The sequence below is a fragment of the Acomys russatus genome, chromosome 32 (genome assembly GCF_903995435.1).
Source record: "Acomys russatus chromosome 32, mAcoRus1.1, whole genome shotgun sequence".
NCBI classification, from domain to species: Eukaryota; Metazoa; Chordata; class Mammalia; order Rodentia; family Muridae; genus Acomys; species Acomys russatus.
Genome location: NC_067168.1, coordinates 48,529,327 through 48,600,187, shown reverse-complemented (window position 1 = coordinate 48,600,187; position 70,861 = coordinate 48,529,327). Strand labels below are relative to the sequence as shown.

Sequence of the window (70,861 nt, the reverse complement as noted above, 5' to 3'; positions counted from 1 at the left end):
GAGTTACAGGCTCTGTCGGGTTAGGTTTCTGAAATCTCAGCACAGTGTGTCTTGATGAGAGTCCATGATATTTGTTGCTCAGGACTCTCCTTAAGATGTCAAATCTGTAAACTCATGTCACCTTTGTCTGGGACGGATCGAATGGCATTGTTGGGACTTCTTGTTTTATCTGCCCTTTTCCAGGGAACCTGCTAGACTTCCTGAATTGCAGGTAGGTACTCTTCTCTCAGGTGTGTGTGTGTGTGTGTGTGTGTGTGTGTGCGCGTGCGTGCACGTGCACTAAGCAGGTCCTCTACCACTGAGCTACAAACCCAGCATCTCTGCTTAGTTTTTAAAGTATGTACTACTATTTTTTTCCAAATATTTTTAAGTTTCCCTCTACAGGAAAAAAGTTTAGCTGAGTGGTGGCTGCCAAAGCCTTAAGTCCCAGCACTTGGGAGGCAGAGTCAGGCAGATGTCTGAGTGTGAGGCCAGCCTGGTCTACAGCGTCAGTTCTGGACGGCCAGGGCTACACATAGAAACCCTGTCTGGAAAAACAAAACAGAGCTGGGTGGGGTTGGAAAGATGGCTCAGCGGTTAAGAGCACTGTCTGCTTTTCCAGAGGTCCTGAGTTCAATTCCTGAAACCACAAGGTGGCTCACAACCATCTATACTGGGGTCTAATGCCCTCTTCTGGCCTGCAGGTGTACATGCAGATAGAGCACTCACATAACATAAATAAATCTTTGGCTGGGCATGGTGCCCATGACACACCCCTGTAATCCCAGCACTCAGGAAGCAGAGACAGGCAGATCTCTGTGAGTTCGAGGTCAGCCTGGTCTACAAAGTGAGTCCAAGACAGCCAAGGCTACATAAAGAAACCCTGCCTTGAACCTCCCTCCCCTACCCCCCAAAGAAAAACAAAACAAATTTTTGTAAACAATGTTTTATTACAACCTGTTTTCATTTCATAGATACAATGTCATCTATGTCTTGCTAAGGAGTTAACAATCATTTTTGTCTGACTTTGCTCTTTCATCTTCTGTGCAGTCTTTCCCCACCATATTACTTTTTTGTTGTTGTTTGAAAGGTAAGTCAGTTTTCAAAGTTCTCCTCAGATGGCAGATGTGGTCAGAGTTGAGAAGTGAGAGCTGTATGGTAGGTAGACTAAGGAGCTAGGAGCCTCAGGGGAGGAGCTGGCCAGGTCATTGAGGGGTCTGGCCAGCATCGATCGTCTGCTGGGATTCCCAGATCTTTCCACATCCAGCATGGAGGATGAGCAGCTGCCAGGACCTGGACGCCCAGCACGCTAGATGCGTACATTTTCTGAACCTATCTTTAGAACACTTCCCTCAGCCCCACCAGCAGCTGTCAGCCCAGTTCCTGTGGGTTCTGTATCTCAGAAGCAGTTGCTCAGACAGGAAGAAGCAGGGAACAGGGCCACGAGCTAACTATAGGGCTTCTCGGCACCTCTCTTCCAGCCTTGCTGGGTTCAGCAGCTCCAGCCAAAAACACGCCCACCCCCAGTTCCGGAACTGGAGCTACCATTTCCTGAGTGGGATTTTTTTTCCCTTTTCTTTTCTCTTGAGGATTTCACAGTGTAAATCCTATTATCCACCTCCCTCTTGCTAGCATAGGGTTCTACTTTCTCTCTGCCCACAAGGCATTTACAGCTTCTAGGATCAACTTTGCTTCTGTCTTTTTCCCACTACATCTGTGTACACTCCTGTGGTTTTTTTGTTGTTGTACTTCGTTTGTTTGTTTTTTCAAGACAGGGTTTCTCTGTGTAGCCTTGGCTATTTTGGACTTACTCTGTAGACCAGGCTGGCCTCGAACTCACAACGATCTGCCTGTCTCTGCCTCCCGAGTGCTGGGATTAAAGGCATGTACCACCATGCCCAGCTAACTTCTGTGCTTTTAAAATCTCTATTCTTTTAGCCTTTTTAAAGAGTTTCAGGAGAAGCTGAAATGAGACAGGATACGCTGTCCCGTTCTATCACCTTATTTTGTTGTCTTATTTGAGATAGAGTTTCACTATGTAGAGTCCAGGCTGGCCTCAAACCTGTAGACCTCCTGCATCATCAGTCTCAGCATGAACCAGTCACGCACATGGTTTATTTTACGTATTTATTTATTTAGTGTGGCACACATGTCACAGCACACAAATGGAGGTCAGAGGACAACTTGCAGGAATCAGATCTCTCTGCCACGTGGGGTCTGGGGATCAAACTCATCAGGCTTGGTGGGCAAGTGCCTCTACCTACTGAGCCATCTTGCCAGACCCATGGGATCTATTTTAAAACTCTCATCTTAAGTCTGCCATTTCTCTCTTGCAGCGAGCAAGCTTAGCTGCCTAAATTTCCTTGGCTTTTCCCCGTCCTCCGCAGGAAAAGGAGAAAGCACACTCCCAGCTGGCCAGTACCTGTTTTCTGAGAACCAGGAATGTCCTCTCAGGACATCTGGACTAGTGGTACAGTTTGGTCACCAGATGGCTCCTTGCTGTCCTCATCTTGTCTTTGCTGCTGTTGCCTGGACCATCACTGACCTTCCCATGTGGGAAGGACTCACTTTCAGGAAGTCAGTATCAACTGTAACAACCACGGAAGCATGTTAAGCAAATGGTGGAGAAATGAGTTGTAAATAAAATAATTTGTTCCTTAGGCTCAACTTGTCAGGTGGCATCTTTGGTAGTTCTCTCCCCCTTGATATTTTTCCAGGGAAACAAAATGATTGTTTAGTGATGTGCAAGTCTGCCCAGAATAAGGAAAAGATGACAATCTGCTTTCACCATTTGGTCACCATAAACATTTATTTTTTTATTCTTTGTTTTTGCAGGACAAGTTTTCTCTCTGTAGCCCTGGCTGTCCTGGAACTAGCTTCCAACTCAGAAATCCACCTGCCTCTGCCTCCCAATTCCTGGGATCAAAGACGTGTGGACCTACCCCACCCCCCCTCACCCCAAGATTTTTATTTCTTGCTGGGCATGGTAGCACATGCCTTTAACCCTAGCACTTAGAAGACAGAGGTATGTAAATCTGTGTTGTGCTGAGAACAGCTGGTCTACAGGGCTTCACTGAGAGACCTTGACAGTTGATGACCCGGCATCTTATGTCTCCTGGTAAAGAAAGACCTAAGCTCCAGGGTGGCCTTTAGACCATAAAAATAAAGATGCCAGGGCCTTTTAACATTTCAAAGCTTAGGCCTTAGCTGGGCAGACTCTCAATCAGCTCATCTAACTCAACCCCTCCACCTTGCCTCACCTACCCACATGGCCGGTGACCCTCACAGGCCCACGGTATAGAACAGTAAGCATGACAGTAAGAACAAATATGAAATAGTCAGGAGAACCATATAGAATAGTTACATTCACAGTGTTTAACTTATTTGTATTTGGCAACTTTGAAGAAAACATCATCTTTCCTATCTCTTGGTGACTTTAAAGTTCTGCACCTGAATCAATCTACACTATATCTTGTATCTAGCAACCTAAAAACATCTGTCTGGGCCTGAAAACATCTTCTTAGCTCCTAATCAACCAAGCTTAGTTGCAAAAACTGTAACTATCGAGTCGTCAACCCCATCAGAGACTTGAGAAGGAATAAAATTCAAAACAAAGCTGAAAAAAAAAAACCCAACAATAACAAAAAGATTTCTTTCTATTTTTTTAAAAGACTTCTTTCTATTAATTCATCAGTGAGAAGCAAGAATTGCCAGTGAGGTAAGTGAATTTAGAACTGGAAGTTTGAGGTTCCCCCTGGTCTACCGGCCCTTCTGTCGGTGGAGCTGTGCTCAAGTCCGGCCTCAAGCTGCTCTCAAGTGGAGTGTTTGAGTCTTTCCTCATGGAAACTGAATGGGACGGAGGACGCTCTGGAGAATTGACTTCTGACCGAGGTTGGGGAGGTTTGGCAGGCTGAGCTAAAAGAAGTCTCACTTTGACTGATTCTGGGGATGGACTTCTGTCCCTGTCCTAGGTTCCTCGGGAGGTCTGAGTGACCCTGGCCCATGGGCACAGTGCACCCATAGGGCCACGGAGTCGGCTGGATCCTGGCCTGCTAGCCAAGAGCTCCTGAGCCATCTGCCATAGCTGCGTGCGACTCAGGACATGGTATGGCCTAGAGCAATGGTTTTCAACGTGTAGGGGCGACCTGTTTGGGGAGGGGTGTCAAATGACCCTTTCACAGGATGGCCTAAGACCATTGAAAACACTGACATTTACATTATGATTTATAACAGAAGCAAAATTACAGCTATGAAGTAGCAACGAAAGTAATTTTAAGGTTAGAGGGTCACCACAGCATGAAGAGCTCTATTAAAGAGCCGCAGCGTTAGGACGGCTGGAAACCACTGCTTTATTAGGGGATGGAAGGACCCCACAGGACCTCTGAAACCAGAGGTAGGTAGCCCGGCTACATCTGAGAAGGGACCGGATGCCAGCAACGCTGGTGGGACAGACAAGCTTCACCTCACTGCCCAGCTCAACAGCATTGTGCCCCCTGCCCCACTCACAGCCTAGCTGAGGGGCCTTGTGACACTCCGCTTCAATAAAGAACACCACAGCAGCTTCGCAGAGGCCACTTTGTGCCATCGCATCTGTGCTAACTGCTCTGGCAACTTTGCGCTCATTTGCCCAGATTGAAAAGTCTATCTGGTTTGATACCGGGAAGGCTGATGTGAGCATTGGACACTGCAGGGGAGAGCCTGGGGTGGGCCTCGGGGCAGAAGCAGAGAAAGTGGAAAGGTTAAAAGAGATCAGTGACCCACAGGAAGATTCTCCTCCCCAACAGGCACACCTGGACAGCGAAGGGAGGAGGAGCTTGCTGTAACCAAGGTCCTTTGGACTTAGAGAGAAATTAACTGAGGCCCGGGGGAGGCGGGGACAAGTTTGCCTCAAGGCCACCGGGCAAGGGAGGGTAGTACCTGAGTTGTAGCAGGAAGAGGAGGAGGCCAGAGAGGAAGCGTGGGTCACCCTCACCGAGCGGGTGGGGCGGGGTTCTGCGCGCAGGTGAGCGGCTGAGCAGGGCGGGGCGCAGCTGCGTTTCGGTGTCCCGGCGCCGCCGAGGCCGTTCGCTGACACAGGCCGCTGTCGTGCCCTACGGAGACCGAGGCGCACCCCCAACCCCGCGCCCCGCCATGGCCCGCTCGGCCTGCGGGTTCTCAGCCACACTGCTGGGGGCCCTGCTGCTGAGCACAGTGCTCCTGCTGCGCGCGACAGGTAAGAGCGAGCTGTGGCCCGGGAGGCAGGCGCCTGGAGATGGCGCGTGTTCTGGGGCTGCGCGATCCGGCCCGGTAGCACGGTCGGAGATCTTTGATGGCTGAGGTCCCCGGGACGACTCGCTCTGAGCGCAGGTCGTGACAAGTGGGTGAGTCCTGGACCGAAATGAGCGCCGCTAGACCCGGAGCAAATAAGCGCGCGGAGCGAGCCTTAAGAGGATGTATTCAAAGTAGCTCATTGTGCAGCGGGGGCTTTGCTGAGACTTTTAGGGACACCCAGTGAGGGCGTGGGAGAGCTTTCCTCCCCACCTGGGCCAGTGCTGTAAGTGCAAGAAGACGCTGGTTTGACGTCCCACTGGGGTAGTTCTTTATCTGTCTGCGCGCCCCATTATCCTGAGGCCTTCCGAGAATTAACTCAAAGGATAGCTTCAGGAGGACAGTTACCTGTCGAGTGGCCAGCGCTGGCACCTAGCATCGGAGACCCCACGGGTGCCCTGCCCCTTCCCTGGCGGAAGGCTGGAGGGTAGTAGTTCTACGTTGCCTGTGGTTTCGGAGTAGTCTGTGTTAGGAGCAGAGGCTGCCCTTACCCAGAGATCTGCCCCAGGGAAGAACCGGAACTATAGGCCCTGGGAGTAGAACACGGTGAATAAATCTAGCTTTCTTCAAATAAGTACTTGATGTAAAGCTCTTTCTGAGACTTGCACAAGTTTTTATGTTTTAAAAATGGTGCTGCCCAAATCGTGATTGGGTCTGTGGTATATTTCATAATACTTGAGGGGTGATTTTATTTCAAGGTAGAAACTAACATAAATTAAAGAATAAAACTGAAATGGTGTGGTTGAACTTGGGTGTAAACCGCAAGAAAACTTCCTGGTTCCTTTTTCCAACATTAGGCGACATATTACTGCATAATAGAAAAATTTAAGACGTAGCTTAAAATCACACACACACACACACACACACACACACACACAGGTTTGTATTTTGCTGTTGCTAGAATTTGGTTGCTGTTTTCCTGCGGCAGGGTCTCTCAGCATAGCCCAAGCTGGCCCTGAACCCTCAGAGTTTCATGCCCCCACTTCCAGACTGCTGGGATTCATTACAGGTATGGGCTACCACTTTCTCAGGAGTGAGTTCCAACCAGTTTAAGGGGCAGAGTTTGTACAGTGCCTGTCTAGCGTGTACAAAGCCCTGAGTTCAATTCCCAGCACTTTATAAACTGGGCATGGTGGCTTGTACTTGTGATCCTGGATTCTGGAAGTGGAGGCAGGAGAATCAGGAATTCAAGCTCGTTCTCAGCTTCATGGTGAGTTCTTTACTGAACCTGAGATGTATGAAATTTTGTCTTAAAAAACATTTTAAAATGAAAAAAAATAGGGCATGAAGATATGTGTGCATGGGGGAGTGAGGTGGGGTGGGGTGTGCCAGCACGTCGGAGGCTGAGACACTCTAGGGATTGTCTTGAGATGTTTCTGACTTAAAGAGAATAGTGGAAAACTTCTCCCGTGAGAATATGGTGTAAGGTCTGCGGGCTTCTCTGAACTGGCTGCTGTCTGTCTACACCACAAGAGAAGTAGAGAGGGTTTATTCTGAGACCCAAAGAGTGATCATAGCCTAGGAGCACGGAGTCTTGAAGTGGTTCCATGAACTTCCATAGTCGCAGAGCAAACGAAAGTTATACATCAAGGCATTTACTAAATCCATTGGTGGGGACATCAAGTAGGTAGGTTACAGCCAAGTGGCAAAGTCCTTGTGCTATCTGATTTATTCTTGGCTTTGGGTTTGTAGAAGCTAATGATCTTCTAAGTTAATATAATCAAATAGTTTTTTAACCTGACAGTAAGAAAGATGTTTGGTCGGATACAAAGGTGAATGATATTATTAAGGGGACTAAAAAGTTTCCAAGGTCATTTTAACCCTCAATCTGCAGCATCCCAACCCTCCGTAGTCAGGAAGTGCAGAACAGCCCGTCAGTCTGCAGGGTCTTCAGCTCAGATGTGGGTTTTCAGAGAGCTTCAATCCACACGTGGCATGTCTCACTCACCAGACACGAGGAGAAGGTGGTCGATGTTTAGTTCCTGGGAGTGCCACTCAAGTCCTGTCATCCAGGAAGATCTGCGCTAGCTGAGTTGTGTAAAGACCAGGGATCTTGCCAAAACTCACTTTCTTCATCTGGGACCCCATGAGGTCACATAACAGGTCGCCACAGACGCGCCCTGGATTTCCTGATGTCAGGCTCAGTCCACCTGGCGGAGGCTTCTGAGTTGTTATGGGTACCAGAGCCGGTGTCCGTGCCGCCACTGTCTTGCTGCTGTCGTTCTTCCAAAGCTGCGCTCGACACAAATTCAAATGGCGAGCCTGGCTGTTGCCTGGAATGTGTAACTAGCAGGAGGTGGAATCCCACAGCCCTCCCTGACACCCCACAAATTGCCCTGGGGTGAGTCATAGGCAGTCGGGCCTTCACGTCACCCACACACTCTCCTCAGAGTTCACCTTTGCTCACAAACAGTGTTTTGTTTCACTTTGTTATACATATCCCAAACTTTTTCCAGAATAACTATGATACCTAAACATTTTTATTTATTTATTTGCTTTATTTATTATTTATAGAGCTGAGTAGCTCAATTGGCAGAGCTCTTGCCCAGAACACACAAAGCCTTGGGTTTTGGTCCCCAGCACTGCATGCACGAGGCAGGGTGCTGCACCAGTGTAATCCTGGTGCTTGGGAGATGGACAAGAGAGGGTCAGAAGTTCGAGGTTACCCTACGTAACTAATTCAGGGTTACACTGGGCTACATGAACAAACACATGCAGCACAGTTTTCACTCATTCTGCTCAATGGGCAGGTCTGAAGAATTACATAGCACAGGGCAAGGAAAATGGCTCAGTGGGATAATAAAGCATTTGTCACCAAGCCTGACTACTTGAGTTCAATCCCCAGAACTCACATAATAGTAAAGAGGCTATTCCCCAAGTTGTCCTCTGACCTACACACAGACGCACTCGAGCACACACACACACACGCACGCACATCCACACACATCCATACTCCACAGACACACATGCAGGCACATGCACATCCGCACACGCTCACTTATGGCATAAACTTCAACAGGTTTGCCACTGAGGGTGGGAAGGAAGGGTGAGGTCACTGTGTGAGGCAGTGGAGAGTAGCCAGACCCCTGATGGGGAGACTTGTGGCTGAGGCCCTCAGCTTTCTTAATTAAGAAAGTTAACACCCTTTAATCGTAACTCCAAACTGTAAAAATTATCCCACAATCAAATTGTCTCAAGCCGTTCACCACAACCTTGTAATTAGCCTGTCACCTTCTTCTGAGAGTCTGAACAGCACTCTAGACAACCTTATGAGTAGAACCCAGTCCCGCCTCATCCCTTCACAACCCTTCCTTTGTGTTTGCTTCAATAGTTTTGTTTTTGTTTTCATCTTAATAAGCTTTAATTATCATCATTGCTCTGAGGCCCCGCCATCTTTAGGCAGATAGATCCCTTGTTTGTAGTTCTTAGAATCACTGGCTACTGCTGCCCCTCCTAGCAGCCAAAGCGTATGAACTGTTGTTTCTGAGAAAGCCCTTTGGTATAGCTAGTTAACATCAGTAACCCCTTCCTGAAAACGCTGACACCCCAAGTCTCATTGTTCCGTGGCAGGGGCAGTTATAAACCTGTCGCTCGGCCATGCAGAACTCTGATCGTATAGTGAAACACTGGAAGATACTCACAGGTAATTACCAACCAACACTGTGAAGTGTGAAGGCTATACAGTAATGACTGGAGACCGCCAGCCATATGTGCAGTTTATCACACATGGTCTTGTGGTCACCTCCCTCTGTGGACACTCGGGAGTCTCTACGGCTCCTGACCTCCCGGTTCCATGGTACGTGGAACACAAGCAGAGACTCCCAGCACATCTTTTTAAAAAGTGTTGTTTAGAGCTCTAAACATATGTTTCCAAAACAAACCGGTCAGAGTAACTTTGATGGGGAAATAGAAGTCACAATGTTTGAACAGCTAGAAATGAGTCTCTTTTTCTTCTGAGAAAGCAGAGAGAGAGGAGGCATAAATGGGCCATTGTGTCCTGATGCCTCTGTTCCCAGAGAAGCAGGTACAGAGAGGTGAAGTAAACTCCCTGAGACACCCCAGCAGGGCTCAGGGGTACCGAGATGGTGCCCAGGACTTTTGGCCATCTTTGAGGCGCTGTCTGCATCCCAGAAACTTCCCTTGATTTAAAACAACAACAAGAAACAAACAAAAACCCACATAGGACTTAGTGCTCTGTCTGTTATTTATCCTAGGAATGTGCTTGCTTGCATTCTCTCTCTCTCCCTCAAATTCTTTGATTATTTTTATTTTAATTTAATTTTATCTTTCTGGCTTTTTGGAGACAGCTTCTCTCTATATGTACCCCTTGCTGTTCTAGAACTTACTATATAGACCAGGGTGTCCTCAAACTCCACAGAGATTCACCTGCCTCTGCCTCCTGAGTGCTGAGATGAAAGGCGTGTGGCATTATCTCCCAAGTGTAGGGTCACAGGTGCGCACTGTTTGTGAGTCATTCTCATTTTGCCTTTCCCAGAACTCCTTTTCTAAATCCCACTGAGGTCTTAAGCATGTCAGAAAAGCAGGAACATCTATCTCTAGGTTGCTTTTTTGAGAGAGCATACAATTTGTCCCACTGCTTTAAGAGCTATGGGGATCCATGTTGCTGTCCGTACTTCAGAAACACCAGGCAGAAGGGCTAGCTCAAAACAAGTCACCATGAGAGAACTTGGAGCTAACTCCCCGTCTCTCCCAGTGCACAGCCTTCTGGCCACCTGCCGGCGGGTATCCTTGCGTGTGTTGTGTTATCGGTGGTGCTTTTTGAGACAGGTTCTCACTATGCATTCCTGGCTGGCCTGGAACTCCTATGTAGCCCAGGCTGGCCTTAAGCTTGCAGTGATCTTCCTGACTCTGCCTCCTGAGAAATAGGATTAGAGATGTGCGCCCCACTATACCTGGCTTGGGAGTGGAGGTTCTTCTCTTGTTGCTCATATTCAAGAATTTTAAAACTGTTTGGAAGCAGGGTCGGTTCAACAACAGGCCACGTGCACAGTGGCCAGCCCCTGAGACCCCAGTCACGTAGGAGGCAGAGGTAGGAGAGTGAGTGCAAGACCCTGTCTCAATCAAGCAAATCAAAGCAAAACATTCTATTGAAGAGTGATGTCACAACTGTCCCCACACCAGAGCACAAGGTGCCTGTCACTCATGTCTGTGCTAACTTGGTAAAGTTAACTTACGTGCCATTGACTACATCTGCACAGTGTCGGCGGCCTAGAAGATGAAAGCATGGGGTAAACAGCAAGGCAAGAACTTGTGTGTTTAGCACACGTATGTTTCCTGTACAGCACTATTCCATGTTACACCACCAGGTACTCCTGTTGTCATGTCCCTTGACTTCATCAAGAGCCAGCCAGGTCCAGCAATGGCTCTGATGGAATCTTCTAGGTTTGTTTCAATACATCCAGTGACATTTGCACCACTGTGAAAAGGGCCAGTGTTGTATTTTCCATAATGTATTCCGCTAAGTGATATGTGACCACAGTGCAAAATAGGAGACAGAAGGGCTCAACCTCACTGTAGCAGGGAAGGCTGGCCAGCAAGCCCCGGGAATCTACACCCATCTCTGCCTTCCCGATGTTGGCATTACAACCATGTGCCGTCATCCTAGCTTTTTGTGGGGTCTGGGGAATCAAACTCGGGTCTTCAGGCATGCAAGGCAAGCGCTTTACCTTCCGAGCTGTCTCCTAGGACACAGGTCCTGCTCACAGAAAATACAAAACAGAGGCTGCCATCTAGGCAGGGATAAGGGGGGCCCAGCCCCCTCCCACCTTCCACATTTGGCTCCTGTGTTCATCTACTGCAAGCGTCAGGAACACAGCGAGCATTCTCTCTACTGCCTAGCTAGCTGCCATATCATAAACCCCGGGGTCGGTGAGAGTGCCTCTGGTTCTCGGCACCACGTACTCTGTTTGGGGCTCTGAACAGGGTAGGATAGGTCGGCAGCTATGAGCTGCATTCATCTAAACAGAGCTCTGGACTGTTTACGCATCTGGAGGTGCAAATGCCAGCCTACTACAGCCACAAAACTTCTGAGAACATGTATCTCCCGAACAGCGTATCCACACCCGGCCCCAAGTCACCACGGTACGCATGGACCAGGAGATAGAGCCCTGAGCCGAAGGGACTTCGGGCACATGGAGCAGGCAAGCCCCGACTCCTGGGCAAATTGGCCTAACAGCTGGAGTCGGGAGCAGCTCTTTAGGAGCCCCACAGCTCCTGTGCATGCTGGAGGTCAGCCCCGCTGGAGACGCCAAGCCACAGAGACTGCCTTGTGGGGAGGGTTCTGTCTGAGGCGGTAAGGTCGTCTACTCTCCACAGTCCAGCATACAAGCCCGGCTCAGGATGACAGTGGATGCATGTGGCCAGCTTTCCTCAGTCACTGTGGCTTTTGCTTCTGGGTCTTGCTCGCTGCCATAGTCCACCGTACCTTTGAACAATGACCCACGTGGTGGCAACGGCCCGTCTCTCTTTCTGGAAACCATTTTGCTCAGCAACTGGTGTTGGAGTTTTGGAGTTGTGAGAAGATGTCTCCTCACCCCAGATAGTACAACCGTGATAGACCAAAGATTTGATTCCAATCAAGTATAGCCTAGTGATCCGTGAGTGCGTCGGGGTTACTCGCAGGGGCATGAGGGACTAGGGCAGGTGTGTCACTGGAAACTCCCACTCCAGCCCGGGGAATGGCTCGTGAAAGCTGAGTTTCTGGAGCTCCCTCTGCATGCTTCAGGCACACAGAAGAGTTTTCCCACAGCAATGTTTACTGCTTTACACCCTGGGGGTGGGAGCTGGTGAAGGTGGTGACTTTCAGGGTTTTTGGAGCCTAGGAAGATTTCAGGGTCTTCATTCTAGGACAGGTCATCTACACAGTACCTGAGCAAAACTGGGTTTGGATCACGATGCCAGTGCTTATTAACTAGGTCATCTGGGCAGGTGACCTCACCTAAGGCTGACCTGAGCTACAGCACAGACATAGCATACCTGGAAGCTGGCCAACGTCCTGCTGGGAGGGTGTGTGTAAGTCACTCAACCCACTGACCTGGAGCAGATCTCTCCATCCCTCAGAACTGTGGCAGCCGAGGTCACAGTAACCATTCCCCATGCGAGATCCAGTGCCACAGCATGTGCTTTGGCCCACTGGGGCTCACTTAGGGCATGTGTGAGGACTCCCAGGGGAAATTCCTAGATGTCAACTTGCTAAATTAGAAGCTCTAAGTTGTTTCCCATGACAAACAGAACACGTTCTTAAACACTGTTTACTCACACATGAATTTCCTGTTAGCCAAGGAACTGACCAGGCGGGTTCTGTACGGCTCAGTCAGCACATGTCTCCCAGGACTGCAACTTTCCTTGCGACCAAGTGCAACAGACCCAGACCTATCACGGAAGCCAGAGCTGGCTGTCTCTTGGAGCCTTAGCCTTTTCTTTAACCCCTGCCTGCTGAGAGATGGAGCATTAGTCTAGAATGGACCTGGAATGCTTACAGTCTTATCGGACACTTTAGCCTTTGGGTTAAATTTCAGGAGCAAGCTCTTATCTTGTTAGGGCAAGGAGAAGTGATTTATGCAATAAACAGCGCTTGGGTCATCTTGCAGAAGCCAGCCACCAAGGGCGGGGGGTGGGGGGGTGGGGAAGGCTAGCAATGTAGCTCAGCAGCAGAGCCTGTTGCCTAGCATGCATCAAGACCCAGGTTCTAATTGTGGTGCATGCCTGTAGGATGCAACTGAGGGGTGGTGGTTGCTGTTGTTTAGACAGGGTAGGGTCTTGTGTATCTGAGATTGGTCTCAAATTGTCTACAAAGCTGAAAATGACCTTGAACTTCTGATCCTCCTGCCTCTACCTCCCAAATGCTAAGATTACAGACATGTGCCACCATTCCTGGCTTATGGGGTGTGAAGGCTGCCTCTACCTCCCAAATGCTAAGATTACAGACATGTGCCACCATGTGAAGGCTGAGCCCTCTACCAGCTGAGCTACATCCCATCCCCTTCATAGCTGAGCCTTGAATTAACATCGTCTAGACTCAGGCCTGGGCTCTGTCCCAGCTTCTCTTTCCGTCACTCAGCCAGGGAAGCTGGGAGAAGTGTGTCCCGGTGGAATCTTCCAGCTCTAAGTAAATATCTAATCCTTCCCTAGTGCCTGGAAACAGCCAACAAACGGGCCCGTTGTTAGAAGGCAACTAGCAAGATTCTGTTCTGCAATATACATGGCAGGTCCCAGGCTGCCTTTGAAAGGATGGGATGACGTTGTGTAAACTACTGTGGAGTGATGCCCAGGCCGGAAACACAGGTCCAGAGCGACAGTGATGACATGCGACCTCTGGCAACAAAAAAGTAAATGAAGGTGGTACAGGTGTGCACACACATAGCCATGGATTAGTTCAGGAAGGCCACACCTGTCTGCAGTGACTGCCTCTGGGAAAAGAAACAGAAGACTAAAGATGTTTGGCTGGTCAAGCCTTCCACTTAACTTTATACGTTATGTTTTATTTAACTAAATGTAAAAGATTCCCCCACCCTTAAAAAAAAAAAAAAAAACTCTACTAAGGCATAAGACCATAAAATTCACCAATCTCAATGGCTTAATTGTCCAGGTACTCCTGAGTGTGTGTTACATTGGAAAGCGCCCCAGGGAGTTCTTCCTGACCCCTTTACAATCAGTTCCTGTCTGGCAGCCACTGATTTGGTCTTCTATTACCAGTTTTGCCTTTAAGACAGTAACAACAACAACAACAACAACAATTTGACATGGAGTCTCATGTAACCAAGTAGTCATGGGTGCTGTCAAGCTTGCTACAGCCACAGCTGGCCTTGAACTCCTGCCTCCACCTTCCACACGCGGGAATTACAAGTGTGAGCCACCACACCCAACTAATATATATATATATATGTGTGTATATATATATATAACATTTTATTTAATTTTAATTTATGTGCGTTGGTGTGAGGGTGTCAGATCTTGGAGTTACAGACAGTTGTGAGCTGCCATGTGGGTGCTGGGAACTGAACCTGGGTCCTTTGGAAGAGCAGGCAGTGCTCTTAACCACTGAGCCATCTCTCCAGCCTCCAACTAATATATTCTTAAAATTTTTAAAATCAAAGCTAGCAGTCAGTAGCTTGTTACATTAAAACTTTGAAAAATTCTGAGATTGCTTTCTGCAAGAATCTAAGAATCTCTTTGTAGTGGGCAGGTGTAGAGGAGGCCAAGGCAGGTAGATCTCTGTGAGTTCAAAGTCAGCTTTTGGCCTGCCCATTGAGTTCCAGGTTGGCTAGGGCTACATAGAGAGACCTTGTCTCAAAAAAAAAAAAATTTTTTTTTTTTCTTTTTAAACTTGGTTGTGGAGCCCAGTAGTGTGGTGTTGCAATGCCTGCGATTCCAGCTCTCTTGAGGCAGAAGAGGATCCAGAGTCAAGTACAGCCTGGGCAACACAGACCTGGTCTCAAAAAAATAAACAAACAACAAGAGTTTGGTTGTCTAGGATAGAAAGCATGGCCACACCTGCCTTTAATTTGGTTGTGTAGGATAGAGTGTTAAGTTACTTCCACTTGAGAAAGCATGGCCACACCTGCCTTTCTTTTTGGAGAAAATTTCCCTAAAGAACAACTTAATAAAATTATTTTAATTGATTAATTGGTTTTAGCTTCTCTTTGCTTTTGTAAGGCCTAGCACTTGGCCAACTCAGTGAGTTTGATCTTGTTTGAAACATCTTGAAAAGCTCTAGCCCAGCCCCAGGTTATTTTTGGTAACAAGGTCTGTTTAGCCTTACAGACAGGAGGTTCCTCTGTGTGCTCTGGCCTCTTGTCTTCCCCAGTTCACCAGCGAGATGGTTCCAAATATATAACCAGTGGCTGTACTCGGGGGGGGGGGGGGGGGGGTGTTAGAGTCTATTTGACTTGTGTTCGAAAAATAATCAGAACTGCAAATTATCTGATAGAGCAAGTTCTGTCTGTTCAACAAGTCTGCCTTTTCTATACTGTACTTTTTATACCTGAGCTGTGACTCTGTCCAGTGTGGCGAGAACAGCAAAATACACAGTTAAGATCAACAGTAATCAGGCAGAGAGAGCCTCAGTGGCTAGAGCGTGCAGGACTGTTCTAGATGCTCTGAGTAACAGTAATCAGGCAGAGAGAGCTTCAGTGGGTAGAACGTGCAGGACTCTAATAGATCCCCTGAGTTCAAGTCCCAGCACCTACATGAGGCAGCTTACAGCTGTTCCGAGCTATCTCCAGGGAACACAATACCTTCTTCTGAATGCCTCAAGCACGTACACTCACACACAGCACACATATACTCACACACACATATGTACACACATAATTTTGTAATATTCAAAATAAAATTTCTTTAAAAAAAAAAAGAGGAAGACAAGATATTCTGATGCCTGAGGCCTATAAGAAACTATTAATAGGGGGCTGGAGAGATGGCTCAGAGGTTAAGAGCACTGGCTGCTCTTCCAAAGGTCCTGAGTTCAATTCCCAGCAACCACATGGTGGCTCACAGCCATCTATAATGAGATCTGGTGCCCTCTTCTGGTGTATATCCATGCAGAACACTGTATAGATAATAAATAAATAAATCTTTAAAAAAAAAGAAAGAAACTATTAATAAAACCTGAGCCTAGCCATAGGATAGCTCTGCTTTTTTGTTTTTGTTTTGTTTTTAGTTTTTTTTAAGATAGGTTTTCTCTGTGTTGCCTTGGCTATCCTGGACTCACTTTGTAGACCATACTAACCTTGAACTCAAAGATCCTCCTGCCTCTACCTCCAGGAGGGCTGGGATTACAGGGATGTCCCACCATGCCTGGTGATAACTCTGTTATTAATCACCAGTCCCAAAGCATTTTGATATTTTTGTTTGTTTTTCTGAGACAGGGTTTCTCTGTGTAGCCTTGGCTGTTCTGGACTCACTTTATAGACCAGGCTGGCCTCGAACTCACAGAGATCTGCCTGCCTCTGAGTGCTGGAATTACCGGAGTGTCCCACTGCGTGCAGCCTGTGTTTTGTTGTTTAAAAGGCTATCCTCTGCCAGGTCTGGTGGCTCAAAGTCCAGCCACATATAAATAGACCAAGTTCAGTCAGCTTGAGGTGATCACATGACCTGTTTCAAGAAAACAAAGAAAGACAGGAGGGAGAGAAGAGGAAGAGCCAGGCACAGGAAACCCGGGAGCCTCTACTGTCCCCGTGTCACACAACTGTGAGTTCCTCGATGTGCTTCCGGTGACTTTCCTGACCCCCATTTTGAGGTGTGACAGGGTGAATCTTTCTAACATCCCATGGGATGTCCAGACGACTTGAAGTGGTGCTGTAGCAGTGTAGCCTGCCGTCCCAAATTATGTACAGTGGCCAGAAGCTGGCGGGCTGTTATCTAACCCGCAGCCCCCGCGTTCCTGGCCCTATCATCACACGTTGTTGTTGCTGCTGCTGCTGTTGTTTTTAAACTTCAGTTTTCCCCTTTGATCTCTCTTCTCCACCTGGTGTGGTTTGAATTCCCTCTGGAATTCTGAGGAGAAAGAGTGGTTTGCCCTCTTTTCCCAAACCACCCCAGGGAGTAATGCAGGATGGATCAGGGCAGGATGGTCAGTGTGGCTTGTCAGGTCCTGTTTGACACCCCCCACCCACCCATCCAATGAACAAGAGGTTTATGGTCCAAATACCCAGGAGAGATGGGAGTCTCTAATCTGGGAAGAGGCATCTCTTGACAGACCACACCAGAGGCCTGTTTATAACCCTATCTTAAAAACAAGGAAAATGGCCAGGCATGGTGGTGCACGCCTTTAATCCCAGCACTCGGGAGGCAGAGGCAGGTGGATTGCTGTGAGTTCAAAGCCAGATTAGTCTACAAAGTGAGTCCAGGACAGCCAAGGCTACACAGAGAAACCCTGTCTTGATAAAACAAAACAAAATAAACCCAAAAAGTTTTGTGTGTGTGTGTGTGTGTGTGTGTGTGTGTGTGTGTGAGAGAGAGAGAGAGAGAGAGAGAGAGAGAGAGAGAGAGAGAGAGAGAGAGAGAGAGAGAGAATGCATTTGAGTGGTGCCTGGAGCTATTGGCTGGGGAATTCTATCTCAGGAAATGTTTCATGCCGCCTTGATTTACCATTAGCGAGAACAGACCATTCTCCTCAGAAGGGCCCTGGCTGTGTGAAATTCCGAGGGCAGAATTAGATCTGTGCGTACTCGTCCAGCATGCCCTGGGCTCCAGCGTCACACCTCCGGTGTTGGCCTGGCCTTGCCTCCCTTAGTCATAGAAGCCTGGGTGACTTCTTTAACTTGTCTGAACCTCAGTCCTCGTCTGTAGGCTGGAGACTGGTAGGAGAGCCGCTCCCTTCCAGAGCAGGTCCTGTTGGAATGGCTCGTGTTGGTGGTAACCTCAGCCTCTTGGCAGCAGCCAGTAACTCTGTTTACTTCCTACGAGCGGCAACAGTGTCCCTCCGCTGGGTGGCTTGGCAGCACGCAGAGGGCATTTCATTTATGGTCCCTGAGTAGGGCAGATAGGCATGTCTGCCCAACTGACTCCAGAGTGCAAGCAGCACATGTAGGGAAGTGAGATCATGTCCCTGAGTCTCCAGGAGCACTGGAGTCACATGAGTCAACCGGTGTGGGAAAGCCTTCCCAGCTCGCGGACAGAGCAGTAAGGCTGTTGGCACAGCCTCAGAGTGAGAGTATGCTGGAAGTTTGTCCTGAAGGTGCCATCCGGGCCTCAGCTAGTCCCTGCCCCACTTGCCAGGACTCTACGCCTTGGGCCCAGGCAAGCTGGTGAGTCTGGACTGTACTGGACATCAGTACCCATCACTCACCCTGAGAGTGAAAGGCCCCATTGTTAGCACTATCTACAGTGAACATGGTAAATGTGCCTGACTTCCCAAACCCTCCTGAGTAAGTGCTTTATGGACACTTAACTCAATTAAGCCCCGAAACAGTTCAAGTTTTGTCCCTAAGCAGTTTGCTCAAGCAAACACAGCAGGTAGGACAGTAGAGTAACGAATTCCAAACTTACTTCATTCACCCCAGCACATGTCGGTCCCAACAAGGGACGCCCAAGCACCCCCAGACAACTCATGGCTAACCCCACCCACACCCCCAGTATCTTCAGAGTAGTTTGAACTTGCTTGGTGGCTTCAGGTTACTGACTCTGTTGGTGTCTGATGGCTGAGATCACATTGGATCGTTCCTTGGTGTCAGGGGTGATGCTGGGATAAGTCATTGATCCGGTGTGAGTGGGTGGCTCTGTTGGTGCCACTCGCTCCCCTAGTGTGAGCTCCTCATCCTCTGGGCAGCGAATAACGAAGAGTGTTATTGCAAACTCACACCTAGAAGCAAACCGCTCATTTACCCCGTATTCAACCAAGAAACTTTGACCCGAGGCATGGAAGCAGGGAACGCTAGCTGGTGACCGCATGGAGTAAAGAGGTTGGCCCTTTAAGAGAGGGCAGAACTCAGGCGTTAGTCTCTTGTGTGCTGACTTTGGACTCTGCCCCCCACACAAGCCTTGGCTGGTCAGCCATGCAGATTCACTTTTAACACTCCGTGTCGTCACTTGCCCTTGGCATTCTGGGTATTCCTGTGGGGCGCCGCGCCTGAGGGCGCCCGGGCTTAGCCTTGTCCCTGCCTAGTGCATCGTGGTTGGATGGAGAAGGTGAATGTGAGCCAAGCCCCAGAGGAAACCACACCAGTTCTGAGTGTGTTGGTGTTAGAAACTGTCTGACACATGGGAGGAAATGGCTCCTTAGCATTTAAACTCCTGCTGTGGAGAATTGGAAGGAAAGGGCTGGTGGGGAGAAGGAACAGTTGTGAAGTGCCCCGTGATGTGTGAATAATGAGCCGCCAGTGGAAACGCTGGGAATCCCCACCTGGGATGAGTGAGGATGCCCTAATAAGGAAAACTAGGACAGCAGGGAGCTAAGGAGAGCTGTGACTCAGGAGCTGAACTGGCGCCTCAGAAGCTTTCCTCAGGGCCCCACACCTGGGCACTCACTCGCTGAAGGGGGGCTTGGACTTCTTTCAGCCCAGAAGACTGCAAAAATCACACCAATATTAGGAGCGTTTTCTGTGTTTCTCTGGGCTGAGGTCCCAAACCTTTTGAACTCTCCCTCCAGAGAAGAAAAGCCTCTCCTCCAAACTGTGGTAGCTTCATCAAGGACTCTGGCATGCCAGGCCCCTCGAAGGAGTGGGTGGGAAAGGCTGAGTGAGGCTTTACTTCCAAGTGCTGGGTTTTCCAATTACAAGGTGTGATAAATGGTTGAGTGGGTATAAGGAAAAACCATATAAACAAAATGTTCTCAAAAAAATCCAAGCATCTGTGATCAGAATGAGTTTCTGATTTATTTTATGCAAGCAGTACTGTTCCCATGGCCCTTCATTGTGGTGCGGTAATGGCTTCCCGAGGATTGGAAGTGGGACTGGCAGGCCCCAGGTGGAACTCCGTGACCTCTTCACTCCCTCTCCGCCCTTCCTGTTGTGTTAGGGCTCACTCAGAAGGAGGGGGCAGCCCTGGCAGTGAGGAGTCCTCGACTGTGACTCTGCATCAAACTCCCTCCCTCCCCTGCACACGGGGCTGGGCACGAGGTTCTAACTTGGTATCTCCTTCGGAAGCTGAGTAGGACCCCACTGTGGCTTAATGGTCCGTGTCAGTGAAAGATGGTGTGTTGGTTGCCTTTGCCACTGCTGTGCCTAACACGCTTGAGGAAAGAACTTGAGGGAAGATGGGTTTATTCTGACTCACACTCGGAGAGGGTTCAGGCCATGGTTGCTTGGCTGCATATACTCAGGCAGAAAGAACGTCCCAGCAGGAAGCACTTGGGGCCAGAGAGGGCCCTGGGACAAAATATTCACACTTCCACCAGCGAGGTCCTACCCCTAAAGTTTCCAAAACTCTCCAAACCGTGCTCCTCAGGGGCCAGGCCACATGGACCTTTGGGGACGTTTCGGATGTGAAAAAGGACACCGTAGCTGGGCAGTAGAATGCACCTGAGAGTGGAACTTAGTGGGTCTGTTGGAATCAGATCATAATAAATTCATGTGAAAACCTGGGTTGTTTAGGTCCACGACAGAGTGTATGTCCACAGCAGTGGTGAAGGAAAAGACTGCTGTGCTCACTAGATGGGAACGGTCGGCTCTTCCTGTGGAAAGATAAATAACTAAAAGTGAATCGCAAAGTTTAAAAAAAAGAAAAATCAAGCACAAAACACAAACAACTTCCAAGGGAGGGAGCACTGGTTCAGTAGCCAAAAGCACTGGTTGGTTGTCCTTCAGAGGACCCGGGTTCAATTCCCAGCATCCACGTGGCAGTTCTCCTCTGTCTCTAACTCCCGGTCCAGAGTGGATGCGATGTCATCTTCTGGCTTCTGCGGGCACACACGTTATACGCAGGCAACATAACCACACTCAAAAAATAAAATAATTTTAAAAAGTGCTTCCAGTACAGATGAACAGATCTTATGTCAGGCCCCCCAGGGCTCAGAGTGTCCTTGTTTTTAAAATTGACAGATTAGACTATTAGTCCCCTTGGGATGGGAACTCTGGATATTCCTGTTAATTAATTAGCTTTAAAAACTGTTTAAAGCAAGGTCTCACTATATAGCCTTGGTTGGCCTATGTAGACCAGGCTGGCCTTGAAGTCACTACCTCCCAAGTGCTGGGATTACAGAGATGTGGCCTGGCTTGTCAGTAAATTGTTTGCACCAAGTGTGGTCCTTAGAATACATTACTAACCCAGAAAATGTTTGTTGAATAAATATTTGATTTCAAAGATTCTAAAACACCAAGATTTCTAAAAGACAAATTGCCAAAATTACTTTGGGCCCCAGCCTGCTTGCAAACAGGAGCTACCTGAGGGTGAGACTCTGGTGAGCTCGATTTTGGTCTTCTCTGAATATAGGTTAAAAGGATTTGAAATGGGGGGCTGGAGAGATGGCTCAGAGGTTAAGAGATCCTGAGTTCAAGTCTCAGCAACCACATTGTGGCTCATGACCATCTTTAACCCACATGGGGGCTCACGACCATCTTTAATAAGATCTGGTGCTCTCTTCTGGTGTGCAGTTGTACATGCAGATACAACATTGTATACGTAATAAATAAATAAATATTTTAAAAAGGGAATTTGAAATGTTTACATGCACCTTGAAAGAAGATAGCCACCACAAAACATGAAACTGTACCTTAGATGACATCACATCTAGGGTACAGAGTGACAAGGTATTGGCGTATGTACAACACAGAGCATCACCACCACAGTAAAGGCCCGTGGCAGCTTCTGCATCAGAGCCTCCCTCTCGACTCCAGCTCCATCTACAACTGATCTAGCTGCCTTGTGTCTAACAACTAGAACAATACTAGTTAACAATAATAATAAATTTCAAGTATGGTTTGGCTAAAAAGCCAGAAGCCTTAATGAAGGGTGAGCCTAGACAGGGTGTACTGCAAGCTTTTGGCGCCATGTGAAGACAGTTTTACAATTATAGAAACAACATAAGGGTTGTATACACAGCTCAGATATAAAGCTGACCACCACGATTCTGAACGTGTATCTCAGTCAATCTAATGTCGTAAAAAATTCCTCAGACTTTGAGTCTGTCTTGGAAAGTTCAAATATCACACTATTTCAGAACAAAGCATTTGAGAAAACACATTTCTGTCTCTGTGTCTCTGCCTCTGTCTTTGTGTTTCTGTCTCTGTGTCTCTCTGTGTGTGTGTGTGTGTGTGTGTGTGTGTGTGTGTCTGTCTGTCTGTCTGTCTCTCTCTCTCTCTCTCGTGTGTGTGTGTGTGTGTGTGTGTGTGTGTGTGTGTGTGTGTGTGTCTCCCTGGATACCCAAGGAAAGATTTATTAGCCTGAATTGAAGTAAGGGACTTGTCATATATTTGTGAGTAATTAAATGCAGGAAAAAACAAAGCCATGGGGACTATACCTTTAGGTAGAATTGCTTGAGGGCTTGAAGTTTTCTGTGTCCTGGGGCTACTGCTGAGTAAGATGGCAAGGTCTGCTGTCCTGTGGGAGCTTGCCTGCTGATGGCGAGAGGAGGGAACTGAGGCAGATGGCAGGGTGCCCTCAGGCTAGAGACTGAGGGACAGAGAGAGCCCAGGACACTGGGTGGGGCAGGGGGAGCACTGCAGGAGCTTGGCGTGACCAGAGAAAGCTGCTGTATATGAATGGAACTCTTATCACTTGCTTTTCTCATTCCTGTGACCAAATACCTAGCATGAAGTGTCTTGAGAAAGGAAGAGTTTTTCTGAGGTTATAGTTGGAGATATTTAGCCCATCATGGCAGAGAAGGTGCTATGGACCATCCTGCCTCAGCCTCCTGCACTGCTAGGCTGGTCCTCCTGCGCTACAAATGTATGCTCTTGGCTTGGAAAGTAAGTGTTTGTGTAGGCAGATGGTATCTGTGTGGTGTTGTGTGTGTCGTGTCCGACCCCACCCCAGTCACAAAGAAAAAGAGGCAAGACAACGTCTCTGCTTGTCATTGGTGCTGCCATGTGTAGGGATCTGAAGAGACACTGCCCAGGAGATCAGCAGTGTGGTAAGAGTTGCTTTTGTTTTTATTGAAGTTAACAGCCCAAACAAGAGGCTGCGTCCCCACCTTCATGCCGACCCCTCCCAGGCCACTGGGACCCTGCAGGCTTGCTGATCTCATCTGATTGCCTCTTTCTCATGTCCTTCCTGCTCCTTCCTTCAGAGGCACTGGAGATCTCTCTGCCCCATGGAAGCGGCATTACAGTGCACATCAAGCCGGTGAGCCCAGCCCTTCCGGGGAAACCCTGCTACATCACCATGCTGAGGCAGCATATGACTGAGTTGCCTGTGAAACCCGGAGAAAGAAAGACCTTTACCTTTAGCTGCCACAATCCGGAGAAGCACTTTGTGATGAAGGTCGAGAAGACTATCGGTGAGTTGGTCCTCACACACTGTTGTGTAAATCCCTGCACACGCTGCTCTCCCAGGCTGTGCCAGCCTCGGGTGCTGGAGAGAGGCCCACTCTGGCGTCTCACGCATCTCTCCAGGATGGCTCTTCCATGGCAGTTGTAGAAGCCATGGCTTCCCATGGGCTCCAGATCAATCTTCAAGAAAATCCAGGGGGGCTGGAGAGATGGCTCAGTGGTTAAGAGCACTGCCTGCTCTTCCAAAGGACCTGGGTTCAATTCCCAGCAACCACATGGCAGCTCACAACTGTCTGTAACTCCAGTTCCAAGGGATCTGACACATTCACACTAATGCACATAAAATAAAATAAATTAAATTATTAAAAAAAAAAAGAAAGAAAAAAGAAAAGAAAGAAAGAAAAAAGAAAGAAATAAAGAAAATCCAGGCTGCCCAGACAGGAGCCAGTCTGAGCTTACTTAGCTCGTGAGGAGTAGAGTAGGTCAGAGACTCTGGCTGGAGTGCTCGCTCGCTTTCTTTTTCTTTTCTTTTTTTTTCTTTCTGGGCTTTTGAGACAGGGTCTTTTCTACATACCCCAAGCTGTCCTGGAGCTCATTATGTAGACTAGGCTGGCCTGGAACTCACAGAGATACACCTGCCTTTGCCTCCCAAGTGCTGCCGCCCAACTTTAGACTTTTGTTCTTAACCCCATGGCCACACAGGCTCTTCACAGAGCGCAGGAGAGACCCATAAATGAGGTAGGCTCTGGTTCCTGAACTCAAAAGATCTAAATAACAAGGGTCTCACCATAGGACCTTTTGTTTTTCCCTGCTATAACACAATACCAGAAGTTGGGTAATTTACAAAGACCAGGCATGTATCTTTCTCACGGTATTAGAGGCTGAGAAACCCAAGATAAAGGTACAGGAGGTGACGTCCCTTCAACCTGAACCTTCCTGTAGAGGCCAGCACCTGTGACTTAATTACCGCCTCTTAATGGCACCGTGCTGGGAACTGGTTTTTCACCTGTGGATCTTGGGGAGGTCATAACATTCAAGTCACAGCAGAACGGAAGACAGAACATTAGGAGGTCATGGAGTTCAGTGTGATGTCCTGGTCCCTCCTTTCTGTTCAGCCCTACTGCCCTTTTTGTTGTCATCATTTTTAAAACACTGGTTGCTTTATAACTAAATAAGCCAATAAAGTGACTTTAATTTTGAAAAGGGTCACTAAAGAGCTATGCCACAAGTAAAGCGTTTTGGTACATTTGGTCCTTCAGCGCTGGGATGCTTGAATCCCTTGGTGGGGAGTGAAAATGCATGCTTTCAACTTGTCAAGGCAATAAGAAAGTATCATTCTTAAAAATAATAGATACAGACCTGGGATTGTTTCCAGTGGTGTGCTTGCCCCTCCCTTCCTTCTCCAACAAACAGCCGGAAGCTTTGAGTGGAGTTTGACATCTTAGTTCTCACTCCACAACAGTTGCCTGAAAATTTATGAAAGGGGAGTTCTGCTGGGGCAAACGAACTGTGGGTCACCTCTGACTCACATGCCCTCCCTCTCTGGAGGGGAAGCGTCTCTGACTTTCTTGAGTTTTTTGCACTGGGCAGAATGCAAGAGATGTATAGGCGTGCTTTGTCAGAGAGCGGCTTCCACTTCTGTGTCTATCCTGAAAACTAAACTTCTGGTGACAAAGGACAGTGGCTGTGTTCTCTTACAATGCCACAGTGTTGAGTCTAGCACCAGCTGAGGCTTCTCGGCTGAGTTCTTGGTAGAGAGTCAGACCAGAAGCTGCTGACTAGCGCACGTTATGGATGAGTCCAGGGTGCCAGACTCAGGGGCTCTGCTTTGGGAGGGACTCAGATCCCACTGTGGAGAGAACGGGCTGCTTGCCCTGTCACTGAGGAAAATAAGTGGGGGCTCGCAAGATGGATCAGTGGGTAAAGGAAAGGCACTTGCTGCCAAGCCTGATGGCCTGAGTTTGATTCCTGAAACCCACACCATGAAGGAGAGAATCAATTCCTATGAGTTGTCCTCTGACTTCCAACACACACACACACACACACACACACACACACACCAACATGAGTGGAAAGCTAAGAGCTGTTCCATACACACAGTGAAGCTTCTATGAGCTCCTAAAATAGCTGCGATCTTTATCGACACACAAGTCTAATTTTAGCCTCATTAATCACCTCTTTATCTGATTCTGTTTTATTGGTTTGGCCGAGCAGTGCCCTGACATGAGTGCAGGCTGACCACAGACAGCCCAGCTTCAGTGCTGAGTCAGCTGCATCTACAAGTGGACAAATGCAAGTCATGCAGAGCTGCTCTGCCGTAATGACAGGTTTGATATGGATGATCTCAGAGGTCTTAGACTGCTCTTGAGTTCTTCTTCCTCTTCTCCTCCTCCTTCTTCTTCAGATTTATTTATTATTAAATAAACACGTACACCTGCAGGCCAGAAGAGGCCATTAGATCACATTATAAAATGGTTGTGAGCCACCATATCGTTACTGGAAATTGAACTCAGGACCTCTGGAGGAGCAGACAGTGCTCTTAACCTCTGAGCCATCTCTCCAGCCTGAGTTCTCTTAATTCTCTTTGGAGTTGACAGTGTGTGTGTGTGGTGTGTAGTCACATCCATGCTCACACATGTGAAAGCCAATCAATGTGCTGATGTGCAGTGTCTTCCTCTACTGCCCTCCACTGCTTTTTTTTTTTTTTTTTTTGACACAGGGTTTTTCTCTATAGCCTTGGCTGTCCTAGACTCGCTTTGTAGACCAGGCTGGCCTTGAACTCACAGAGATCCACTTGCCTCAGCCTTTCAAGTGCTGGGATTAAATACATGCACCACCACACTCGGCGCCTCCACTGCATTTTTTTGAGATGAGATCCCTCACTGAACCTGGGGCTCACCAATTAGCTAGGTTGGCTGTCCATCAAGACCCCAGGCGCTTCCTGTCTCTGCCTCTCGGATCTGGACTACAGGCACGCTTTGCCCCACCCAGGTTTTGAGTGTAGGTAAGAGGCCTACACACATGAATGTGCAGGTACACAGACCCAAGCATGCACACGGAGAGGCCAGAACAGAACACTGGGTGTCTCTCCCTCTGTTGATCTTATTACCTTGAGATGGGATCTCACTCTGGCTTTTCAAAGCTTGGACCCAGGGCCTGGAGAGACCGCTCAGCGGTTAAGAGCACTGTCTGCTTTCCAAAGGACCCGGGTTCAATTCCCTAGCACTCACATGGCAGCTCACACCTGTCTGTAACTCCAGTTCCGGGGATCTGACTCCCTCATATAGACATACATACAGTTAAAACACCAATGGACATAAAATAAAAAATAATTAATTTTAAAAAGAAAAAAAGCTTGGGTCCACTTGTCTCTCTGCCTCTCAGTGCTGAGGTTACAGGAGTGCACTGCCATGCCAGCTTTTTATGGGGTACTGGTGTTTTGAACTCAGGTCCTTATGCTCACAAAACAAGCACCCAGCACCATTAACGCCCAGGAGGAACACAAATAAGCACCCACAGATTCTATTTGGGGGAGGGGGGGTAGGTGGTTTTTGTTTGTGTGCTTGGGGTTTGGTGTTTTTGTTTTGTTTTGTTTTTCAAGACAGGGTTTCTCTGTGTGGCTTTGGATGTCCTGGACGCAAACTCACAAAGATCCACCTGCAGAATGTTGAGATTACAGGTGTGCACCACTGTGCCCAGCTCTTTTTTTGTTTTGCTTTGTTTTTTAAGATTTATTTATTTATTTTATGTAGATGCGTGCTCTATCTGCATGCATACCTGCATGCCAGAAGAGGGCATCAGATCCCAGTTATAGATGGTTGTGAGCCATCATGTGGTTGCTGGGAATTGAACTCAAGACCTCTGGAAGAGTAGACAGTGTTCTTAACTGCTGAACCATCTCTCCAAGCCTTTTTTGGGGTTGTTTGTTTGTTTGTTTGTTTGTTTGATTGATTGATTGATTGATTTCAGACAGGGTTTCTCTGTGTACCCTTGACTGTCCCTGGAACTCACTCTGTAGACTAGGCTGGCCTTGAACTCAGTGATCCTCCTGCCTCTGCCTCCGGAGTGCTGGGATCAAAGGTGTGCGCCACCACCACCACCTGGCTGAACCACAGGTTCTTATTACAAGACCGAAGGCCACTGCATCTTCACACACCCTCTATGCACAACACTAACCCTGAAGAGGTGTTGCCTGCTTTCTGTTGTTCCAGTCTTTGCTGAAGCCTCCTTGATAGAAACAAGCATGTTGTTTTAAAAGGCTTAGGAGATAAAATGTATCAAAGGATATAATTAGTTATTAGCTTTTAGCTGATTCCTCTGCAGTGCTGCTAGAGGAGAGAGCCTCGGAGCAGCAAGCTCAGGGCTTTGCGGATCAGCCAGAGAGGGGAACTGTGTGCTGAATACGCCCAGTAATTAGTTAATGAGATGGAGAAGGAAAAGGAAGTTAAAAGGCGGAGCCTGGCTGTCTGCCCTCAAAACCATGACAGTAATAGGGGAAGGAAGTTATCCCAAGCTGCAGGCTCCCTATAGCTCCTTAGAAGGCCAGTTGGGGGAGACAAGTAACCAGATACCAAGCACAGTCTGGGAAACAGTGTTAGATGTCTTCAATCCAAAGATGGATTTGGTGGTGTGGGTGCGGGGGTCCATATTATTATTTATCTCAAGGCTATGACAAAAGACCTGCTGAGAGCAGCTCAGGGAAGCAAGGGTTTATTTCTGATCAGACTTCCAAGGGATCCTGTTTGTCACAGTGGAGAAGACTTGACAGCAGAAGCAAGAGGCAGCTGGTCACGTTGCATCTCTAGTCAAGAGGCAGAGAAAGGTGAATGCTGGTGCTCTCCTCACTTTCTGCGTTCTATTCAGTTTAAGACCCCATTCCAGGTGATGGTGCTACCCACATTCAAGTCTTCCACCTTAATTAATGTAATCTAGAAAATCCTTCATTGACATGCCCAGAGATCTGTTTCCATGGTGATTCCGCATTCTAGAATAACTACCACAAAGAAATGCCCCCAGAAGCAGCCCAGCCAGAGAGAAACAAAAGAGAGACCAGGAGCACACTGAGCACGAGGTGACTGTTTCTGCTAAAGTCCAGCCTCGCCTGGACTTTACACAGAGAATTGTTCCAGGCCTGAAGTGGTGCTCTGTCAGCCCCAGGCTGTGTTTCCTCAAGCAGTGGGGCCAACCCTTCTCAGTCCTGTACCCCAAATCAGAATGAGAACAGAGCCACATCTCCCAGGCGTCTCTGATCCAAAATAACTCCCCAGCTGAGGTGCTGACCAGCAAAAGGCCACCAGTGAGCCACTGGGGTGGTAAAAGCTCCTGGGCACAATTCCATAGCGCCCATTTAGGAGGGACAGTATGTCATGGCCTTGCCGTGTCCGTGATCAAAGCTGCTCTCATGTCTGTGTTCTAGACTGCATGGCAGGCCCGTGTCCTTTTGGGGAGGTTCTTCTTCAGCCATCCACATCAGAGCTGCCCACCCTCAACAGAACCTTCATCTGGGACGTCAGAGCTCATAAGAGCGTTGGCCTGGAGCTGCAGTTCTCAGCCCCTCGCCTAAGGCAGATTGGGCCAGGTGAGAGCTGTGCCAACGGAGTTACTTACTCCATCAGTGGCCGTATAGATACCACTGAGGTCAGGATTGGGACCTTCTGCAGTAATGGCACCGTGTCCCGGATCAAGATGCAAGAGGGTGTGAAAATGGCCTTACACTTGCCCTGGTTCCACTCCAGGAACATCTCAGGCTTCAGCATCGCCAACCGATCATCTATAAAACGTGAGTATGCCCCTCCTATGCCCACTATGTGATCAGATAGACATATGCAGAATGTTCCAGAGTTTCAACGTGCAGTGTCAGCAATTTGTTTGTTTGTTTGTTTGAGACAGCCTTGGCTATCCTGGAACTCACTCAACAGACCAAGCTGGCTTGAACTCACAGAAATCTGCCTTCTTCTGCCTCCCCAGTGCTGGGATTAAAGGCGTGCACCACCGCTGCCCAACAGCTTTATTTATTTTATTTTATTTTATTTTATTTTATTTTATTTTATTTTTTCAAGACAGGATTTCCCTGTGTAGCCTTGACTGTTCTGGACTCTCTTTGTAGACCAGGCTGGCCTCGAACTCACATAAATCCACCTGCCTCTGCCTCCCAAGTGCTGGGATTAAAGGCGTGCAGCTATTTATTTTTTAAGACAGAGTCTCATATAGCCTAGGATGGCTACAAGTTCACTATGTAACCAAGACTGGCCTTGAACCCCTGACCTTCCTGCCTCCATTTCCCCGGTGCTAGTATTACAAGCGGGCATGACCAGACTGAGCTTCTTTTTCCGTCTTGCATACAGTGTTTGTTTCACAAAATGACATGACCTCACAGACCCACAGTCACAGAGCACGCCTCTGACTTTGTCACCTGCAATGGCATGGCCTCACAGACCCACAGTCACAGAGCACGCCTCTGACTTTGTCACCTGCTCTCTCCAAGCGTGTCGGCGCATCCTGTGGTGCTGGTCTCTCCACTCATGCTCCCTCATGAGAATCAATCTTGAAGGAGCCTGTGTTCAGCGGCTCAACATTACAAAAAATAAGATGATAGAAACATTAGCTAAGCAAGCCATCTTAGAAGCAAAGGCAATAAACACTCAAAGTTAGTCACTTCCTTGTGATTCTTCTATGGCCTGCCTAATGCTCTCAGTGATGTGTGTCTGTCTGTCTGTCAGGTCAGAACCTCTCAGCTCCACATTCAGATCTGTTGGGAATGTTTAACTAAGCCCTGGGGACTGTATTAATCCCATGGAGATGGGTACACTGAACAAACCCAGTTTCCCCCCAACCCAGTCAGCTAGTCAATGCTTGCTCATACACCTGTTCCTAGTCTCTGCCCTCAGTGTAAAGATCATGTGCAGCCTCATCACTTCTGCCCTCAGCCATGAACAGCCAGCACAGATGTCAGCATCTCCTTTCTTTCTGTTTTGGATCTGTCTCAACAGGCCTGTGCATCATTGAGTCGGTATTCGAGGGTGAAGGCTCGGTGACCATGATGTCTGCCAACTACCCAGGAGGCTTCCCTGAGGATGAGCTTATGACCTGGCAGTTCGTTGTCCCTGTACACCTAAGGGCCAGCGTCTTCTTCCTCAACGTCAATGTCTCCAACTGTGAGAGGGAAGGAGGAGCGAGTCGAATACTATATCCCAGGATCCACCACCAACCCGGAGGTGTTCAGGCTGCAGGACAAGCAGCCAGGGAACATGGCTGGGAGCTTCAACCTCTCCCTGCAAGGCTGTGACCAGGATGCCCAGCGCCCAGGGATCCTCCGGCTCCAGTTTCAGGTCCTGGTCCAGCGTCCACAGAATGAGAGCAGTGAGTAATCCGTGGTCTTCTTTTTCCTGTTCCTTGTGTGGCCTTAGGTGAGGAGGCGGCCTGTTCTGCGCATAGAGCAACCAGGAGATTCAGGAAGTGAGTGCTGACATAGACAGCCTCACTGGGAGACCCTGAGCCGGCACTTTGCTTTAGCACAGTACGAAGCAAACACTATCCTGCATTCAGGGTGGGAGGCGGGGCGGGTTTGGCTTTTGTTTTTAAGGTGCATGCATGCGTCATGTGTGTGTGTGTGTGTGTGTGTGTGTGTGTGTGTGTGTGTGTGTCTGTGTCTCTGTGTGTGTGTATGTTGTGTTTGTGCAGATGCCATTACAGCAATTCTGAGCCACCTGATATGGGTGCTAGGAACTGAACTCAGACCCTCTTCAAGAACAAATGCTCTTACTACTGAGCCATCTCTCTAGCCCCAGCTAATCTGTTTCTAATGAGGACATTGAAAAGTTGGCTTGCAAGACCTCCCTTACCTTAACCCTGCAGTGGGAACCAAAATGTCAGTCAACACCATCAGCAACAACAGTGGGGTAGTGAACTCCCCACACCCACACATTGGGCACCCTGCATTTTAAACCCTGTGCTAAACATACCAAACATTACATAGCTTTAGCTAACTCTAATCAAACCAAAAGATTCCAATGCGTGTGGGACTAGCCTTGAGTCTTACAGTTTAACAGCAGTAGAGCAAACTCAAAACCCAGATCTTGTCAGAGGAAGAGAAAGTGCTGAGAGAGAGAGAGAGAGAGAGAGAGAGAGAGAGAGAGTATATGCTCATCCCAAGAGATGACTTGTCACTTTGGCCACCTCACGTGGCAGCTGCCTATCCATGCCTCACACCTTGTCTCTTTGTGGTTTCAGATAAAACCTATGTGGTGGACCTGAGTCAAGAACAAGCCATGTCACTCACCATAGAGCCACGGCCAGTCAAACATGGCGGCAAGTTTGACCCTACGTGCATCGTGTGTCTAGAGTCTTGGTCCTGTAGTAACAATGTCACCCTGACAGCTGGCTCCAAACACAAGATTTCCTTCCTGTGCGATGACTTGACACACCTGTGGATGAATGTGGAGAAAACCATAAGTACGCCCTTACCAAAAACCCTGACCATAGCTTTAACCCCGAAGCTCAGACTGCATAGGCTTTCCCATGCTGTGCTTCAGCCTCTTTATTAGAAAACATATTTGTGTGTGTGTGTGTGTGTGTGAGAGAGAGAGAGAGAGAGAGAGAGAGAGAGAGAGAGAGAGAGAGAGAGAGAGAAGCACACGCACACAGACACAAGTGCACGCAGAAGTCAGAGAGCACGACCTATGGGAATCAGTTTTCTCCTTCTCCCATGTAGGTTCCAGGAATCAGACTTAGGTAGGTTCCCAGGTAGGTGGCGTGTGCCTCTATCCACTGAGCCCTGTTGCCTAGCTTAGTGGAGCTTAGTGGGTGGGTTGTGCAGGGCATAGTCTGAAGTGACCACTAAGGGCAAGTGAACAGGAGCGAGAGAGAGAATAGGCAAGTGTTGAGATGCCTCATCAGGATTGCCACAGCAGGCCCTGGGTCCCAACCTGCCAGCCTCTCCCTGGGAAAGTCCTCTGCTCCTTTGCTCAGCTGTCCCGTCTCTGTGTCTCCATTTGTCTACTTCCTGCCCCTTGTCTGTCAAGAACTTAGACTCCTGGGACCCGGAGATGTAATTTAGTTGGTAGAATGCTTGCATAACATGCATTAGGTCCTGAATTATTTTTCGGTTTTATGACACCTGTAGCCTTGACTGTCCTGGACTCACTCTGTAGACCAGGCTGGCCTCGAACTCAGAGATCCGTCTGTCTCTGCCTCCCAAATGCTGGGATTACAGGCATGCATCACCATTCCTGGCTCTCAATTTAATTCTTACACCATATAAACTAACTATTCCTTGACTATACAAGTTCAAGCCCAGCCTGGGAAAGATGAGAGGCTAATAAAACAAACAAAATGGACTTAGCCTGGCTCCTTCTGTGGCTTGTGAAAGTCTTAGCAAATGCAACAAACCTCATACTCAAGATCTGCCAATGAAGTTCAGTTGGGATAGTGATTTCCTGGCATTCACAACACCCTGGCTCTCCCCAGTAGCGCGTGAACAACTATGCATGCACCCCTATAATCCTAGTACTTGCGAAGTGAGCGCAGGAGGATCAGAAGTTCAAAGTCATCTTTGGCTACATAGAATTCCAGGCCAACCTAGCTATATGAGAACCCTGTCTCATGTAGCTGAATAGTGCTTAAGAGGCAAAGGCACACAAACCCTGGTGCCCCATATTTGACCACGTCCCCTGGATGGGGAGGCCTGGTGGCACTCAGAGGAAGGATAGCACAGGCTACCAAGAAGAGACTTGATACCCTATGAGCATATACAGGGGGAGGAGGTCCCCCTCAGTCACAGTCATAGGGAGGGAGGGAGGGAGGGAGGGAGGAATGGGAGGATACAAGGGATGGGATAACAACTAAGATATAATATGAATAAATTAATAAACTATATTTTTAAAAAAGAGGCAAAGGCAGATAGAAGGTAGACATGAGTTCAAGGCCAGTCTGGTCTACATAGAGAGTTTCAGGACAGCCAGTGTGGTATAGAGAGACTCAATGTTAAAGAAAAGAAAACCCAGTCACTTCCAGCTAAGAGAGACACCATGATCTCTGACACAAAGCTGAGGGTCACGGGAGCTAGAGTAGCGTGAAGCCACCCAATTAGGAAGTGGCTGGACACAGTGCAAGCTAAGATGGCCACAGTGTCACTCACAGGTCTAACATGACACAAAAGTGCAGGGGCATGTTGGGGTGGAGTCTTGTGTCTTAGCATCCCAGCAAAAGGAACACACAAGTCAGAAGAGAGTATTTCTGTCCTGAGTACTCACAGGGTCTTGGCTGCCAGGATAGTAGACAGTAAGAATAGGAAAGCTAGTGAAAAATCATGAGTGGAAAAGAAAGCAGGCAGCCCTAGATTCTCGCCTGCAGCAGCCCGTATGCTAAGGAGGGTGCACTCCCCGCTCGCTCCCTGCACATGGGTACCACCAGCTTTCTCTTCCAGGCTGTCTGAACTACTACTGCTACAAGAGGTCCTTCCACCTGCAGGTGCCCAGGGACATCCTCCAGCTGCCCGTGCAGCTGCACGACTTCTCCTGGAAGCTACTGGCACCCAAGGACAGGCTCAGCCTTATGCTGGTGCCAAGTCAGAAGCTACAGCAGCACACGCGAGAGAAGGCCTGTAACTCCAGCTTCGGCTACCTCGTGGCCAGCACCACCCCTGGCCAGGACTTGTACTTTGGCTCCTTCTGCCCAGGGGGCTCCATCGAGAAGATCCAGGTGAAGCAGAACAGCTCCGTGACGCTGCGAATGTACGCGCCCAGCATCCAACAAGAGGTCTCCAGGCAAGGCCTGACAGCATCCTTCATACCGTATTTCAAAGGTGAGCGGCCCCTTGCTCATACACCACCAGCCATTCCTGTGAGCCATTCAGCGTGTCTTGCATAAACCTGTATTAGTTACTTTCCTGTTGCGTGATCAGGTACCTAAGACGCACCTGAGGGAAGGGTTTACTGTGGCTCACAGTTCACAGGCATAGTCCGCCACAGTAAGGAAGTCACAGCAGTGTGAGCCTGTGTCTGCACTTAAGAAGCAGAGAGGGACAGGAAGTGCTGCTATAAAACCTCAGGGCCCAAATGACCCACTTCCTCCAGCAAGTCTCCACTAACTGCGGTTCTACAACCTTCCAGCAGCGTCATTCAAGAGATAACAAACTTTCGGAGACGTGTCCCACGGGGGACTTGTCACATTAAAACATTAGCAGAGCCTTTAACAAAGTTGTCCATTTACAGAGAAGGGACTGTTGCCAGAGGTTGGTCCTGCATCAGAGGTGTGCAGGACATTGGGTCCCAATCCTGGCTTTTTTATCAACCGCCCATGGAAATTTCTAGATCTTACAAATTCCAAAAATGTTTCTGACAGTGGGGTGCTATGGCTGGCAGGCAGTAAGACAAGGAATCAGGTTCTAGTCTTTTTTGGGGGGGGGGGAGCTGACACGGGAAAATAATGAGAAACAACCATTAAAAACCTGGGTTTTTATGATTCTGCTTTTACAGTTCAGTATACCATGGAGAGCACAGCGGGGAGGAGGGGGATTCCTGGGGAAGAAGTGGCAGGTACAAGGGTCCTGTTCTGCATGGCAGAGGCAGGGTCAAAGTCCACAGTATTCTGAGATAGAAAGTGAGGTCTGAATGGCTCTCTGGGGTCACCTGAATGCAGCAGAGTACAAAAGTCACAGCCGCCATCGTGTGTTGCTCAAAGAATGATTATGTTAAAGTAGAGGGCATTTTCACATTGGCTGAGACCCTTGTTTGACTTTTCAGTGGGACAGTGGGAAAGAAATGGATCTTTGGCCATAGATTAAGGTCAGTCCAGGCCGACTACCATCTCCAAGGTTACCAGGGAAATGCCTTTGGGAACCCTTTGAAAATCGGGGTCATTCTCATCAGGGCACATTGTTAGTTCTAATCTACCTGGAGCTCACAGCAGACCTGTGGGCAGGTCGGAAGCCCTTTTAACTTGGCAAGTCCAGATTTCTGCCCAAACCTGAAGGTTTGTTGTTGTTGTTTATTCTCTAGGGCAGACATAGATATATGCCACTCCCTCAGCAAAGTAGGACGGGTGTTGCCATGTTAGGAACATTTCTGAGAACCCTCACTTGGCGAACTGTTCTGATGTTTGTTTGTTTGAAAGAACCCGGGTACCTAGTCTAACAGAGGTATGTCCTTCACCGACCAATACAATAGTCACATGTGATTATGGAAACCAAAATCAATGTTAAATAAATGAAAAATATGAGTCTTTGTTGTATTGGCTTTCCGTCGCTATGAGATACAGAACTGAAATGCAGGAGGTTTGTTTTTCTCAGAGTTTCAGGCTGAAGGCTGACTTTGGTAGGTCCAGCTGCTTTGGGGGTCTGTGTTGGAGCAATGCCTCATAGCAGGAATGTGACTGGGAGAGGCTGCTCACCTCCTGGTCATCAGAAAGCAAAAAGAAAGTGAAGGACGGGTTCCCAATAGCCCCTTTAAGGGTATGTCCCCGGTGACCTAACTTCCTTTTACTTGACCTCCCCCTTAAAGGTTCTGTCATTTCCCAGTAGCAGTGTGGACTGGTGACTGAGCCTGTACTACACAGCCTTTGGGGAAAGCTGGAGTGTCAGTGTTGCGCCCAGATCAATCGAAAAAAAAAAACCAAAACAACAACAACAACAAAACAGAAAACACACAAAACCACTGTAAAATGCAAGAGGAATCTTTAATTCAGCTCTGAGCTGGGTCGCACCTGATCCCCCAAATGCTAGGCCTCAGGATCGACCTCGAGGCCATGATCTGAGGTCCTTTTAGTCTCTCTTCCTCTTTCCCCCCCCTTTGGTTTTTTGAGACAGGTTCTCTGTGTTAGCCTTGGCTGTCCCAGACTTGCTTTGTAGACCAGGCTGGCCTCGAACCTTTTATCCTCTCAATGTCCTTTAAGCAGAAAAGGGGCGCTAAGACCACCCATGACTTAACTTCTTTTGCCGTCCGCCCCCCCCCCCACCACCATGGGATGGGTCGGTTACTAGGTAACGCTATCTCTGGTTGGCAGGAAGGAATGTGGCCATAAAACTGTATCTCTTATCAACTCTGTCTCTGGTGGGACCTTGGGTCTAGTCAGTCACTAGGCATTGCTATCTCTACTGGGGGATTGTGGCGCCCGCGCCACCGCGGTACCGAGTTGAGGGCGAGGGACTGCGGATTTAACTCATGCGCGCGCGCGCGCGCACACACACACACACACACACACACACACACACACACACACACACACAATAACACAGTGGGTCCTTCGTGCTAAGAGAGCAGCAGCCATGGCAGCGGTTTTTTATTCTCCAGAGTTCCAAAGAGCCTTCTTATAGGCAGCCAAACAGGAATCCTCCTCCCAGGTGAAATCCCTCAAGAGGTGATTGCACACAGGAGGAAAAGTCTCGAGGAAGGGAGGGGCGCGTTCTTAGAGCAGTAAACATGACTAGCTAACCAAGATAAACACAGACGTGGAAGCTGCTAGAAACAGGACATGAAACAGCAAGACAGGCAGACAGCCCAGTCGGGGCTGGTTCCTACAGGGGATGCTCTTTGCAGCTGGCCAGATTATCTCTGGAGGCCTATTTCTTAACCTTTGCCCCAGTTACCCTGAAATCCAATTTTAGTTCTTCTGAGATCTCATTGGCTATACCACTCCGTCACACTGGGCACACAGTAAGTGCTCAACAGCTGCACATGAATAACGGCTACCTATTGGACAGTCACAACGTAGAAAGTGTCCATGACAGCAGGAAGCTCTGTCAGCTGATGCTGGTGCAGACTGCTCAATGTCCCTTACACTGCCCCTTCCTCTCACCATTTTGTTGAGTGAAACATCTGTCTGAGTCTCTTCCCTTTCCTTTAGAGGAAGGCATCTTCACGGTGACCCCGGACACAAAAAGCAAAGTCTACCTGAGGACACCCAACTGGGACCGTGGCCTGCCTGCCCTCTCCTCGGTGTCTTGGAACATCAGTGTGCCTAGCAACCAAGTGGCTTGTCTGACCTTCTTCAAAGAGCGTTCCGGCGTGGTCTGCCAGTCGGGCCGTGCATTCATGATCATCCAGGAACACCGGGGCCGGGCAGAGGAGATCTTCAGCCTGGAGGAGCAAGTGCTGCCTAAGCCAAGTTTCCATCGTCACAGCTTCTGGGTTAATATCTCCAACTGTAGCCCCGTGAATGGCAAGCAGCTAGATCTGCTCTTCTGGGTGACCCTCACCCCAAGGACTGTGGGTAAGGACTTTCAGAGTCTCCTAGAGTTGGGGAAGGGAAGAAAATTGGCATCTGAGTGGCAGGGAACAAGTGTCGGAGGCAAGCCCGGAAACAGGTTGAGTCCTAGCTGTCCACATATCAGTCAGCTATAATGTATAGCATTTATCACTGTTCACACATTGACTGGGCAAGGAGCTGGGCTTATCAGGCTCCCTCACTCATCTGCAGATTGATTACAAGACTTTGCTGATTTGGCTGTGTACTGATGTTCACAAAGGTCCCCGCCAAAATCATCTGAGGCAGCTGAGCTTACTTGACTCTCCACTGCATAGCGAGCCCTGCTGAGAAATGCGCAGGACACCAAAGGGAGCACAGAAGGAGCGTGCAACACACAGCTGCCGCCACAGCCTTCTCACTCACCTGGATCCTTATGCTTTGATTCTTAACTCTTAAGTCTTGAACTCCATGAGATAGATAGATAGATGATAGATAGATGATAGATAGATAGACAGATAAATGATAGATAGATAGATAGATAGATAATAGACAGATAAATGATTGATAGATAGATAGATGATAGATACTGATATATATGAATTCTCTTCACTCCTGTGATCTTCATCTGTAGAGTGAGAGGTGGAGAATCATAGGGATTCAGTAATGAGGGTTGAAAAAATGAGAGCCTGGAGAGAGACAGAGAATCGATCAAAAGCCACTACTGAGAATGCCCAACTCTGAGGTTACCTACCACTTGGCTTTCCTTTTCTGTCACTGATTTCTGTGTCATCCAAACCTACCCTTTGTTTCTTGCCGAGCACCCGGTGAGTCCTAGATCCCTGTGTGGCGTGCTGTTCCTTCTCAGGCCTGGGCTCCTCTCCCACTGTGCGGTGCAGGAAAAGAGAACTCCGCTGGCCTGGCCCTTCGCTCCTTCCGGCGTCTGAGCCCCTGCTGTCCTCTTTGCTCCTCTCCTCTTCCTTCTCTCAGACAGCCTGGTGACCAGGGGACGCACCCAGTGGAAGCCAGGAGTGGGCGTTGGGTGGACGGTAGGTCCCCGCACACACATCATTTTCATGTATCTGACTGCTACATACAAAGTACTGCACATTGTATGGGCCTAGACCAGTGGTTCTCAACCTGTGGACCGCAACCCCCACAAGGGTCGCACATCAGATGTCCTGTATGTCAGATATTTACATTATGATCCATAACAGTAGCAAAATTACAGTTATGAAGTAGCAACAAAATAATTTCATGGTTGGCGGGGTTGTCATGGGTCACCACAGCACGAAGAACTGTGCTAAAGGGTCATAGCATTAGGAAGGCCAAGGACCACTGTCTTAGACAGTCACTATTTGCTCATAACTATGGGTCAGAGATTTGGCAGGTGCTACCCTTTGCTCATCTGGGCTCTGGGAAGCTTGCTCAGGGAGCTTGCGTGGTGATGGATGACCAGGTGGACCAGACGAACAGGGCTGTGGGTCATTGCATCCTAGGCCATGGAACTAATGTGGGGTGCTGTGGAGACCTTTACCCAGATTGGTGTGCTCTCGGGAGGAGAGAATCCGGCTCTCGTGTCTCTCCTCAGGAAGAGCAGCCACCCCCACCCCCCTCCACCCCGTGTCTCAAAATCAGGGAGGGAAAGGCTTGCAACGTGTAGAAAGCAGCTGCTGGAATCACGAGCCACAAAGAGACAGCCACAGAAACAGGAGCTAAACTTTATTGTGCATTCAGTGCAGAACAGGGGAATCAAAGCTGGGCCAAAAGCCAAAAGGTTAAAGGGGAGCAAAAAGCAGGATGAGAAGGAGGGTGGGGACCAGAAGGCTCGAGAAGGGAGGACCAGAAAGGTGACCGGAAGGAGCCAAAAGGCGACCCCGACCTGGGAACCCGGGGTTTTAAAGCCCTACCCAGGGTATGGCTTCTGTTTATAGTAAATGTCCTGAGAGCTTTATCTCCCAAAGGGGAACAGTCCTTGGTAACCCAGGGGTGGCGTTGAAGTTTTTTGTTAAAGCAGAATCAGATCTGTGACACCTCTCACCAGATGGGATTTAGGGGCCCACTGGGACCAAAAGAGTGTACCCCTCTTTTTCTGAGCTTGTTAGACCAGCTTTCCAGAGGGGATGGACTTTGACCTTGCCCAGCAATGCCCCACAAGTGGGTGCCCTCCCCCCTCTGTTTCATGTATCTAAGTGCTGCTACATACAAATTACTCTAAATTGTGTCGGCTTAGACAGTCACTGTTCTGTTTGCTCATAACCATGGGTCAGAAACACAGTGGCCGGACACTATAGGTCAGAAACACAGTGGCCGGACACTATAGGTCAGAAACACAGTGGCCGGACACTATAGGTCAGAAACACAGTGGCCGGACACTATAGGAATAATTTGGCTGGAGACACGCACCTGGGCCTTGGCTTCCCATCTTGGCTCCACGGAGTTTAACACCCATGGAGGCCCTGTGTGACCAACACAAGTGGCTCCACATAGCCAGGCTTCTTACAGACTGCCTGACTTCCTGTCGTGAAGAAAGTGCCAGCTGACCGTTCCTGTAGAGATCAGGCTCAGAACTGACCCAGTCGCCTCCAGTTTTGTAGCAGAAGGGGAGCAGCTGGGGCCTGGAGACTCACCACGTTCTTACTTTGCCCCCCTTCTCTCTGCTCATAGACTTGGCTGTCATCATTGGTGCAGCAGGAGGCGGAGCCCTGCTACTATTTGCCCTGGGACTTCTCATCTGCTGCCTAGTGAAAAAGAAGTAGGTGGAATCTCTCCAGCTGTCGCTCACTGATCTGATGGCTTCTTGGATCACAACACTGGATGGATGGATGGATGGATGGATGGATGGATGGATGGATGGATGGATGGATGGATGGACAGATGGATGGATGGATGGAAGGATGGATGGATGGATGGATGGACAGATGGATGGATGGATGGAAGGATGGATGGACGGACAGATGGATAGATGGACAGATGGATGGTTTTAGACAGCATCTTACATATTCCTGACTAGCCCTGAGCTCCCTACCCTCTTCTACCTCCTCGAGTGCTAGGATTACAGGCATGTGTCACCACATCCAGTTTATTCATGTCAGTGATGTTTTTTGATTAGCATTTCCCCACAAAGATCAACACTAAATATTCTCACCAAGGATGAATTACAGTTTCAGAGGGTGGAGGCATACCTGGGGGAGTAAAATACAGAGAGAGAGAGAGAGACAGAGGGAGAGACAGAGACAGAGACAGAGGCAGAGACAGAGAGAGAGATATTGGGACTGGCCCCAGCACAAGTCTCCTGTGTTTGCTTATCAGGCCATGGCAGCAGGAATGTGTTTAGCAGGAGCCACGCCCTCTGCTACCTGGAGGGAAAACAAGTGTTTTGCCCTGGCTTGTTCTCCTTTGCTTTTTTCCGCAAACTCTGTTTTGTGCTTATCTGTGGGACTGCAGACCTGTGCCAAAAGATGTCCCTAGAGCTAAGAGAAAGTGGGGCCTGGTTAGCTGCCTTGTCTTCTTGTGAGTGTGCAGGTGTGTGTGTGGTATGTGTGTGTTCTGGTCGTGGTGTGGAGGCTATGTGAGTGTGCAGGTGTGTGTGGTACACATGTGTGTTCTGGTTGTGGTGTGGAGGCTATGTGAGTGTGCAGGTGTGTGTGGTTCATGTGTGTGTTCTGGTTGTGGTGTGGAGGCTATGTGAGTGTGCAGGTGTGTGTGTGTGTGTGTGAGGTATACGTGTGTTCTGGTCATGCTATGGAGACTAGAGAACAACATCCAGTATCATTCTTCAATTTAAAAAAAAATTATAATTTTTATTACATTTTATTTATTATTTATGTGTATTATACATGTGGACACATGTGTCCACATGGTGGCCAGAGGACAATCTGTGAGAACTGGTTCTCTCTTTCCACCATGAGTTTTTGGGAATCACACTTGGTTACGCATCAGGCTTGCTCGGCAGTGATATGAGCGTCCCCCGCCCCGCACTGGGATTACAGATGGATGCTGGCCTCTGACTGGGTCTCCATGCTCATAGAGCAGGCAGTTTGCCAACTATCTCCGCAGTCCCCGAACGGTTTAAGTTCACTATGGCCCTGGGCAAATCCCTGCTGTGCAATCTTAAGCCATCCAGCTTTTGAGAAATGCCTGGCTCCTCCTTGTCCGGGGTACACAGCGTATCCCAGTTAACACTGAGCCCCCAGGTGCCTCTTGAGGATTTGGATGGGGTTGAAGGGAAGAGTCCAGCTGTCATGCCTCCTGCTCCAGACTATTGCAGATCGACCTGAGACTTGTCAGCACAGACAGGCTTTCTGTGGTCTTCAGTTGCGTGAGGCGTCTAGCTGACGTGTTTGTGTGAAGCCACTTGTCCCCAAGTTGGGGGGGGGGGGCAGGTTGTGCAAGGACAAGGGGAAATATTGACACTGAACGTGTTCCTGCGATAGGTATTCACTGAGGGTCTCCTTTGTAATGCACTGGGGATAAAACAGGGGCAAGAGAGCCCTTTCCACAATCCACGGGTAAAGGGAAGAGCTAGGCACCGTGAGGCCGTGACAGGGGCGGGTGGGGGTGGGGCCTTCCTGTTGAAGGCTGCATGCTAGAGCTCCTGGAGCTAGTCAACACCAGATGGATTTTTTAGCTCCCCAAAGCATAGTGCAGGATTAGTGAGCTGCCAGCCTTTGCACTCTGCCGCCTATTATGCTAATTGGGCTGACAGCCTCCTTTTGAGTCAGCTGTTGTCCAAGTCCCTGCTGCTTTGGTTCACTGAAGGGAAAAAGCCCTGTGCCCGAGGCAGACATGCCAACGATTGTCCACATCTGAGTACCAGAGAACATCACACACCCAAAGCTAATGGCTCAGGGAACCCTGAATTTTGTCTGCACTCTAGCTTTCTTTCTTTCTTTCTTTTTTTTTTTTTTTCCCTTCCCCTCCCCTGGTGGCTGCTGTTGATGGGATGGGGACAGAGCCACTCAGCTAAGGAGGAGCCATTCTGTCCTCAAATCTAGCAGATTAGCTAGGTCATACCCTTCTCTCCTGAGTCCTGATATTAACCGTTTGGAATTAACTAATCAGCGTTGCTTTCTGCACGAGCAGCAGCAGCAGCAGCACAGTACTGACTGTTCTAGAAGGCTGGCCTGGGCCTGCTGAGCTGATGTGGTTTAGAAAGCCTTGTGCATCTCTAATTCTGGGAAGGAAGATGAGGAGGAATTACCAGGTATCTCCATTGTTGGGCTCCCTGAAGTTGATCAGAGGCAAAACAAATTCCTTTAAGCCACCTCTTCCACTTAGGACCCCTCAAGATCCACCTTGGAACCCTGAGACAAAGGCTCTTTTGCTGAAGAGTGGCCCCTAGGACAGCTTCATCTTCACATGCTAATAGCCCTTAAAGACTTGTGTGAACTAGGCTTTAGAACCCCCCAAGGGCTCCCACGTGCTGCTCATCCATTTGGTTTCTCATTTGGTTGTGTCACTCTCTACAAACAGGAAGAAGGTCAGCAAGGGTCCTGCTGTGGGCATCTACAACGGCAACGTCAATACCCAGCTGCCCCAGACTCAGAAGTTCCAGAAAAGACGAAAGGACAATGACTCCCATGTGTATGCAGTCATCGACGACACCATGGTGTATGGGCACCTGCTGCAGGACTCCTGCGGATCCTTCATCCAGCCAGAGGTGGACACCTATCGGCCCTTCCAGGGCCCCATGGGGGACTGCCCCCCCTCCCCGCCCCCTATATTCTCCAGGACCCCAACTGCAAAGTTCACTGCTGATGAGCCAGCCCCTAGTAGCCCTCCTGAGTCTGAGAGCGAACCCTACACTTTCTCACACCCCAACAAGGAGGTGGTCGGTGTCAGGGTGACAGACATCCCCTTACTCGACACCCGGGGGTCAGTGGAGGAAGAAGATTAACTTGACCCCATTCCAAAGACTTTGCCACGATGCCTGGCGCCGGGCGTTGAGACTCACAGAACTGTTCCAATCAGAAGTCAGATGGACGAGCAGTGGACTAGGAGGAGGAGCGTCTGCAAGGTGCAGCCAAATCTTGATTTTTCTGGTAGACTCCTCCTTCCAATGATGAGCAAGCCATGGCTTCTGATGGGGATGCCTTCCTGAACTCAGGTTGTGTTGGGGCTGGCCACAGGGACAGAAGAGAGACATGGTCCACCCAGACAGGACTGCAACGAGCCCTGGATTCCCAATGGTTAGACAGAGACTTAGCTGATCCCAGGAGCTCCACTTGAGGTCTCTGCTCTCACTGAAATTCTCTGGATGAACATGACGATGTGCTTTTTTTTAGTAGACGTAGTAGTATTTATTTGGTGGTCCTGTATGTTTTTAAAAGTTGCATGTGGATCTGGGGGTGCAGCTCAGTTGGTAGAGTGCTTGCTTAACACATACAACGCTCTGGGCTCCTCCCTCAATGCTGCGTGCAACCAGCTGTAATGGTGCACACCTGTAACCCAGCACTAGGGAGGCAGGAGGATCTGGGCTCCTCCCTCAATGTTGCGTGCAATCAGCTATGATGGTGCACACCTGTAACCCAGCACTAGGGAGGCAGGAGGATCTGGGCTCCTCCCTCAGTGTTGCGTGCAATCAGCTATGATGGTGCACACCTGTAATCAAGCACTAGGGAGGCAGGAGGGTCAGAATTTCAAGGTCGTCATCAAATATGTAGTGAGTTGGAGGAAGCCCTCTATCAAATATGTAGTGAATTGGAGGAAGACCCTCTCTTAAAAACATGCACAGCTCCTTCGACCCTGTCTAGTAATGACTGGTGCTAACTGGTTTGGACAGCTGTGTTTTTGGGTTTTGCAGGCCACTAGATAAATGTGCACCTGTGGTCTGCCCAGCCAGAAAAGTGTGTGTGTGTGTGTGTGTGTGTGTGTGTGTGTGTGTGTGTGTGTGTGTGTGTGTGTGTGTGTGTGTGTGTGTGTGTGTGTGTGTGTGTGTGTGTGTGTGTGTGTGTGTGTGTGTGTGTGTGTGTGTGTGTGTGTGTGTGTGTGTGTGTGTGTTACTCGGTAAGAGATTTCCCAATCCTTGGCTGTATACAACTGTCCTCCTGCAGAATTTATCACAGATCCCCTCACCCCCTACTCTAATAATAAATTTCCTTGAGTTGCCCTGTATGGTGTGTGGCTCTCCCAGCTGCAGCAATACTTTGACACGTAAACAGAAATCTTGTGAGTTCAAGGCCAGCCTGGACTGTAGAGTGACTTCTAGGACAGCCAGAGCTACACAGAGATATACATATGTAAACACCAGACAGCAGAGTTTCCCTGTGTCACTGCAGCAAATCCTTTGGTGGCTTAAAAACAGCACCAATACACTTCTGGAGATCGGAATTCCCAAACTCGCTTGGCGGAACTGAAATCAGGGTGTTGGTAAAGCTGTGCTTCCAAGGCTCTCAGAGTTTTCTTGCCTGTCCCAGCTTCTAGAAGCACCCATGGGTGGGCAAGTCTGTTGCACACAGTATGGCTGGTCACTTACTCAACAACTTCTTACTTTCACTTGCAAATCTAATATAGTTCCCATATCAACAGCCTTGACTTAATGACGCTGTAAGTGTGGACATCTCGGAGGGAAAGAGGCCATTGCTCTCCCATTGCACCCTCCTGCCACTGGTGCTAAAAAGCACTTAGCTTGTAGTCTTTTTTTCTTTTTTCTTTTTTCCTCGCCGAGGGTTTCTCTGTGTAGCCCTGGCTGTCCTGGACTCACTTTGTAGACCAGGCTGGCCTCGAACTCACAGCGATCCACCTGCCTCTGCCTCCCGAGTGCTGGGAGTAAAGGCGTGCACCACCACGCCTGGCTCCTTTGTTTGCTTTTGTTGTTTTTTGTTTTTGTTTTTTGAGACAGGGTCTCTCTGTATAATCTTGGCTGTCCTGGACTCACTTTGTAGACCAGGCTGGACTTGAACTCACAGCAACCTGCCTGCCTCAGCCTCCCAAGTGCTGGGAGTAAAGGCGTGTGCCGCCATGCCTGGCTTCTTTAGTTTTTGGGGGTTTTTTGAAACTAATGTTTAAAGTTAATTGTTTCCCTTACACTCCAGCCGAGGGGACCTGTTCCTGCTGGATGCATGTCCTCAGCCAGAGATGCCAACTAAGGTGAACCACAGGTGGCTCTGCCCTCAAACAGGGTATCCAGGGTAACTTAAACCCCAGCTTCCCCTGTTGCTTCTTCTCTGAGGCTGTGTGCTGTGGGTGATGTTGACACTGAATTGGATGACAAGCCAAGAGTGGAGCTTCCATCACTGCAGGGTGAGGAGACAGCTGACGTCTCTGCCCGCATGACCTAGAGGGAACGCGGTGCTAGTGTGGCTTAGCACACTGTAGAGGTCAGGCTCTCTTGCAAAACCTTCTAGAAATGAATGTGCTTCGTGATGCCCAGGGGATTGACCTTGTGATTGTATCTCATCATCCTGCCCCAGCCGCCCCTGAGACAGGGCACTCAGATCTCCTGCCAGGTCCAAACGCCAGCCCTCTGGAGTTCTCTCCCACAGCAGGGCGCACTTTCCAATCATGCCCTGGGCGCGGCTCATGCACTCCTTTCCATGAGAGAACGTTGTCCCTGCCACCCAAGGTGCTGACGACCCTCCGAGAAGGGCCAGGGGCAGCTGTGGCTCCTTCCTTCACCTGGAATCACCATGGTTGGCAGGCAGCTTCCTCTCCATTGGCTTCTGCCTCTTGTGTGTTGGTTCTTACTGTATGTCAGCCCAGGACCCTTCTACCTTGGCCCTGCTGCCTTTGCACACACGGCTGGGCCTGTGGCTGCATATGGAGGAGAAAGGTTGACCCTTCCCTGGAAACAAGTCAAAGTCCTTCAGCTGTAACCTCAGGACAGGTTGGAGGACCAATCTGCAGATCTGTAATCCACATATGAAAATTATTTATTTAATTTGGAAGGCAGAGGCAGGCGGGTCTCTGTTAGTTCGAGGTCAGCCTGGTCTACAAAGCGAGTCCAGGACAGCCAAGGCTATACAGAGAAACCCTGTCTCGAAAAAAAAAAAAAAAAAAAAAAAAAACCAAAATTATTATTATTATTATTTATTTAATGTAGAGGCATTTTAGGTAACTCATTTCCTATACTTTTACAAATAAACATATATACAAAATAAACACATACCTGGCTGTTCAATGCTGCCACTACTTGTGCCCTTTCCATAGAGGCCCCTTGTTCAAAAGCTGTTTCTTCTGCCAAGCGCCCACGTGGGCCCAGAGGCTGCCCTGTCTGCTGTTCACCAAGGTTTCACTACACAGAAAGTGGGGCTCGTTATCTGGTGCCACGCCCGACAGGCAGACATATTTCTGTTTGAAATAGAGACGATACCTGGCAGGCGCAGCAGTACACGTGCAATCCCACACTAGGAGACTGAGAGAGAATTGTGAGTTCGAGGCCACCCTGGGTTACAAAGCAGGAAAAGGGTCTTAGATTCTGCCATCCACTCTGAGGTCTAGCGGTGGCCGTGAGTCAGAGGCGCAGTCCCACCTACAGCAACCCAGGTTATTTTATTAGAGCAGGGTGTTTTGTTGATCATGGAAGTCACAGCTTGGCTGAAATAGCTGGGCCTTCAACCTCAAGGACCCTCTGGTGTCCCCAGGGCTGGGATTATAGGCGGTTTTTTTGTTGTTGTTTTTTATGTTTTGTCTAAATGTATGTATGTGCACCGTGTGTGCGTGTGGTGCCCATGGAGGTTAGAACAGGGCATCAGATCCCCCGTAACTGAAGCTACAGATGGTTGTTAGCTGTCATGTGAATGTTGAAAACCGAACCTGGGTCCTCTTCAAGAGCAGCAAGTGCTTTAACCACCGAGACATCACTCCAGCCCCGGTGCACAGCATCTGTTCGCAGGATAGAGATCCAAACTCATAGCACAAAATGCACAGCAAGTGTTTTGCGAACTGAGCCATCTTCCCAGCCCCCAAGCTGGCATTTACCAAAAGAAATGTTAAGCTGGGCATGGTGGCTCATAGCTATAATCCCAGCACTGGGAAGGCCGAGACAGGTGGATCCCTGTAGCTTACTGGCAAGCCAGCCTAGCCTGCCTGACAAGTTCCAGGCCAGTGAAGAACCCTATCTCCAAAGATAGGTGCCATCTGAGGAAAGCCGCCTGAACTATCTTCTGGCCTTCACACATACAGACATGAGCACATGTGCCTACACACATGTACAGATCCCAGAGGAGCTCCCAGCCTTCAGAACCCAGGGTCAAACCCTGCTTTACAAAACAACCAGTCTCTAGCATTCAGCTAAAAGCCAGAAGAGAGACCACGTGTGTTTAGTTAGCCCAGTCCAGCCTCGGGGCTGGGTTACAGAGCCTTAGTGCTGATGAGACTCAACTGTGAAGTCCCAGCAGCAGGTCCCACAATCTAACTGTGTGTGTGTGTGTGTGTATGTGTTGTGTTTTGGATGTGTGTGTCTGTGTGTGTGTGTGTGTGTGTGTGTGTGTGTGTGTGTGTAGGCTGAGTGCGAGGACTCCTGAAACAGCCTGCAGCCAGTTCTCATGGGTGGAAAGGGGAGGGGTGGGGGAGGGGTGACAGCCTTGATTGAAAATGGAGCAGGACAGCCCTTGAGCTTGAAGTGGGTAGAAGCAATTAGCCCAGAAACATTAGAAGACCATGCTGTTACGCAGCCTACAGATCAGATCAGGCTGTGTGTAGAGAGAGGGCAGCCAAGCAGCTGGTGTTTCGGGAAAAGAATGATTTTTAAGATTAAGCTGGTCCCTGCTCTCAACCAGACCACCTGTTTTTTGATTGTATGGTGGGTTTGATGCTTTCTCTTTTGGTTTGCAAAGTGCATTCACAAACATTCAATTTACTTCGCGCTCAAGCACATAAGAAGTCAATAAACTGTGAATTGAGTAAATTCTCAGAACCACCTGCCACGCAGGAAGTGCAAACAGCTCGACTGACCCTCTCTTCCCTCTCACCTTCCGATCTCTTTCCTCCATACGACAGAAGGAAATCTAAAGAATGCTGCCCAAAATTGTCAGACGCAAGTGCATCTGCTTACCGCTTGAAAGCCAATACCCTGACCCAAGTGTTGACAGGCAGGAAACCCAGTATATTCAAGAGTCTGAGAGAACTTGGGGACAGAGTGAGGGTGGGGGTGGGGAGCATAACCCACATAAAGGCTTAGGGAAGTCAGGGACACAAAAGAGATTTTTTAAAAATAGAATCAGAAAGAGGCTTGGGTTGGGGGAGGGGTCACAAGCCGGAAGACCACAGAACCCATATCCTTGTCAGCATTTTTCCTTCTGGCTGGAACATTCCAATTACCCTTGGCTTGCTGGGGTGCTTTTCCACACTTTCAACCTCTCAGCCTCTCGCAACCCCTCAGTGTGCTTGGTTTGTGTTAGCTGAGGCACAGCCGTGAGGAGAGAGGCACCACACATTTCAATGTTTCCAGAGCATTGACAGCGATGCTGGCTTTTGTTATTTAAAACGATTATCAGTTAGCATCTTAGCCTTTTAGGTTTGGCATTTGGGATGACTGGAGGGGTAGGACGGATCCTTACAACCAGAACCGTGAGGCAGATGGGAGTCTGTGGTGATGGTGGGGCCTTCTTTAAACCACATGTCATCCAAGGTCTCAGCCCAGGCCGTTCCAGAACTTTAGAGCAGAGCAGATGCCGTGCAAACAAGGGTCTCGTGGAACTGAGAGCTGACCTGCTCCCTTCTTTTGTCCACATGGCTTAATATAAAGTCACTGTTGGGTTTAAAGCAAGTTTTCAAGTTGTCAAGGAAATAGAAACACCAAAGAAAGAGCCGCAAGAGAGGTGACACCTAATTGGTGTCTTTCTTGGGCCCCTGAGAAGATGTTCATTTGAAGACGCTTGGTAAGTTGCTGAGATAGTTAATTTTGTCTCAACTTTACTGAGTTGTAAGGTGCTGGGCGTGAGTGCTGTGGCTGTGCGCATATTCAAGAACTCAGGCAGAGTCCAGGTGAGGTTGTGCATGCCTATCATCCAGGACTTGGGATGTTAGGGCAGGAGTTCAAGTCCAGCCTCCCTAACACTATGTAAACCACAGGAAGTTCTTGTTCTAGGTAGTGTCTAACTACTTCATGGCTACCATCTTTTTTTCTATCTTAAGGCTCTGATTCATGACTTTTGCTCCTGAGCAAACATGGCTTCCCCAGAGGTGGCACTCAAAGACAGAGTAAGCACTTGCCCAAGTAGATTTGTCACTTTGGCGTACAGCAATTCATCCCTTCATCCTGTCAGGCAATGAATTATTTACTGGGTACTAACTAGGCCCTGGGGATAAAGCAGTAAGCTTGCTTCAGGCTTCTGCTAGAGTTGAAAATTGGAAGAAGCAGTAACAAAAAACAACTTGATAGGTGATGCATTGTGTTACATAAGTGCTGTAAAGCAGGGGCTGAGACGAAAGAAAAATTTGGGAAATCTCTCTGAAGAATAATAATCAAATAAACCTGTGTGATGTCCAGTTCCCTAGGGAACAAGCCTGTATTACTGAGAGCTGAGAATCACAGCAAGCCTTGGATGGAGAAAATTCAGTGGGAGAAAGGCAGGAGGGCTGGCCTCGGCTCAGTGGGGACGCCTGTGCCACACTTGTAATCCTAACATTCTAGAGCCTAGTGTAAAAGGATTGTGACTTCCAGCCTAGGCTACATAAAAAGCCCCTGTTTCTAGGAATAAATAAACGGATACCATAATCCAAGTCAAAAACTGACAAAGAAATAAGAGAGACTGAGCTGGGCTGTAGTGGTACACGCCTTCAATCCTAACACTCGGGAAGCAGAGGCAGGTGGATCACTGTGAGTTCCAGGCCAGCCTGGTCTACAAAGCAAGTCCAGGACAGCCAAGATAACATAGAGAAACCCTGTCTTGGAAAAAAGCAAAACAACAACAACAACAACAACAAAAAACAAAAACCAACAATAATAAAATAAAATAAAGAAAAAAAGGTAACAAGATACAATTTGCTATTATTTAACCATTGCCCTTCATTTTTGCATGGTTAAAGAAACCATAAATGGTGGTGGTACACGCTTTTAATCCCACTAATTGGGAGGCAGACAAGGTCAGACCTGTGTGGTCAGCCTGGTCTACAGATTGAGTTTCAGGACAGTCAGGGGTACACAGAGAATAACCAACCAACCAAAACAAACAACGAACATAAACGTCTAAAATCAGAATGAATGTTAAAGATTTATTTTGTGACCAAAATGCACATTGTACTGACCTCTCTGGCCGGGCGGGAGGAGGGGGGTTGGGAGGCACGTGCTGTGGAGTGACTGACTCTCCCTCATTTGGAGCCAGCTGTCAGGGTGGCATTGTTACTACAGGACCAAGACTCTAGACACACGATGCACGTAGGGTCAAACTTGCCACCATGTTTGACTGGCCGTGGCTCTATGGTGAGTGACATGGCTTTGTTCTTGACTCAGGTCCACCACATAGGTTTTATCTGAAACCACAAAGAGACAAGGTGTGAGGCATGGATAGGCAGCTGCCACGTAAGGTGGCCAAAGTGACAAGTCATCTCTTGGGATGAGCATACACTCTCTCTCTCTCTCTCTCTCTTACTCTTACTCCTCCCTTTCCTTCTCTCCCATGCTCACTTAATAAACCTCATTAATATACTATCTGTTGCCTGGCATCTTACCATCTTATTTTCTTTTTACTAATCATAACTTTGGTGCACGTGACTCGGATATTAAACCCAGAGGTCCATTCTGCTGTCTTCACAGTGGAATCCCATCTCCCTTTACTGTCCCTAACAAATTCCTCTAAGTACTCTATCCCCCCAGCCCCCCAGCCCCACCGCCCAGACTAACCTAGCCTTGCCCCAGGCCACCTGTAGAGAAGCCTTCCTGGCCGGCCAGCTTTGAAACCTGCCACTGAGGTAAACAGAAGTTTTCTTTGTCTGGCCTTCCCGTCCCTACTGCCTGCGCACGGGAATGGTCTGGGAGCTAAGCCTAGCCAGGTGAAAAGGACGCTGCTGCACTGCGTGGTTCAGAGGCGCGTGGGAACAGAGATTACACTACATGGGGTGCGCTGGGGCGGCCAGATGGCTCCTGCTACCGCCGCCACTCCCTGCTTCGTGAGCACCTTGTGCATCCATGCTGCTCCAAAGCGACCCAGGCCATTTCCGGGACGCGTGAGGACTGCCTATTCTCTTCCATTTAAAAAAAATTCTTACATGTGGCCTGGACACGTATTCCCGCCGCTGCCCTGGCCCCTCCTCCTTCCTATCTCGGGTCTGCTGGAGAGTCAGTGGATATGCGCATGTGCGATCCCGCCTCCCGAGCCCAGCCTGGCCAAGGCGGGCCAGGTAGACCAGGGGCTCTGCACTCAGTGATTGGCTCCAGGCCTCGGGACCTCAGACAGAGAGCTTTGCTTTCTCTAAGACTATACTTTCCAACTCCTAAAAATAAAAAAAATTGTCTCTGATTTCTTTTTCTGCTAAAAAAAAAAAATGCTACGATTGTTTATTGAGTGTATAATTACTGATTGACTGTGTTTTTATCCTGATCTAGAATGTTTTACTGCTGATTTATGCTTTTTCCAATTCCTAGACAAGTAAATAGATGCTGTTTCTCCTGTCATCAGCTAATCTGGATTTAACCATTCCTGGCTAATGGGTTTGATATGGCTTTAAATGATTAATTAATTACAGATAACTAGATATAAAGATTGCTTAACTCAAATATGCTAGCTATTCCTCAAACTTGTCAGAGATCTGCTGAATAGGGCATTTAACATGTGTATATTTATTATAAAAACAGAGATTCCCAGATCATGACAGTCTCAGGTCTCAGAAGACTTGCACACAGTGGCAGTGACTCCAACCTGGATTGTGGTTTCTGGCCATGGAGCAAAACTGCTCCCAATGTCTGCTATGGATCAGGACAAACTGGACACCTGGAGAGTCATTGTCTCACATTGCTGCACACAAGGTGAGGTCAGCCTCTTCCATGTTTGTTCATCTTCCACAGAAATAGCCTCGGCCTCTGCCTGATGCAAGACTGCCTCTGCCCAAGGGGCCAGGCTACCACAGGAGACAACTGGAACACTGTCTGTTTACTGGGATATGACTTAACTAGTCATCTCTGTCATTTTTATTAATACATAGATTCCTCTAGGTTACAATTTATCCTTCTCAGGTCTCTGATCACATTGACAGCTAAGCTGATGTTAACTTGATAGCTAGTCAACTCATTAGCTAGTTAAGACTACTAGATACTAGATCTCTTATTTAAAAGGAAAAACAGGTTTATCTTACAGACCTCAGGTTAAAGATAAACAGGCTTCAGACACCTTTCTATTCTTTTAGCTAAAGGACAGTGACTATTTACAACAATTTCACCTATGTAATCAAGGTTCCAAAAGATGTTTTATGAATGTTAAAATGTGTTTTAAGGTTGATACACACAAGTTAAAATGTTAAAAGGTCTAAGAAAGTGTTCCAAGAAGGTGTTTTAAAATTCGTAAATACAAGTTGTGAAAGTCAACATTTGTAATAAGGTGTTTTATTCATCCTGTTGCTATGATATTGTTGCCTTGACACTAATCAATGGAGCTCTAGTTTACTGATCTAACCATAAAAACAACTCCACTATGCAACCCTATCATAGCTCCAAGCCCAAGATTTTAAATTTCCTTTTGTTTGTCTTTTTCTTAAAATGTTTATTGTTGTACTAAGATTAGATGCCTCCAGTCTTTTGGCCAGCCCCTCCGTCACGATGTGCACTGATGCTAACGTGAGCTTTTCCCTTCTGCTCTACAGGAGATTTCTGCCCTCCCCGTGTCCTGTCCCACAGAGGCCAGAAAGGCTTCTCTAAGTTCACCTCAGAGTATCTGTGCTTTTAACACAAACTTCTTTCCCCAGTCCTCAACCATGCCTTTTGCTACAATGTGTGCACAGGTCTAACAATGTGTATTTCACTGTAGATTTCAAACAAAGACGATGCTAACATGTCTAAAATTTATCTCCCTTTATGAACTAACAAAGACTCTTGTAAGCTATAGAAAATCCATCTCTCAGGTCAAATGGAGTCCAGATAAGTACTGTCAAATCAACAACCTAAACCTAAGTTTCTCACCTCACCTTGTTCGAAGCCCTAGCACTAGGAAACCTGGTCTGCTCTCAGGCCACGCCCCTGGTCTCTGTCCAGCGCTGACAGCTGCTGGAACAGTTGTACCAATCTCAAGTTAAACCTTGCCCAGGGGACACCATGACAGGTCACTGACTTCTACTCTCCCCATGAGGACCAACCCATTTGCCGCTTCTCCAGGCTCCTCTGGGATGCCTTCTGAGAATTTCAAATCCCTACGCCCACATTAAGGGCTTCTAAGCTTACATGCCTCTGCAACCCAACTTGAACAGAGCCAAAACTAAACTGTTTTTAATTATTGCCAGCAATCGGGGAAAAATAGAGGGAAGTTTCCTATATCCAGACTTTTCCTTACTCTCCGAAAGCTTTCACACCGTTGTCAGCATTGTCTCAGGCCTTTTCCCTTTGCTCTCCCAAGAGTTTCAAATGTACACCTAAAGCGAATTTTCTTTTTTTATTAATTTATTCTTGTTACATCTCAATGTTTATCCCATCCCTTGTATCCTCCCATTCTTCCCTCCCTCCCATTTTCCCATTATTCCCCTCCCCTATGACTGTTCCTGAAGGGGATTACCTCCCCCTGTATATGCTCATAGGGTATCAAGTCTCTTATTGGCAACCTGCTGTCCTTCCTCTGAGTGCCACCAGGTCTCCCCCTCCAGGGGACATGGTCAAATGTGAGGCACCAGAGTACCTGAGAAAGTCATATCCCACTCTCCACTCGACTGTGGAGAATGTTCTGACCATTGGCTAGATCTGGGTAGGGGTTTAAAGTTTACCGCCTGTATTGTCCTTGGCTGGTGCCTTAGTTTGACTAAAGGGAATTTTCTCCCTGAGCTTCTGCCCACATATATGTTTCAGTATCCTGCCAGACTGCCTACATCTGGGACATTGTCAAAGCAGCTGCCCCTGCTGACAGCCTTCAACACACAGAACACCCACGTCCAAGTGTGGACTCAGCAAACAGTGCTGAGGTCAGGAAGCTCCTCCTAGCCCATCGTCTAGGACTGCTTGCAGGGAAGCCAGTGGCACAGGCTTCTTGAGTAGGCAGTGAGGAAAGTGAGGAACAGTCTAGAAATACCTGCTGGGTAGACATCTGCAGTGTGAGCTCCCACACAGAGAAGATCACTGAGCCAGTCCAGTGGGGCAGAGCTCAGACAGCCCTGACCGAACACAAAGCAGTTGGTCAGGCTGCCTAAGGAATGACAATTTCTACTCAGAGTTTTGTCAAGAATCCAGAAGCCTCAGTGCCTGCAGAATCACAACCTCTTTATTATTTAAGTGGAAACATACACACCCTATACACCCTATACACCCTACACACCCTACACACCCTACACACACACACACACACACACACACACACACACACACACACACCTTGCAGGAGTACAGAAACAATTGTCAAAACAGTTGTCCTTTTAAGGCCTGATGCCAAGCAAAATACATTGCATGCAAGGGAGACATGCCCGTGCCTGCCCTGCCGTCCTGTCAGTGAAATTTGGGATGTGATTTGAGCTTTATTCTGAGTTTTGCAAACTGTCAGCAGAAAAGTTCCTCATAAATACTGGATAGAAGCATTAAGAGAACATTCTAGAAGTTTGCGTATTGACATCCCAGAGTCATTCTCCGTATAAAGTATGACCAGGAGACATTTTAGAAGCACTTTGAGGGCACCTCTGACTCTGCCCCAGTCCAACCTCAGGGATTGCATCACTCAGCTCAGCTTTGCTGGATCTTTGTCACACAGCTGTGCTGGCTTTATGACTTTCAGTGTTTCCATTACAAATGGCTGTGAGTAGAGGCCAAAGGACAACACCCTCACTTTGGCTGGCCCTGCCTTTGAGCTTAGCTCTAGCAGCCCAGTATTCTGCTGTAAATAGTGCAGAAGAAACCACAGTTTTGTGGCTGTGTCTCCCCAAGACAGGAATAGAAAGCTGCAGAGTTGGACTATAAGTCAAGGATTTTTTCCCCCCTAACCTAGAGATACTGCTGTGGAGTAACTAAGAATCTGGCTCACGGTTTACTCAGTTAAGAAAACCCTAGCATTTTGAGCAAATCCAATTTCCCATGCTATTGATCTGGTATTTAAAGTTGCCTGTCCTCATCCAAAAACCACTTTCCTACTACACTACACTACTCTTATTTTTAAAATATTTATTTATGTATGTATATTTTGTCTTCATGCACACCTTCACTGGAGCCCATGGAACTACAGTTATGGACAGTTGTGAGCAGCCATGTGGGTGCTGGGAATTAAGCTCAGACCTCTGAAAGAGTGGCCAGTGCTCTTTTGTTTGTTTGGTTGGTTTTTTTTGAGACAGGGTTTCTCTATGTAGCCTTGGCTATCCTGGACTCCCCGCCCCCCCCACCCCCGCCAGCCTCCCCCCAAAACCAAAAAACCTCTCAGTTATGTAAACATGTTTTTGTTTTAATCCCAGGTGTGGGATATGAAGCCGCTTCAGACTGTCCACAGCCGCTGACTGTTTGCCTCCTGCGGCCTCTGACAGGGGCATGATCTTTGCCAGCTGCAGATAGTTTAATTCTGGGGACCCTGAGAGGGAATAAACACCAAAGCCCCCCAGGGGTAGGAGGTGGGTGCTCTGAGAAAGAAGAAGGCTGCTGCTCCCAGTTGCTTTTGATGCAGTTTGAGGAGCCGTTGGAGACATCCTGAAACAAAGATTGGGCTTGCCCCGAGGAACCCAGCAACCCTAGCCAGCAGGAAATAGCCAAAGAGACCTACATCCCTCTCCCCGACGACCTTCTTTCTCTCTCTGGTGTTGGGGTGTTGTTGAAAGGGAGCAGGGTGGAGTAGAGAGAAACAGAAACAGGAAATACAAATAAGATAGATTAAAAAGTATGCCTACAGTTACCCCTTTTGAACTTGTTTATTTACTGTGTGGATGTGTTTTGCTGGAGCTTAAAGCCAAAGTCTTATGCACGCTAAGCAAACATTAAACACTGAGCTACATCCCCAGAAAATATGATGTTCTCAATCAGATAAAGGGGCTGGGGATCCATGGTAGAATTTTTGAGTTTGTCTGTCTGTTTGTTTGTTTGAATTGTATTTGTTTGTTTGTTGAGACAGTCTCCCTGGCTGAACTGGAACTCAAAGAGCTCTGCTTGCCTCTGCTTCATAAGTGCTGGCATTGTAGGTATGTGCCAGGATGCCCAGCAGGTTTTGTTTGTTCGTGTGTTTTTTAAAGTCAGAGTCTGCATCTCAGCTGAGGCCAATCTTGAATGCTCACTACTCCTTCTGCCTGAGTCTCAAATTACTGGGATTAAAGGCATAAGCCCGAACACCAGGCTTAGATGATGTTTTCTTCTGTGAGTGGGGGCACCATGGCTGTGTGTGGAGACCAGAGGACAGCTCTGGAGATTCGGCTTTCTCCTTCTCCCACCTGGATCACACTCAGGTCCTCAGGCTGCGTGGCCACGCTTTCACCGGTTTAGCCATCTTCCTGGTTTAGATAAGCGGTGTTGTTTTAGTAGATAGAATGAAGCCGAATTTTGCACTAATATTATATTATTTACTTTTAGAGTTGTAAAGTGGGGGATTGGAGAGATGGCTCAGCAGTTAAAAGCACACATTACTCCTGTAGTTCAAGTCCCAGCACCCAAATCAGGTGTCTCAGAGTTATCTACAAATCCTGCTCCAGGGAAATCTGATGCCTTTAGTGTACACACACACACACACACACACACACACACACACACACACACACACACTTTAAAAAATAAAATAAAAATGCACTTGTAGAGCCACGTATGATGATACACACCTTTAATCCCAGTATTCAGGAGGCAGAGGCAGGTTGATCTCCATGAGTTCGAGGCCAGCCTGATCTACAAAACAAGTTCAGGACAGCCAAGGCTACACAGAGAAACCTTGTCTCAAAAAACAAAAAACAAAAACAAAACAAAAAGAGTTGTAGAAACTGTCCAGATGCCTGGATTTCTAAAATATAGGTCAAAAAATGTGTAGACATTGGAAATTATCTTGTATAGTGACGAGCTGACAACTCTTTACCTAAGTTGATACTGAGGGCAAAGGACTGAAAGTACTAAGTTAGCAAAATGAATCTTAGTGAGTTTGTCCCTCCGACTGCCATCCCAGAGCACTCCAGAGCGACTCACCATGGGGAGGTCACCACAGTGGGAAGAGTTGGCCTTGGGTCAGAAGGATTTCATGAACGAATCCTGGATCGAGCGCAAGCCCAAAGGCAACCTGGACAACACAGCGATTTTTTTTCTTTTTTTCTAAAACAAATACAGCTGGGAAGACAGGTGGACTGAGTTTGAAGTGCGCAGGTGTTCTAACCTAAAAACATCCCAGACTGACCGAACAGGGAGTCACTCTTTCCTACACTGCCATCTTCTGATGGAAGAAGGCAGTGCTTACTGCTTGCCCAGAATGCCTTGCTGCCAGGACACACAGACTTCTCCGGATCAGCACAGCTCAGGAAATGGCCAGGACTATTTGTTATCAGAGCTCTTAGCTGGCTGGCCATCCTGAGCACAGGGCCCACTCCGGAATGTTCCTACACGAACGGTGGTGCTCATCACTCTGCCCACCACCTGATTTCCATACAGTGTTGTACCAATGAGAGGCAATCAAGTGGTGACCTACACAGCTCACCACCAGCTGCCTCCCATCCCAGTCAGACTGCACTGTCATCAACGTGGCATGGACGAGAGGGCACTCTTGTCCCATCCAGATGCCGAGGGTGCTGGGGCAGTCTCTCCTGTGAACTAAGTCTGTGCTAAGGGCGTTAGGAGAAAGCACCAGGGCTGGGTCCACAGGGCAGCCAAAGCCAGGGCACACTGCAAGCCAGCCAGTAGCCATTTGGGGAAAGAGAGGCCCAAGGCTACTTGTGTTTCGTTTTTGGAGCGTTCTAGTCATGTGAGAGCTGTATTTGATGGTGCTGGGTAGGCCTAGGCCTGTGGAATCAGCCCAGGGTTGAACTCTGGTTTTGCAATCACTAGGTTTTCATGAGCTGGAGCCACAGAACTTCTCTGTGCTGGGACCTTTCTTTTTATTTTATTTTATTTTTATTTTATTTTTTTATGTTTTTCGAGACAGGGTTTCTCTGTGTAGCCCTTGCTGTCCTGTACTCGATTTGTAGACCAGGCTGGCCTCGAACTCACAGAAACATCCTGCCTCCTGAGTGTTGGGACTACAGGCATGCGCCACCACAGCCCGGCAAGGACTTTCCTTCTTGTAAGACAATTACAGTGACACATATTGTCCTGGGTGAATAAAACTAAACTAGACTACATGTAAGCTTTCGGCAATATGGTGGGCTCAGTGGTGCTCTGTGCTGACATGCAATAACGTGGCACCCCTGGCTGACTGTCTGTAAGCAGTGGGGCAAAAGGGACACGCTATCCAAGCAGTGCTGACAACGGGTCGTTTTTGGCTCCTGGACCAGCCCGCTGGGATGAGAATGGAGGCATACAGCAACCTCCTTGGGAAGCCTTGATACCTCGCTTGTGCTTTACCAAACAGCTGTCCCCTGCATTCCCAGATGGATCTCCGCCGAGAGGAAGAATAGCCCTCCCCGGACCCCCAAGCACACCTGCCAGACTTGGAGTGTGCGTCGCATTCCAACACAGAGAAGTAGGCTCCACAAAAGGCAGACTGGAAATGTGACTCAGGCTCTCCTGAGCTGCCGACCAACCAACTCCAGGGATTCCGTACCAACTTTATTTGCAAAAACCAAGCAGGGAGGAACAGGGGACAGAAAAGTTTCCCGTGTCCCTCTCTGGGCCCCGCATCAGCTTGTCTCTCCCCCAGGAAGCACCCTGCCCACCCCTCTCACCGATGTTCAACCCAGCCCACAGACGCCCCGCAAGCCCCACCCATCACAGCCCTCCGGGGTTGCGCTACACAATAGCAAACTGGCAGATGTAGGGCAACTGGTCGCGGCACCGCTTGTCGAACCACTTGCCGTTGGCGGCCTCGGACAGGGCGGCGCAGTTCTCGGCTTTGCCCCCGTCGGGTTGTGCCGTGATCTCCACCTCCCAGTTCTTGTAGGCCGGACGGCCACCGGTCATGTCCACCCAGGTGCCTTCGGCCGCCATGTCGTTGAGGCCCAGCCAGATCTCCGCCTCGTTGCCCACGCTCTGGCGCGCGTACTCGAACAGTGCTTCATTCTCCAGCCCCGACTGCGGCGTGCCCAGCGTGCCCCCGCGCGAGATGCAGTCCTCGCTCGCCTCGTGGAACGTCTTCGGCTGCGTGAAGGCCAGGAAGCACTTCAAGTTCACCTTGGTGCCCTTCAGGCACACTGAAAGGAGAGAGAGCTGTCACAGAATGTCGGATGCTCTAGGCCAAAAAGACCTCTTCCAGGCTGTCGTCCTCGCAGCCCCCAACCGTCATCCCATCCAACCTATCGCTTAAAGCCTGCTTGTTCCTGCTTCAGGAACCTTCTGTGGCAGACACTTGAAGAGGCCAGAAAACTGTTTAAGAGGACTGGGTGCCCTGCTCCTGGAATGGCCATCCCTCTGCTTGCAAAGGGACACTGACTTCCAGAGATGGAGTGGAAAAGTCAGCTGGTGTCTGCTGGGGGTCCCTGGGCTACAGAGGTTGACACGAAGCATGGGACCTCAGGGGAACACTGGCCTCCCACGGTAAGAGGAGGGGACTCATGCTGAGCTTGGTGCAGCAGTTTGTGTCTTAGCTTGATTTCTAACTTGAACTCCAGGCAGACTGCGGTGGGGGTGTCTTTTGCTGCGGGGCCACACACGTCAGAGGTCCATCTTGGCCCCTACCCCATGCTCTTAGCCATTGCACTCAGCGAGTAAGAGAAGCATTTCCATGTTCCTGACGGGTATGATAACCAAGCCTCACAGAAGCGTTTATTCAGACCCTGAGCATGCCCACAACACACTCGGGTGCATCCTATACCGAGACAGGGCCAAGCACATAGATGGCATGCTAAGTACAAACCACAGAACAGAGACAAGGTCACGGGGATAAATGTGGGGACAGAGACACTGCAAGAAGATCAGGATGGGGGCTGGAGAGATGGCTCAGTGGTTAAGAGCACTGAGTGCTCTTCCAGAGGTCCTGAGTTCAATTCCCAGCAACCACATGGTGGCTCACAACCGTCTATAATGAAATCTGGTGCCCTCTTCTGGCCTGCAGGTGTACATGCAAGCAGAGTACTGTATACATAATAAATAAATAAATCTTAAAAAAACAAAACAAAACAGGACAGAGAGGGACAACCAACTTGAAAGAGGACTAGCCTGGCAGAGTAGATGGCCACCTCCTCTCTGTTTCCAGGCCCCACAGGTCTGTGCTTTCGGCCAGCCTGCTTGGCCACCCAAGCAAGAGAACTAAGGCTGGATCTCCCGGCCTTTAGAGTGGCTGAGCCATGAGGCCTTGGTCCTACTCTGCCACTCTCCAGTCCCCATGGTCATGGGACTCCCTCTGCCTCAGTTAGCCCATCTTTTTTTTTTAATATTTATTTATTTATTGTGTATACAGTGCTCTGCCTTCCTGTACCTCCTGCAGGCCAAAAGAGGGCTGTGAGCCACTATGTTGCTGGGAATTGAACTCAGGACCTCTGGCAGAGCAGTCGGTGTTCTTAACCTCTGAGCCATCTCTCCAGCCCCAGTTAGCCCATCTTTTAAAAAATATGTCTTATTTGTATTTCTTCAAATTTTTATGTGTATATGTGTCTGTGTGAGTGTATGGCAAGTCTGTGTAGGGTTTTTCTTTTTTTTTTTTTTTTTCTTATTTTTTGAGACAGGGTCTCTCTGTGTAGCCTTGGCTGTCCTGGACTAACTTTGTAGACCAGGCTGGCCTCGAACTCACATGGATCGCCTGTCTCTGCCTCCTGAGTGCTGGGATTAAAGACATGTGCTACCACCGCCTGGCTAGGTTTTTCTCAAGGCAAAAAATGGTATTAAATTAAACCCCTTGGGGCTAGAGTTACAGACGGCTGTGAGTCGTTATATAGGTGCTGGGGCTGAACCCAGGTTCTCTGGAAGAGCAGCTAGTGCTCCAGCTAGTACTCCTAGTGACTGAGCCATCTCTCCAGCCCCGTGACTTTATTTTTTATTTATCTTATTATTATTTATTTTGTTTTTGCGATAGAGAATCAGTGTATGACCCTGACCAGGCTGGAACTTAACTTTGTAGACCAGGCTAGGGCTAGCCTTGGGCTCATGGAGATCTTTCTACCTCTGCGTCCTGAGTGTTGGGATTAAAGGCGTGTGGTACCATGCCCAGCCTTATTTTTAGTGTGTATGTGTCTGTGTGTCTATGTGTGTGTGTGTGTGTGTTAAAGCACTAATGTGGTGCCCATAGAGGACAGGAAATATTAGCATTCCAGGGAGCTGTGAGCCACCAGACATGGTGCTGGGAATCAAACTCTGGTCCTCTGTGAAAGCTGTAAGCATTCTTAATTGTCATGCTATCTCTCTAGTCCCCATCAGCTGACATACCTTTACTTTGGGGCTGACACACGCTGGCCTGGTTACTGTGGTGTAGAGCTGCAGACATGCAGAGAGGTGGACACGGGAGGAGTGTGCAGCAACGCACTCAGAGCTCCGAGACTACTAAGTGCAGCTCCCTTGTGACTGGCCTAGCTGCACTGCAGCATGTGGCCCTGCTCCCGAGCTCTCACTTCCACTGGACAGCGTTAGGGTCCCGTCGAGTGCCTTTGGGCCTGGGGAACACTCAACTTCCACAGCCTTTAGCTGTGACCAGACCTAACTGTGCCTCACTGAAGGTAGGCAGCCTCCCCCGAGGAAGCATGTGAGGGGAGGGCTCTGGCGTGGCACTGGCTGGAAACTGAGCCTTCTTCCTCACTGCTGCCCGTCACAGCCTGGCCCCTTCCTGAGTGTGTTCCTCCAAACAGCTGTGCTGCACTCACCGGTCTGTAGAGCCTGCTGTTCCTTCAGCAGGGCTACCTCGTGTGCCAGGCTGTCCAGCTTCTTCTTGACCTCCTCAAACATCTTTGGGCTCACCACATCTGGGACAGAGGCATGAAGAAATGAAAGCCCGAAGCAGGCAGATGCCCCCTTCCCCGTCTGCCAGCCCCAGAGAGCAAAGGGGAAGCAACTCCTCCCGGACTCTCAGTGTTTCCTCCTCTGCCCCTATCCAAGGCACTGACCCTCCAGTGGGCCCTTGGTGCTTGTTCCTGGCTCCTCTCAGGGTTCTCCGTCCTGTGCTTGTCATGGTGGGGCTGGGGTTAGCAGGACCTGAAGAAACAGCCACCTCGCCAGCTCCAGAAGGGCCATGGGCCATGACATCAGAGGTCAGCTCCCCCAGGATTGGGGGGCAAACCCAGACAGCAAGCCCCAGACTGAGCTGAGAGCAACGGGGTGGAGACACCAACACGGCTCCACCTTCTCATCTGCACAGTGACGACACTGCTCTGGAATGACTGAGGAAGCCCAGGAGAAATGACATAGCTCAGGGCGTGTGCCCACCCGGCTGTAGCTGAGGGAGCGCAGGGACGCTGCTTCCCACAGAGCAGAAGCCACTGCTGAGGGACTGGGCCTTGCTGCGCACCACCCAAGCCCCATGCCATGGGCAAGTACCATCCTAACTCTCCACCATTTCGCAGGGCCAGTGTTCCCAAGGCCAGATTTAAATGACCTGCCTAGCATGGTAAATCAGCTAGCCCAAAGCTGTGGTCCAAGTAGCCGCAGAGCCATTCTCTTCCCGTCTGCTTCAGGGTACATGTCTGATAGCGACTGCCTGAGGCGGTGAATGACATGTGCATCAGCAGGCATAGGTGAGGGACACGTGCGTGTGTGCCTGTGTAAGCAGCAACCAGGTCACTGTGAGCCTCTGTTCCAACCTCTGGATTCACAGACGCCCTGTGTACACTCACATGCGACACTAATATGGAGCACCATGTAGATGCCGCAAAGATTAAACAATACCTGAGCATTAGTTTGAGTGCCCGTGGGAGCATCTGGGCCCAGAGCTTGCGAGTGGCCATTACTGAAGGCCGAAGCAGCCCTGGCCTGCTCTGACCCTCTCCTTCCCCACATGACATGATCTACAAGACTCATCAAAACCTAGAACTGGAAAGCGATTTCCACACTTAGAACATGCTTGCCTTTGCTCTGTCTCTGCCACACAGCAAGCCTCAGGGCAGTGCTGACAATACTTAAGGGCAGAACCATGCAGGGCATCCAATCCTCCGGGTTTAACATGAGCATTTGTAAACAACTATGTGCTCGTCTGACTTAAATCAAAACCACTCCAAAAATCTCCTTCCCAATTCACACTGCTTTACTTTCCCGTCATGGTGGGGCTGGGGTTAGCAGGACCTGAAGAAACAGCCACCTCGCCAGCTCCAGAAGGGCCGTAGGCCTTGACATCAGAGGTCAGCTCCCTTCTGGGAGCTTTCTGGAATAGTTCTACACATGTATACCAGACATTTACTTTTAGTTAGCCTGTTCAGATTTTCTAAATAATTATTGACACATGTCAGCTGCTCAGGTTAGTGGGGTTCCTCTCCACGCCCTATGCCTCACGATGAATTCCTTTGCCAAAGCGACGCCAATGAAGTATCCATTCTACTTTGAATTTTGTTACATTGTAAACCCAGTCTTTGGTATTTTGGCTTCGTTTGTTTATTTTTGAAACAAGGATTCCCTGTGTACCCTTGGTTAGCCTAGAACTCACTACATAGACCAAGCTGGCCTACGACTAGCAGAGATCCACCTGCCTCTGCCTCTGCCTCCAGAGTACTGAGATTAACGGCATGTACCACCACCACCACACCCAGTTTTATTTTGTTGTTTGTTTGCAGTACTGAGGATGGAACTAGAATGTCACACATGGTAGGCAGGCACTCACAGCCGAGCAGGAGGCTGTTAACTCTAACCCTGGAGTTTCATTTTGTTTTCTAAGACAGGGGTTCTTTAGTTTTGGCTGGCCTCGAATTTGCTGTATAGTTGATTACCTTCAATTCCTAATTCTCCTGCCTTCTCTTCCGGAGTGCTGTGGGTAGAGTGTGCACCACCCCTCTGGGTCTATGTGACGCTGGGGCTCAAACGCAGTTTCCTGCAGATGCTAGGCAAGCCCTCTAAGAACTGAATTCTGCCTTTCTCTACTGTAGCCTTGTGCTCCAAGATGCTGGAGTGTTTACTACCCAGGTGCAGAGGGCCTGTGGATTTCTCCTCACCCTTTCCTCTCTGGCTGGGCTCTAGCGCTGCCCTGTTTCTACACATGACTCTCCCTGCCACCCTCCGAGTCCCACAGAGGTGACAACCTCAGTCATCACATTACACTGTGCTGTTTCATCTCCACCCACCCCAGGGTGCCCTCACCTGGCCATGGTGGTAGGTCTCACTGCCACAGGACCACCTAAGAACACTCCATCCTCAGCGTTTCAGAGAACGGAGACACTCTGAGGTGACAAGGCTGATGGCCCATGGACGTTAAGAGTCCATCTGTTCCCCATTGCCCCTCTGGGTGCTGAGCACAGGTTTGCCCGTGAGGGGCTTTACATATTTTACATTATGAGATGTTGGCTGCAAGTCTTTGAGCGAATTCCACCTTCCTGGCGTCACAATTGAGGAACTCATTCTGGTGCTTCCTGTTGGGAACTGGCTGTCTCCAAGCCAGGGGTTTGAGTTCTTTTTCTTTTTCTTTTCTTTTCTTTCTTTCTTTTTTTAAATTTTTATTTATTTATTTTTGGTTTTCTGAGTCAGAGTTTCTCTGTGTAGCCTTGGCTGTCCTGGACTCACTTTGTAGACCAGGTTGGCCTCGAACTCACAGCGACCTGCCTGCCTCTGCCCCCCACTTGGGGTTTGATTTCCTCAACATATTAGGTGCCAGAGGGGAGAAGATGCCAGTTTAGAAAACCTAATGAGTTCCTTCTCCATTCTAATTGTCAGGGGCTCTTGAAGCTCTGACAACCATCCCTGCCGTGAGAAAGTCCCAGCCACCAGGGCATCTTTCACCCGAGGTCCCAGAAGAACTCATCAAGATCAGAGCGGGAAGGGGAGGGCCATGAGGTAGCTGCCCCCAGAGTGTGGGGAAGGGTGACTGCTCCCCTGAAGATGAAGGGAAGGCTGCCCTAGAGAGGAGCAAGGCACAGGAGTCCCCTGCTTACCTTTCTTGACATTTGCAGCCTTCTTGGGCTTGGACGTAGGTGACTCTGCAGTGACTTGGGACAGGATGGAGAAGAGGCAGAAGAGCAGGTAGGTGCCCCAGAACTCCATGCTGCTGCTGCTGCTGCTGCTGCTGCTGCTGCTGCTGCTGGCTGCGGTGCCTGGGTCAGAAGGCAGAGCCCGTGCAGGCTGAGCACACGAGGACCTCTGTCTGAGAAACCCTCCCAAAACTTGGCTGAAGGAATGCAAAAGGAAAAAAAAAAAAAAAAAAGTGAAGCCAGCCTGCCAAAGAGAAAGGCTTGGGAGCTATAGCCACATTGCTGCAGCCAGCAGCCTGGCCCGCCTCCCGGGAAGTCAGCATTTCCAAGGATTCTAATCAACAGCCAATAGCTGCCATTGCTCAATCTGTACAGTGATTATCTCAGGCAGAGGCCAGGCTGGGCCTGGCATTGGTTCACCCACAGAACTGTCCCCTCCCATTTTGTTGAGGAAACTGACGCTCAGTGGGCAAAGGGCATACAGAGGCCACTCACTCATTAAGGGGCTGTGACCAGGCTAGCTGCCTTATTGGTGCAGAGTTCTTGTTGTGATTTTGTTAATTTTTATTTTTTAAAAAAATGCAAAAGATCTTCACTTCCTCACATTTTCCCCCTCAAAAATCTGTCCTGAAGCCATAAGAAAGGCAGAGCAAAAGAGGGGACCAGGGCAGAGAGGGGAACCCAAAGGTTGTGGAGCAGAGGCATCTGAAAGGGGGCAGGGTAATGTCCCAGGGACATCAGGGATCTGAAGGATGGTGGGAGGTGTTGCCAGGAAGGCAGAGTCCGAGCACAGGGAGGAGGAAGCCTGCAAGCAGGAGGTGCTGGCAGAGGCCACAGGAACACTAGCAGCATAAGCAGACCCTAGTAAAAGTAGACAGTGGGGCTGGAGAGATGGCTCAGTGGTTAAGGGCACTGAATGCTTTTCCACTGGACCCTGGTTCAAATCCCAGCACCCACATGGCAGCTCACAACTGTCAGTAACTCTAAAGAGCTGACATTCTCACACAGATATATATGCAGGCAAAACACCAATGCACATAAAATAAAGGTAAATAAAAAAAATAAAAGTCGACAGTAAGAACTAGGTTTCTTTTTAGAGAGGACTTTATGAACATGTAGAAAGAGGAAAGTGGAACAGTTCCTGTAGGTGCTGCTGACAGTGTAGGGTTAAAAGCGGAGTTACTGGTGAGCCCCCGCGAACATGAGCACATTCAGAGCAAGCCACACGTGTCCTTGACATAAGAGTGCAGACACACCTGCCTCCCAGCTGTCCCCGAAAGGGCTTTGGTGCTACAAGCCCTCCAAAGTCTTGCGCACTCCTGGCAGGTGAGTACTGCATATAACATTTTACCCAAGGACTCAGAGCATGGCAGAGAGATGCTGGGTCCAAGGCTGGGGCAGGAAATGAATCCAAATGTGTCTCACTGCCAGGAAGAAAGCTTACTTAAAGAAAGCTGGCGCTCCATCAGTGGAGTGCAGCCAGCCTGAAGGAGCCGCCAATGGCGGGAACCCAGGAGCGCTGGGGATTTTGCACAGGGAGAACGGTCACGCTAGTGTCAGTGTCAGGTTGGAGGAGGCGAATACGTAATTCAATCTCGAATACACATCTGGAAAGGACCCTTGGAGACCGAAGGACACACTTGACAACAGATGGGATGTAAGGCACCCAGGGCAGAGCTACTTCCCTGTCCCTGCCCCAGCTCCAGAGGCAGTGCTACAGTGAATGAGCACGCGTTCACCTCAAGGCAGCAAGGTGGCCACTTATTTAAAAATGGTTTCTGGCATAAGGTTCCTTGTAGAGCAGTTGAAATTTTCTGTGAATATGACCTTTTAAAAAAGAAAATGTGGGTTGCTGGGCATGGTGCCACACACCTTTAGTCCCAGGACTCAGGAGACATGGAGTTAGGTGGATCGCTGTGAGGTCAAGCCCAGCCTGGTCTACAAAGTGAGTCCAGAACAGCCAGGATTACACAGAGAGACCCTGTCTTGAAAAACCGACGAATGAATGAATGAATGAATGAATGAATGAATGAATGAATGAAATGAGGGGCTGGAGAGATGGCTCAGCAGTTGAGGGCACTGTCTGCTCTTCCAGAGGTCCTGAGTTCAATTCCCACAACCACATGGTGGCTCACAACCATCTATGATATGATCTGATGCCCTCTTCTGGCGGGCAGGTGTAAATCTTTTTTTTTTTTTTTTTTTAATGCAGGGCTGGTGGGTGTAGCTCAGTTGGTAGAGTGCTTGCCTAGCAGGCAAGAAGCCCTGGGTTTGAGCTGGGCATGATGGCACACGCCTGTAATTCCAGCACCCGAGGAGGCAGAAGCAGGCGGATCTCTGAGTTCGAGGCCAGCCTGGTCTATAGATGTAAGTTCCAGGACAGAGCCAGGATTACATAGAGAGACCCTGTCTCAAAAGACAAAAACAAAGCAACAAAGGCCCTGGGTTTTACCCTTTAGCATGGGATAAATGGGGTATTGTGCACACCTGTAATCACAGCATTTGAGAGTCTGAGGCAGGAAACTCAGGAGTTCAAGGCCATGAGTCCCTGGATTCAAATAAGAAAAAAAAAATTTTTTTAAAAAGGAAAAAAAAAATCAGTACCAACCATATCATTCAGCTTTTCCCTGCTCCTCGATCAGCCTTGATCCATCTGGCCAGGGCGGGCATGCTGTCCAGCCCCAGGAGAGGGACCCTGGATGGTCAGCCAGTGACCTGTGGAGGTGTCAGGGGTGAGGCACCCAACCGGAAGGGAACATGTGCGGGGAGTCGGGTGGGGTGGGTGGGAAGGGTGGAGGGTCCCTTAGCTGATGGGAAGAATACCACCCCTCATTTTCTTCAGTGGGAGAGGGGCTCGTACTCACAGCTGGAACCTCAGGGGGATAATCTGGGGACTGCTGATTGCATAACTTAACAAGGAGTCTTGCTTCCAGGAAAACTGGGTGGGTAGAAAATGCAGGGGGAGGTTAATAGTTCTCTTAAGAAACAAATGAAAACTCCTTTGCTTTCCCAACTCCTCACCTTGGCCTGACTCTATTACAGCCAACACAAGAAATAGTGAGAACTTAAGTATGTGTTAGTCCAAGACCTGTTTCCCAGAATGGGCCAGACTGCGGAGGCCTGACTGCGGAGGCCTGACTGCGGAGGCCTGACTGGGGAGGCCTGACTGCGGAGGCCTGACTGCGGAGGCCTGACTGAGGAGGCCTGACTGGGGAGGCCTGACTGCGGAGGCCTGACTGGGGAGGCCTGACTGTGGAGGCCTGACTGGGGAGGCCTGACTGCGAGGCCTGACTGGGAGGCCCTGACTGCGGATGCCTGACTGGGGAGGCCTGAACTTGCGGAGGCCTGACTGGGGAGGCCTGACTGCGGAGGCCTGACTGCGGAGGCCTGACTGCGGAGGCCTGACTGGGGAGGCCTGACTGCGGAGGCCTGACTGGGGAGGCCTGACTGGGGAGGCCTGACTGGGGAGGCCTGACTGGGGAGGCCTGACTGCGGAGGCCTGACTGCGGAGGCCTGACTGGGGAGGCCTGACTGCGGAGGCCTGACTGGGGAGGCCTGACTGGGGAGGCCTGACTGCGGAGGGCCTGACTGCGGAGGCCTGACTGCGGAGGCCTGACTGCGGAGGCCTGACTGCGGAGGCCTGACTGGGGAGGCCTGACTGCGGAGGCCTGACTGGGGAGGCCTGACTGCGGAGGCCTGACTGGGGAGGCCTGACTGCGGAGGCCTGACTGGGGAGGCCTGACTGCGGAGGCCTGACTGGGGAGGCCTGACTGCGGAGGCCTGACTGCGGAGGCCTGACTGGGGAGGCCTGACTGGGGAGGCCTGACTGGGAGGCCTGACTGCGGAGGCCTGACTGGGGGGCCTGACTGGGAGGCCTGACTGCGGAGGCCTGACTGCGGAGGCCTGACTGGGGAGGCCTGACTGGGGAGGCCTGACTGCGGAGGCCTGACTGGGGAGGCCTGACTGGGGAGGCCTGACTGGGGAGGCCTGACTGCGGAGGCCTGACTGCGGAGGCCTGACTGGGGAGGCCTGACTGCGGAGGCCTGACTGGGGAGGCCTGACTGCGGAGGCCTGACTGGGGAGGCCTGACTGGGGAGGCCTGACTGGGAGGCCTGACTGCGGAGGCCTGACTGGGAGGCCTGACTGCGGAGGCCTGACTGGGGAGGCCTGACTGCGGAGCCTGACGGAGGCCTGACTGCGGAGGCCTGACTGGGGAGGCCTGACTGCGGAGGCCTGACTGGGGAGGCCTGACTGGGGCCTGACTGCGGAGGCCTGACTGGGAGGCCTGACTGGGGAGGCCTGACTGGGGAGGTTGGGGAGGTTGTCCCAAGCAATGCAAACCACAGGAGGGCCTTGGTGGCCCAGCACACATAGGGAACCACGCAAGCCCATGGTGCCTCCAAGCCGTAATAGGTCCTACGGATGGACGCCAAGAACTCACGCTGTGCCCTAGGGCTCGTGGTGCCAGATAGAGACAAGGCGCAGGGAGACTGGAGGCCATGGGTTAGCCCCAAGAGGCTGTGATCAGAACATAACTCAGGGTAAAGGATGAGCGGAGAGCGGGAGGCACACTAGGGACTATCTGTCTAACGTTAGTTGCAAGCACAGACTTCCCCAGCCCTTGAGGAGTGACTCTCCCCTACTTGATCTAGCAAGTAAACCCTGAGCCTCAAAGGTCAGCTTGTGGGGGCTTCAAGTAGCAGGCAACACCCTTGGTCATTTCACTTGTGTGCATAGAGCGCCACTGTGGGGCGCTGCTGGGAAGGTCAAAGGCCAACTGAGCTCGGTCTATTAAGACAGACTCCCTTTCTCAGTGGGGTTCTCTCTTCACCTGACCTAGGGAACCCCAGAAACTTGTAAGGAGCATCACACAGCCCTCGACTACAGGCCTGACTCTATCCTGATAGGACCTGTTCAGCAAGCACCTGGGGATTCCTAGAAATACCCCACCCTATGTTAAGCAGATTCTAGCCTTCAGCAAATGGCCTTTAATCATACCTGGAAGTTCTTCCCCCACCCAGAGGATAGCTAAGCACTGGGTTCTCTTTCTTGTGATAGGACCCCATGCTACTGCATGCAAATGAGGTACTGCACCACTGCATGTGGATTAAGTATCCTGGCACCCCTCACCCCAGCAAATCAGACACATTCACCCACTCACCCTCAAACCCCTCACCACTGCCCAAAGTTCATACATCCCTGGTTCCCTGAAATAAAGGTTGGCTGGCTTGCTCTCTCATGCTCGAAGTATGCCTCCACCATGGGTGTCTGAGACTCCATTTATTCTGGGGAAGAATTGCCGCTGGATGCCTGGGGCCTGG

The 70,861-nt window shown here is 49.3% G+C and overlaps 2 protein-coding genes across 2 annotated transcripts; one reads left to right on the top strand and one right to left on the bottom strand.

Annotated features, from left to right (window-relative positions):
• The first annotated feature begins 22,931 nt into the window (after window positions 1-22,931).
• Cdcp1 (CUB domain containing protein 1) lies at window positions 22,932-43,353 on the top strand. The gene is given in 9 exon segments (XM_051140233.1): window positions 22,932-23,179; window positions 28,588-28,950; window positions 30,161-30,333; window positions 30,335-30,530; window positions 31,401-31,622; window positions 33,595-33,972; window positions 37,011-37,376; window positions 40,017-40,104; window positions 42,825-43,353. Coding segments are annotated over 9 exon segments (2,445 nt in total). The 5' UTR covers window positions 22,932-22,944; the 3' UTR covers window positions 43,249-43,353.
• Window positions 43,354-59,088: 15,735 nt separating this feature from the next.
• On the bottom strand, window positions 59,089-65,719 carry Clec3b (C-type lectin domain family 3 member B). Its single transcript, XM_051140554.1, has 3 exons — window positions 65,505-65,719; window positions 62,301-62,399; window positions 59,089-59,702 (listed from the first exon to the last, which is right to left on the bottom strand). The coding sequence occupies exons 1-3, from the start codon at window positions 65,611-65,613 to the stop codon at window positions 59,302-59,304; spliced, it is 609 nt and encodes a 202-aa protein (XP_050996511.1). The 5' UTR covers window positions 65,614-65,719; the 3' UTR covers window positions 59,089-59,301.
• Between the last annotated feature and the right edge of the window lie 5,142 nt (window positions 65,720-70,861).

Bases quoted from the DNA above. Each gene is read 5' to 3' on its own strand.
- Clec3b (XM_051140554.1), bottom strand. From the start codon at position 65,613: ATGGAGTTCTGGGGCACCTACCTGCTCTTCTGCCTCTTCTCCATCCTG. The intron at 62,400-65,504 runs GTAAGCAGGGGA...CCTCTGTCCCAG, and splicing joins GGCTGCAAATGTCAAGAAAG to ATGTGGTGAGCCCAAAGATG. The intron at 59,703-62,300 runs GTGAGTGCAGCA...CTCTCCTTTCAG, and splicing joins ACAGCAGGCTCTACAGACCG to TGTGCCTGAAGGGCACCAAG.